The sequence below is a fragment of the Lactuca sativa genome, chromosome 7, assembly GCF_002870075.4.
Source record: "Lactuca sativa cultivar Salinas chromosome 7, Lsat_Salinas_v11, whole genome shotgun sequence".
Taxonomy (NCBI): domain Eukaryota; kingdom Viridiplantae; phylum Streptophyta; class Magnoliopsida; order Asterales; family Asteraceae; genus Lactuca; species Lactuca sativa.
In genome coordinates, this window is record NC_056629.2 from 103,524,551 (window position 1) to 103,596,639 (window position 72,089).

General features: G+C 35.9%; 3 protein-coding genes across 27 annotated transcripts; 2 read left to right on the forward strand and 1 right to left on the reverse strand.

Moving 5' to 3' along the window:
• Window positions 1-12,336: 12,336 nt before the first annotated feature.
• On the reverse strand, window positions 12,337-18,431 carry LOC111900860 (uncharacterized). 21 transcript variants are annotated; one of them, XR_008225030.1, is made up of 12 exons: window positions 17,967-18,431; window positions 17,803-17,849; window positions 17,393-17,427; window positions 17,208-17,290; window positions 16,742-16,804; window positions 15,539-15,657; window positions 15,414-15,462; window positions 14,880-14,933; window positions 14,722-14,789; window positions 13,223-14,522; window positions 12,851-13,135; window positions 12,337-12,676 (listed from the first exon to the last, which is right to left on the reverse strand). XR_008225030.1 is itself a non-coding variant. In XM_023896741.3 (4 exons), the coding sequence occupies exons 1-3, from the start codon at window positions 18,272-18,274 to the stop codon at window positions 17,399-17,401; spliced, it is 384 nt and encodes a 127-aa protein (XP_023752509.1). In that variant the 5' UTR covers window positions 18,275-18,431; the 3' UTR covers window positions 16,811-17,285; window positions 17,393-17,398. The 21 variants fall into 21 exon arrangements, 2 of the variants coding, with proteins under 2 accessions (XP_023752509.1, XP_023752508.1); XR_008225034.1 differs by lacking the exon at window positions 15,414-15,462; XR_008225040.1 differs by lacking the exon at window positions 14,722-14,789.
• Window positions 18,432-24,123: 5,692 nt separating this feature from the next.
• On the forward strand, window positions 24,124-27,724 carry LOC111900859 (mitogen-activated protein kinase 14). The gene is made up of 9 exons (XM_023896739.3): window positions 24,124-24,200; window positions 24,307-24,367; window positions 24,653-24,867; window positions 25,709-26,141; window positions 26,227-26,354; window positions 26,460-26,519; window positions 26,653-26,802; window positions 26,888-27,043; window positions 27,135-27,724. The coding sequence occupies exons 2-9, from the start codon at window positions 24,334-24,336 to the stop codon at window positions 27,318-27,320; spliced, it is 1,362 nt and encodes a 453-aa protein (XP_023752507.1). The 5' UTR covers window positions 24,124-24,200; window positions 24,307-24,333; the 3' UTR covers window positions 27,321-27,724.
• A 10,111-nt stretch (window positions 27,725-37,835) lies between these two features.
• On the forward strand, window positions 37,836-47,933 carry LOC111900857 (protein phosphatase 2C 16). 5 transcript variants are annotated; one of them, XR_006184920.2, is made up of 13 exons: window positions 37,836-38,389; window positions 39,150-40,272; window positions 40,356-40,424; window positions 40,713-40,937; window positions 41,021-41,770; window positions 41,853-42,438; window positions 42,532-42,629; window positions 42,940-43,071; window positions 43,669-43,779; window positions 44,557-44,811; window positions 45,686-46,018; window positions 46,363-46,664; window positions 47,490-47,532. XR_006184920.2 is itself a non-coding variant. In XM_023896733.2 (13 exons), exons 1-13 carry the CDS (start codon window positions 37,902-37,904, stop codon window positions 47,825-47,827), a joined length of 4,614 nt encoding a protein of 1,537 aa, XP_023752501.1. In that variant the 5' UTR covers window positions 37,840-37,901; the 3' UTR covers window positions 47,828-47,933. The 5 variants fall into 5 exon arrangements, 3 of the variants coding, with proteins under 3 accessions (XP_042752387.1, XP_023752501.1, XP_023752504.1); XR_006184921.2 differs by having other exon boundaries at window positions 37,837-38,389; window positions 46,373-46,664; XM_023896733.2 differs by having other exon boundaries at window positions 37,840-38,389; window positions 46,559-46,664; window positions 47,490-47,933.
• Window positions 47,934-72,089: the final 24,156 nt, after the last annotated feature.

Here is a 72,089-nt window from a genome sequence, read left to right on the forward strand (position 1 = left end):
CAGGGGCAACAACAGTAAGAGTTGATGCGACAGCTTTACCTTTCAAGCTGGTTTCAGCAGTTCTTAACAACCCTTGAAGCTTTGCTCAAGGTCACTTCGTCCTTGTTCATATGATAAGTGTTGGATTAGGTTTCTAAGCCCATAACTATAACTGGTACGTACTTGACCCGAGAGTAGCATGGTCCATTTGGGTTGCATATCACCAGGACAATTTGATAGGATGGACTTTTGAGAAAAGATTATTTATGATTTATTAATATATTATAAGTTCTAATATATTAATATGAAATCATATTATTTAATTAGTATTGATCAAGAACTAATTTTGTGATCAAAATAGACTAATTAAATATATGGAGATTGATTTGATAAATCATTCATTCTTATTGTGTGGGCTAATGATCCATGATTCCTTAGGTTGGACTAAACCCATGTGACAATCCATGGAGGTTTAAACCCATGGAGCCTAAGGAATATGGAAGGTCATGCACATTAGGGTTTACATGGTGTAACCCATCTTGCAACACTATATAAGAAGCACCGTAGCATCCAAAATTGGCAACTACATACATTAGTGTTCTTGGAGATCATTGAGCCGACTTTGGTCTTAGGATACTCTCTCAAAAGTCTCCTGTATTCTAGGTGTGTTGTGTTTCCATTTGAGGTGCAACACTTGGGGCACTAAGTTCTTAAAGGCCAAACCCAAGAAGGTTTACAAGTTATAACAAAGAGGTAATTCTATAACTCATTCTTATGTTGTTTAAGTCAATTGCATGCTGGTTGTAGGCTTAATGCTTTGGAAACAATATAGCATGTATAATTAGAGAAAACATAGATCCAAAGCATTTAGGGTTGTATGTGCACCATAGGATGTTGTAGCATACCAAAACCCATCAGTGGTATTAAAGCCTAAGATTTTTTTTCCATTATACTTGATGCTACTTGCTTTCAAAGCTTGAAAAAATCGATTTTCTGCTTTCTGGACAGTCAACTAGCCGAGTCCACTAGGGAACTCGATGAGTCCACCCTATAATCTGACCAACTCACTGAGACAGTTCATGCACTCGACGAGTTGGTGCTCCAGAATGCAGAATTTCGAGTTTTAAAGCTGGAATTGGACTAGGATCATTACCCTAAACTGTTTTTGAGCTTATAAACATGTTTTTGATGTGGTAATGATCATGCTTATTCAATTTAAAAGATAATTGTCAAAGTTTCATGTTTTGTATTAGTTTATATGGTTAGGCAAATTACATAAAATTTGTTTGATATGAATTGTCTTGTTCTTATGAGTTTAATTTAGATCATAGACAAATTGTTTGATTTTATAAGTTACAATAGTTGATCTAAATGTTTTTGATGAATTCCAAAACTTTTCCTCAAGTTATGGAAAGTGAAGATTCTCATTTTTAAACATCGTCTTAAATGGTTTTATGTTATCCATAATTTCTCCTCAAGTTATGGAACATGAAGAGTCCATTTCATAAATGTTTTATGAACTCCATAACTTGTCCTCAAGTTATGAATCATTGATGAATTGACTCTTGTATGTCTCATTCTAATAGAAATAGTCAGTAGTAATCTCCTAAACTATACCTATTATAGTTTACTAGTAATATTGTTTGAATGACTGAGTGTGTTTGTACACCTTTGCTAACCAAAGGTATTGAACCAAGATAAAAGCTTTTTTATATATATACATATACATAATATATAACTAAGGTTCAAACGATACTCAGACAAACAACCAAATACTCTAAGTCCAAAACCAAACATGGAACAGGAAATAAAGCGAGTTATCAGTCCTAAGTCCTTTCAACATTGCTTATATAACTATATCTATATAGACATGAATTTGACAATATATATGTTTAAAAGAGTTTAATAAAGAGTTTTAGCATAAAAGAGTTTTAGATAAAAATGAGTTTTAACCATTTGAATAATAATAGATGACTTGATATCAGTTTATAAAATGTTTTAAAGAGTTTGTTTGGTAAACAATTTTGAAGTATATGAAATCCACTTGATTGATAGTTATTAATCACATGTGATTGATATAATAACTATAATGTTTTCAACTTGTATTCCCCCCCCCCCCCGCCCCATAAAAGCATTTAAAGTCATTTAAAAGGTAGATTAAGGGGTATGAAATCACCTGCAGTGAGTGATACGAATGAAAGATCGGTTTGTATGATGCTAAGTGTCAAGTGAAGACTTGAGCACAATGGATCCTAATAAGCATATAATGACACATATATGGATATAATTTGTTTTTATACAACTAATCATGTAAGGAAAACACCCTAGGACTTAGGAAACACTTGATTTGAAATGTTAGAAGTGCAAAGGGTTATATATAATGGGTGTACGGCCGCACAAGTGTGTGTACGGCCACCAGATGTATGGAAACTAGGGTGTACGACATGGTGTGTACGGCCAGGGAGTGTACAGTCGTACACTCCATGAAGAAATGGTCAAAAATTGTGTTTCAAGGCTATATATTGCATCCTCTAAGTGTTCTTGATCATGTGCTAGCATAGAACATGAGTTTGAGGCAAATAAGCACTAAACAAAGGGGTGTATGGCCACACGGGGTGTGTACGGCCGTACACTCCTTGATGATCATGGTTTGGACGATTTCTAAGGGGCATAACTAGTAGGTAACAAGAATAGGAAGGAGTACTTACGCTGTACAAGCCTTTAGGAGTGTTTGAGGTCCAAGAACTAAGTAGGTGTTCTTGGTGTTCTTGGTGAAACTGAAGAACACTTGAAGATCTACCAAAATGAAGTGATTTTATGGATGAAATCAATGATCCATATAAGATCGTGAAAGGAATCAACAATTCAAGGGAAGAAATACTTACAATCTTGAAGATCTAGATGAAAAATCGGATGGTAGTTGAGAGAAAAATGAGTTCTTGGCTTAGGAGTGTTAAAAGGGTTGAATGAAGGCTAAGACTCTCATTTCTACATGAGAGTGTATGGCTAGAAGGGGGGTGTACGGCCGCATACCCAAGTGTACGGTCGTACACTCCTCATGTTGGAGTGTTTGGCCATTTTAGGAAGTGGTGAACTTGTGGAACCCATTTATAAACCCTAACTTTGAAGGTATTATGCTTAGAACACTTTAATTGACTCTAAACAATGTTGGAAGATAGAAAAATGAGTCTGAACTTGATTGATTTGAATAACTGAACAAGATAGTAATTTTGGGTTGTCACATCATCCTCCATTAGAGAGAATTTCGTCCCGAATTAGAGTTTAAACAATTCAGCTATGACAAATAACTAAGCGAAAAGACGAGGGTATTTCAGTTTCATTTGATCCTCGCGTTCCCAAGTGAATTCAGGTCCTCGCTTGGCATTCCAGCGAACCTTCACTATCGGGATACGACTTTGCTTCATTTGCTTGACCTCTCGATACATAATCTCTACAGGTTCTTCCACGAAGTTAAGGCTCTCGTTGATCTCGATCTCGTCGAGTCGGATTACAAGAGTTTCATCAAATAGACACTTTTTCAAGTTTGAGGTGTGGAAAGTAGAATGTACGTTACTAAGTTCGTGAGGTAGGTTGAGTTTGTAAGCTATCGAGCCAATTCTAGCGAGAATATCGAAAGGCCCTACATATCTTCGATTTAGCTTTCCACGCTTACCGAAGCGTATCAAGCCCTTCCATGGTGAGACCTTCAAAAGAACACGGTCACTAACCTGCAATTCCAAAAGTTTCCTCCTCTTATCAGCGTAGCTTTTCTGTCAGTCTCTAGAGGCTTTCAGTCGTTCACGAATCTGAACGATCTTCTCCGTTGTTTCCCGTATGTTTTCTGGACCGGCGAGAGTGTTGTTAGGAACTCACCCTTTAGCTAACTGGGTGTCACCCACCTCAGCCCAACACAGAGGGGATCTACACTTTCGACCATAGAGGGCTTAAAAGGGAGCAACCTATATGCTCGTGTGATAACTGTTATTGTAGGAGAACTCGACAAGCGGTAGATGAGTATCCCATGCTATCCCAAAATCTATCACACGGGCTCTCAACATGTCTTCCAAAGTTTGAATAGTCCTCTCACTTTGTCCGTCGGTCTACGGATGGTAGGCTGTAGTCATGTCCAGCCTAGTTCCTAGGGACTCTATAACGACGGCTAGAACCTTGAGGTGAATCTACTATCTCTATCGGAGATAATGGATATAGGAACACCGTGCAGTCGTACTATCTCCTTAATGTATGTTCTTGTAAGTTTCTGCATCTTGTAAGTCTCCTTGATGGGCAGGAAGTGTGCGGACTTTGTTAACTGGTCTACGATCACCTAAATGGTATTGAGACCACCCGTTGTCTTGCGCATCTTGGTTATGAAGTCCATCGTGATCGCTCCCACTTCCATTCAGGCATCTCCGACTGTTGTAGTAGACCTGATGGTTTCTAGTATTCGACCTTAACCTTTGCGCAAGTAAGGCATTTACTTACGAAGGTAGCAATCTCTACATTCATGTTAGGCCACCAGTATAACTTTTTAAGATCCATATACACCTTATCTGAACTTGGGTGGATGGAATATCGAGTGTTGTGTGCTTCTGTCATGACCAAGTCTCTGAAACCACTGTGTTTCGGTGTCCAGATCCGATCCATGAGATATAAAGCTCTGCCACCCTTGACTTCAAAGTTCTTATCCATCCCTCTCAGGGATTCACCCACCACATTTTGAAGTTTCAAAGCTTCGAGCTGAGCCTCCTTAATTTGTGTGGACAAGTGTGAATGGATAGTCGTAGTCAGTGATTTGACTCTACGATCAGATTATTCTTTCTGACTCAGGGCGTTACCTACTACGTTGTCCTTGCCCGGATGATAACAAATTTTGCATTCGTAATTACTGAGTAGCTCGACCCACCGTCGTTGTCTCATGTTGAGCTCCTTCTGGTCAAATATGTGTTGTAGGATTTTGTGGTCTGTAAAGATAGTGCTTTTTGTACCATACAGGTAGTGTCTCCAGATCTTCAGAGCAAACACTACTGCTCCTAAATCAAGATCATGTGTGTTGTAGTTGACCTCGTGTATCTTTATTTGTCTTGAGGCATAGGCGATGACCTTACCTCGTTTCAACAGGAAATAGCCAAGCCCCTGGTTGGACACATCGCAATAAACCACGAAGTCTTCTATCCCTTCTGTGAGGGATAGTATTGGTGCGGTGCATAAGGCTCGCTTCAGCGTTTGGAATGCTTTCTCTTGCTTCTCTTCCCAGTCAAAGGCCATGCCTTTTTGGGTCAATGTCGTAAGAGGTTTCGCAATCTGCAAGAAGTTCTGTATGAATCTGCGATAGTAGCTAGCGAGGCTAAAAATTGACGAATTTCCATAGGCGTCTTCGGTGCTGTCCAGTTCTCAATGGCTTTGATTTTGGAAGGGTCCACGTGTATTCCCTCTTCGCTAACCACGTGCCCTAAGAATTCGACTCTTCGGATCCAAAATTCGCATTTCGAGAACTTTGCATAAAGCTTCTCTGATCGTGGTGTTTCTAGTACTAGTCATAGATGAGTATATCATCGATGAATACAATGACGAACTGATCCAAATAAAGACAACATACTCTATTCATTAAGTCCATGAATACTGTGGGCGCATTAGTCAATCCGAATGGAATCACTACAAACACATAGTGTCCGTAACGTGTTCGGAAGGTTGTCTTCGGGACATCCTTCTCTAGCACTCATAACTGGTAATACCCGGACCTCAAGTCTATTTTTGAAAAGAAGTTTGCTCCTTGAAGTTGGTTAAACAAATAGTCAATCCGCGACAGAGGGTAACGATTTTTTACGGTTAGCTTGTTGAGTTTTCTGTAGTCGATACACATACGGAATGATCCATCTTTCTTCTTCACGAACAAGATCGGCGCTCCCCAAGGTGAGAAGCTTGGTCTTATAAAGCCTTTTGCTGAGTAGTTCGTTAGGTTGACTAGATAGTTCCTGCATCTCGACTGGTGCTAGACGATAGCGCGATTTGGCTACGGGGGTAGCCCCTAGAACTAAGTCGATTCTGAACTCAACTTGACGTTGCAAAGTAATCCTGGGAGTTCTTCTGGGAAGATGTCGAGAAAGTCGCGTACTACTGGGATACTCTTTAGGTCTTTGGTCTCTTGGCTTGTGTCGACAACATGAGCAAGGAATGCATGACATTCCTTTCGCAAAAACTTCTGAGCTTGAATACTCGAGATGATACGAAACGTCGTTCCGGGTTTGTCACCATAGATAATAAGGGTTTTGCTAGACGGAAGATTAAGACGAACAACTTTTTCATAACACATGATGTTGGCCAGATGAAGACTCAACCAATACATGCCGATTATGATGTCGAAACTTTTAATTGAGATTGGCATGAGGTCGATTGGAAAGGAATGGTTATCTAAAGTTAAGGTACATCCTATGTATATACTGCTAGTGCTCTTGGTTTTCCCATTAGCCATTTCTACGGTGAACAGTTTTTTAAGTGCATGAGACTTATGTTGAAGTAAGTGAACAACTTTCTGGTTCACGAAACTCCTCTCCGCTCCACTATCGAACTGAATGCATGCATAAGAGTTATCGAGGAGAAACGTACTAGTGACCACTGTGGGGTCGGCAACTGCTTCCTCGTGGCCTATCACCAAAACCCTTCCCACTCAACCAGCATTCCCTGCCTTCAGGCAGTTCCTTTTTTAGTGGCCTACCTTGCCACAACCGTAGCAAGACTGGGCCACACCAGCGCCGAGGAACTGGGTGATTGGCATTGTCGGAGCTTTGCAGAAACGGGCAGTGTGCCCCTTCCTGTTACAGTTAGAGCACTGCATTTACCGGTAGGGTCCGTTGTGCTGGAAGCTGCATTTTTTGCACTTCGGCAAGTTTCCAGTGTAGTGCTTCATCGGCGCAGTAGCAGTAGGTGTTATCGCAGCACAAACTGCTACGACCTACTGCTTTTTGGCAGCTTTCTGCACAACGTTCTTCTTCTTGTCATCCCAGAACTTTCGCTTGTTATCAGCAGATTTGGAGGGTTCTGAGATGGCTAGGGTTGTTTGTTGTTGATGGGGTACGGACCCCATGGTCAATAAGCCGTTGTGCTAATCGCTTGACACTATCGAAGGTAGCGGGGTTTGAAGCTAGGACATTCCCCTGAAATAGAGGCATTAGCCCCCAGATATACCTCTCCACCTTCTTCGCCTCGGAAGGGACCATTCTCGTACATAGTGCTACCAGATAGCTGAATTTGGCAATGTAGGAGACTATGTCGGAGCCATTCATGGTCAGGCTTCAGAGTTCTTGTTCAGGTTTCTGAACTTCACCCCTAAGGCAGTATTCTTCGATCATGAGCTCCTTAAGAGCTTTCCAGCCCATAGCATTAACCACTATAAGAGTTAGTGACTTGACATGGCTATTCCACCATGTGAGAGCTTTGTCTGAGAAGGTGCAGGCAACAAATTTTACTTTGCTTCCTTCTGGACAGGAGCAGATCTCAAAGATCGACTGAGTCTTCTCAAACCATTGCGAGAGGGAAATGATTCCACCAGTCCCGTTAAAGGACCTGGGCTTGCAGTTGCTGAAGTCTTTATACGAGCACTCACTAGCACGCACTGGAGCCTCGCCTTGAGCAGACTGAGCAGTTGCACCACCACCGCTGGTGTCGCTATTGCTAAATTGTGCTAAGGCTGCTGCAATAGCCGCATATACTGCAACTTGGAGGGTTGCAGGATCGTATTGTGGAGGAGGCGCGGGTGGTGGTTGAGTTGAATTTATCGGAGGATTGCGTCTCGATGATCGACGCGGAGGCATCTTTTAACTAAAAGTTTACAAAGATGAAGATGATAGTAAGAATCAATTGAAAGTGTAATTAGAGTGATCCATGGACTAAATCACCATAGTCCAACAACTGAATGAGTGTATGATTGAAATAGAGATATAATAGTAAGAGTTGAAAAGCATAGGGGCAAAAATTTTCTAACAGATTAGATAACTATCAATAATATTGGTATTAACGATGTAACAAGTTCGGGAAAATGACCTAAAAGTAGGTCTTACATCAAACCATATAGGGAAAATGTTGACAGCATAGAATTCTAGTTATAGTACTTGATAGACAGTAATATTTTAAAGAAAAGTGCTCATAGAGCATAGATAAGAAGGCTATTCCTTATATCAAAAGAAAGGATGAGTCAAGCATCTTCTACCGGCGACGGGTACTCCTTGGGTGAACCCTCAGATCTGCCAGTTAACGTACTACATCATGAAGATGTCGCTCGTGAGCTCTTTGACGCACTCGAAGTTCTATGACTTCAGCTCGGGATGCAACTAGTTGTTGCTGCAGAGCCTCATTGGCTCTCCTATCCCTTTCCATAGCCTCTTCAAGATGGAAAATGCGGACCATGCTAACGCCCGAATTGGCATCAATTTTCATGACTTGGTCGATGGCTGCCCGACCTTGCTCTTCGTTCTGAGAAATCCTGCAGACCATAATGGGCAGCACTCGGTCTACTGAGCCTCCCTCGCTTAGATTGTAAAAGCTTCTGTCTCCATTTTAGGGTAAAGTTTGACCTTGTTCGAGACTCCATCGGTTCAAGTGTGTTGCCCACAGAGGTGTGGAACCTTGAAATGCTGGTCGAGGGTTGAGATTTGGGATTTGAGCCTCTTGAGGAAGGTTGTTGACTTCAGGTTTGGAGTCAGAACCTTTGGAGAAGTTTTTTGTGAAGTCATCATCCAAAGGGATTGGATGATTCTCCTCTGGCTCTGCCTCGAGCCATCCAGCATTGCCTTGGTTGGGAAAGTACGGGTCGCCAGGAGGATGGAATCCAGCCATGATATCTATGCGAGAAAAAGTGGTATAAGAATCTTATATACATAGACGTAAAGATAATTATAAGATGATCCTTACCAGTTACTTCAATACTTGCATAGTGCATACCAGTTATATGAAATCAAAACAGGATAGACCTTCGAATAAATGACCCTAACTCTAAATCCAGAACCAAACAAGGAACAGGAAGTAAAACAAAGATCACATATTATAAGTCTATGACACCTTAGTCACATATAACCTTAGCGTATCCACTTAGCAACTATTGACCTACTAGTGAAGATCTTTTTAGTTCTCAAATAAGTAATTTATGGTACACAAAATACTCCTATAGTATTTTAGGTTCATGTTTTGCTCTAAAGTTTTCATTGTCGTAGTGTTAGTAAGTTATTAGACTTGTTGCAACATCATAACCATTCTTAGGCACATGCTAATCACTTCTCAGAAAAATATAGTTGATCTGGCTATATCGCTCCCAGATCTGATCATATGTCTCTAAGCCTAATTGTGTTGTTCAACAATCGTTATACTTTTGTTCTGTCCTAGTGACATTGATTTTAGTATGAATGCAGGTGTGTATCTTTCCCAAGTACAACTATCTTTACCGAAAATATTGTTTTACATTACTGTTTATGTGAGAAGATCATAATGTGAATGCAATGGGAAAATAATAACATACTGTACTGTTGTATGTAAGTTACTACCAATGTACTAACTACCATAAACCAGTTTGTTAATTAAGGTAAAATGTGATATCATTGTAACCATACTTGATCGACTAGTAAGACACAACGCGTGAAGACGTCGAAATGGTATGACATTCGTCACCCGTAGACCTGCAGGTCCCACTATAGCTAGCAGCAAGGTGTAGGACAGTGAGTCCCATATAGATCTATACAAAAATTCACGCTCTCTCTCTAGGAGACTCTGGTTATAAAACGTGACACATCAGTAGATTTCCATGCCATGAAGTAGTGGCTCACATTAATATTATAGTATTCTAATGTTTGTATAGTATGTTCTAGTGTATTGTATGTTCTCTCTGTACTACTGTATAGTATGTTCTATTGTATAGTATAGTGTATGTTCTCTTAGTTTCTCATCATAGTATGTTCTTTCTGTTTCTGATAATAGTAAGTTTGTATTGACTCATGATTGAACAGACTCTTGTATGTTTCATTGAACTATAAATAGTGAGTAGTAATCTACTAAACTATACCTATTATAGTTTACTAGTAATGTTGTTTGAATGACTGAGTGTGTTTGTACACCTTTGCTACCCAATGGTATTGAACCGAGATAAAAGCTTTTATATCTATATACATATACATAATATATAACTAAGGTTCAAACGATACTCAGACAAACAACCAGATACTCTAAGTCCACAACCAAACAAGGAATAGGAAATAAAGCGAGTTATTAGTCGTAAGTCCTTTCAACCTTACATATATAACTATATCTATATAGACATGAATTTGACAATATATAAGTTTAAAAGAGTTTAATAAAGAGTTTTATCATAAAAGAGTTTGATATAAAAATGAGTTTGAACCATTTGAATAATAATAGATGACTTGATGTCAGTTTATAAAATTTTCTAAGTGTCAAGTGAAGACTTCAGCACAACGGATCCTAATAAGCATATAATGACACATATATGGATATATTTAGTTTTTATACAACTAATCATGTAGGGAAAACACCCTAGGACTTAGGAAATACTTGATTTCAAGTGTTAGAAGTGCAAAGGGTTGTATATAATGGGTGTACGGCCGCACAAGTGTGTGTAGGCCACCAGGTGTACCGAGAATTGGGTGTACGACATGGTGTGTACGGCCGTACACTCCATGAAGAAATAGTCAAAAATTGTGGTTCATGGCTATATCTTGCATCCTCTAAGTGTTCTCGATCATGTGCTAGCATAGAACATGAGTTTGAGGCGAATAAACACTAAACAAAGGGGTGTACGGCCACACGGGGTGTGTACGGCCGTACACTCCTTGATGATCAAGGTTTGGATGATTTCTAAGGGGCATAACTAGTAGGTAACAAGAATAGGAAGGAGTACTTACGCTATAGAAGCCTTTAGGAGTGTTTGAGGTCAAAGAACTTAGTAGGTGTTCTTGGTGAAACGGAAGAACACTTGAACATCTACCAAAATGAAGTGATTTCATGGATGAAATCAATGATCCATACAAGATTGTGTAAGGAATCAACAATTCAAGGGAAGAAATACTTACAATCTTGAAGATCTAGATGAAAAATTGGATGGTAGTTAAGAGAAAAATGAGTTCTTGGCTTAGGAGTGTGAAAAGGGTTGAATGAATGCTAAGACTCTAACTTTTTACATGAGAGTGTATGGCCAGAAGGCTTGTGTACGGCCGCACACCCAAGTCTACGGCTGTACACTCCTCATGTTGGAGTGTTGGGCCATTTTGGGAAGTGGTGAACTTGTAGAACCCATTTATAAACCCTAACTTTGAAGGTACTAGGCTTAAAACACTCTAATTGGCTCTAGACAATGCTGAAAGATAGCAAAACGAGTCTGACCTTGATTGATTTGAATAACTGAACAAGATAGAAATTTCGGGTTGTCACACATTCAACTTGTTCGTTAACCTCATCATCGGTCCAAATCCTCCTTTGTTCTCTTAGATGTATTAATATTGGTGTTAAAAATTGAGTTTTACTAAAGCGTAATTAGACTATTTATAGCTTATTTTCCCGCTAAAACACGATACTATCCCTACAATTTAGGAATCAAATTATTTAAACTTTTTAGTACCTTGTCGTGAATTAGTCAATATATTATTTTAATAAATTTTAATGGGATTGACTGGATTTGTTCTTATCTTATTTTATAGCTCAATTTTACCAAATATGACCCTAAGGTTATTGAAATGCATTTTATATTCACTTTTCAAAATAAAATTCGCAAATAATAAAAGAATATAAAGATATATTTTGAGGAATGCTTATGAAATTATTTATGATTATGAAATATTGTCTTGTTGAATCTGTTTACGAGGTTACGGAATGAATATATTTTTTTACCATAACATCCCATGATCTAAACTATAATACGGTACAACCCATGAATATATAATTGTATACCAAAACAGCCCTTGATTTAGGAATTAATACCAAACAACTCATTAATACATATTTTGTTTATTATGTAAGAATTTTACTTTGAAAAAGGCTAAATTATAACGTTGTACTTTCATTGTATTATTTAAATCACATTTCATTTGGAAAAGAAATGCTCATGTAAGAGCATTTTCTGTCGAAAATAGTCATTGACACGAATATACTTTTGTTTTTCATATCTGGTTTTAGAAAGTGGATATCGGATGAGGTAATCGAAAACCATAGCATCATACTTTCATTTCTTTATAATATAGATTCTAATTTCAATGTTTTTCTCAATCAGGCATTGTACTTAAATTATTTGTATAATGTTGTAATAAGAAATGAAAGTAGGATGCTATAATAAACAATAAGAAATAAACAAATATACTATGGAAAAGTATGATTCAAAAACCATAAATTCAATAATAATCAAAAGAAAAAACATAAAATCCCAATATCCTAGTAGCTAAAAGCATATACTACTAAATATAAAATACCAAATTTATGACTTGGATGTACTACAAAAAGTCATTCAAATTACTGATAAAATAAAATTGACGATCTTTCTTGTTAGGCTCATTCTTCATCCGGCCAAGCCACAACAGCTCTTGTTCGATTACGTACATCATTTTCAACCGGATTTTGCTGGATCACATCTACATCATCTTCAGCCTGATGTGGCGCATCATCTTCTTGTATTGGTTGGTTCATATCTATAGGTGACTCCAACCAATTTCTGCAAAAGGTAATTTAAAAATAATATTAATAAACACCTACAATTTAAAAACAATAGAAATAATCAATTTAGCATTAAAGTGATTAAAATTCAAGAATATAATATATAAACTAAGTTACTTTTATGAACTTATGAAATAATTGTTTAAATACAAATGATAATATCATGACATACCCGTAATCTTCGTCATCCGGTAGATGACGAAGCTTAAAGAACCTGTTTCGGGTCTGGATTGTGAGTCGAGGGATTTTGAACGATTTTACTAACTCAGTTGTATCTGTTGTATCCACATCTTCATCATTCAACTGATGTTGATTATCAGAACTTACAAGATCAATAACTTCATTCCATTTCCAAGATTTAAGTGCTCACGTTTTTTCTTTCTTTGGAGATAATGTTGTTTTTCAACAGATTCATGTGTTGTTGTATCCACATCATTGTTAAAGGCCTACATGATGGCTGTCAAGAAAGTTAACGTTATTAATTAATATAAGTAAACATAACTTCAAAATGAAACCCAAGACAACAAAGAATAGATGAACATACTTTTTGATAGTTGGAATATTCAACTTGACTGAGAAATGGGTTGGAATTTGGCGGCATTAGTATATATAATGATATTCCTGATAAAGTTTGTTTGTTATTAAGGGATAAAATAGGTATCCTTTGAATTTTGAATTTTAAATCCCAATCCTAATCTTGTTTGTCATGTGTCATTAAATCCAACAACCTCCAATCTGCTTTTACCACCTAAACTATATTAATGCATTTCAAGAAATGCCATTTGCAACTGAAATATCTGATTTTTCCTGTATTTAATCTGAAAATTAAAAAATATGTTGGTTATAGTAATATTTTAGTGAATAAAGTTTGATTTTCAAGTTTTGTAATTAGTTTGGATAGATAAATATGATCAGATTTTAAATTATAAATATTATAACTAGGTGGGAAACCCCGCTCCGCAGGGTTCGGAATAAACAAATTTACCGAACACACACGGGTCAGATATTTTTGTTGATGTTTGGCGGGTGACGAAAGTAGGATGCTATAATGCTATTTTAGTATTTTGTTTTAAAATATGCTAAAATCTACCACATACCAAAAACCCACTTTCCATTAGCCGAATGAAGCACATTTGGATGAATTCGGTTCAACTCTTCATGATTTGGTTCGACATGTATACATTTGCCTGACAATCTTTCTTTGTGCTTCACATGAACCCAATGGAAATGTAATATGGTTTTGAGTAAAAAATAAATAATAAGAATTTGAATAAAAAAACATAAACAAAATTGTTTAAATGAAAAGTACATTGCTATTTAGTGTATTTACGATCTAAATATGAAAAAAAAATGCAACAAACAAATTTAAACCTTCTTTATAAATATCACCAAATACAAACATAATGCACTAAATTAAAACCATTTATGACATCTTCCCATAGAAACAGTAACTGCAAGACTACACTTTTTATGTGACAGTTTTGTGTCCCTATCATTTTCGTGTTTGTCTACTTTTAACTCACGTAACTGATTCTCTAATTTAGTTATTCTTAGGTTTCAGAAGTTTCTTGGTGTCGAATACATGAGTAACAAAAAATACATGAGTAACAAAAACTCAACCTGATCACCCAACTAATTTCTAAGTTGAAGAATTAAATCAACATAAATTAAAATAAATAAAACAATATAATTGAATGAAGAAATACGAACCAATTTGATTTTTTGAATCTTTTTATGTGCATACCAAATGCTATTGTATTGTCCTTCATTTTCTTTATGTCCAACCTCAAAAGAAAACATAGACTATAGGTCCTTTTTCTTCTCCAAATCGCACAAATCTCCACCTGCATAAAAATATGTCATAAATAATTGCTTTTCTCTAGGTAATTCAATATTCTGCAATATTTTATAGCTTAAAGGAATTCATGTTTGGATTAGAAAAATAAACTTGGAAAAGCTTCATTCAAAAAATTAGCATTTTGCCACAAAAGTTATAGTAACACGTTAATTTAAAAACTGGAGTATATTATGAGAAATGGTTACCGTGAAATCTCAACAAATTAGTTTCAGTCTGTGAATTTTGAACAACATTGTCACCTCCATGAGACTGTCTATAACATAAAAACATGCCAACCCTAAATTTAAAAATTATAAAGATATGATTTTTATGTGAATTTAGATACACATACTCACAGACATACCTCATTGTTGAATATGTGCTAATAATATGAGAACCAAGGACTTTGGTTGTTTCCCTAACAAAAAAAAACTCAAAATATTTAAAACTATAACAAAAGCATTGATGTACGTTGACTATTCTTATCACGGATCTTTTTTTATAATGAGTAATAAAATTAAAGCAAAAGTTTTTTTTCCTATCGTCAAATGATAAACAAAGTTTAGATAAAAGCTCCGTACAACTTCATTCATCAGTGTATTCTTCTTACAAAATATGAATCCAAAGTTGCCAAGATGTCAAAAACTTTTGTCAAAGAATTGGATTAAGTTCATATATAACTTCTTCCCTTCAACAATCACATGGTTAAAAATCATTAAGTATACCGTCAAAATTCACAAAAATTTCAGGAAAAAAGTAAGTGTTAATAGTATAGAAAACTCTAAAACCATAAAATCAAGGTGTGTGTTAATAAAGTAAGAACAGAACCAACAATAGAAAGAAATGAACATCAAATGCTATAATAAAATAATTATAATGCATAGATAAACGGAAAAACCTTTCCAGATTTCTGATCAGGGGCTATGAAGTTGAAGATAGTCTTCAGTCTAGGTGCAAGAAATGGTGAATATGTTTTAATTGAAGAAAAAGGGATTCGATAAAAGTATGGTAGTTATTGGTTACCTTTGAATTTGTGTCCATTGTTACATCAGTTGTCATGTTTTTGTTGAATTGTTGATGACTTTAGTGCTAACATATGCCAAGAAGAGCTCACCTTTCGTGGATCCTGATGAGGTGATGGCCTGAAATATATAAAGAGAGTATGAACGACAAATGATATGGTGAGAGTGGTCTGATTTGGTGGCATTGAAATCCAATTATCAAATAAGTCTGATTCAATCTAAGTATTTAGCTTGGTGTATAAGAACAGGTACATTGATAGTAAAACATGTAAGCAAAAATGAAAAATAACATGCACTATAAATGTATATTGCTACGTCTTACACTAAAACCTAGTCATATAACACACATCTGATGCAGTAAATCTCAGTTTGGCCTCATGAGGCTCCCTTTGCCCCTTGGTAGATATCTATTGTGATTGAAAAGTTGTAAAAGATTATATTATAAGTTATCTTTATCTACATTTCCAGTAACATGGTTGGTTGAACTTGGTTTCAGATTAGGATGGCTAGTGAACTTGGTTTCAAATGTGCTTCAATTTATGCTTTTACATAGCTATATATGTATAAGTGTTTGTATATGAAGAACATAACAACATAAATTCATGAATGAATAAAAGGCTGAGTTTATAACATATTAATGAAACAGTGTTATGAAAGATGGAAGCCAATGATACTCGATCCTGTGATGTTGGTAGAATAGAAAGTGCCAAAGTGACTTCAACAGGTAAAACTATTGTGGTTATTTTTGTTACTTATCTGTTAATTTAACCAAATTTATATTTTATTATTATTATTATTATTATTATTATTATTATTATTATGTGACTAACACCCAATGAAAGAAACTACTAACAGTTTGAAAGGGACAATAATAACCCTAACTGAGATACTAAAGTTACTGTTGAATCCGGAGCAGTATGCTCCTGGAAGATGGGGGCAAACTACGTTGGATACAACAAACATGAATTCAAATCAGATATTTTAATCCAGTCAAGTGTTGGTAATAATCACATTTACTTTTCGAGTATAAAATATTTGAATCAAAATATGATGCAAAAGGAACAAAGTGCAGCGACGATTTGCATATTCAATTTTTTTTGGCAAAATCAACCATGTTCTGCTTTCAGAAGATGTACATGTGCCTTTTGTAAAGGAGAAACACGACAGGAGTTTTGGTTCATTCGAAGAGCATCACCATTTTTACCTTCAAAGAAGTGGCTGGTAGCCTTAATCGCTTGATGCCTTCATGGGTTTCTAGATTTGCATTCTGCTTCAGAGTATTCAAATAAAGTATCAACTTACCTTAGTATAATATGTTAAATCAAAAATGTGTTTCTGCTTCTTCAAACTCCAGATATGGGGAAAAAAATTATATATATTATTATTTGAATTCAAGTTAAATTTCAAGAAAGTATTCGTTTTACTATTCAAAAATTCAATTTCTATTCCAATTTTTTACAAAAATAAATACCAACTATCTTTATTTCTCACCACTGTCAATCCTTTGATTACATGATCTTTTTCTTGAGTTTGTAAATCTAAAAATCAAACAACTAAGACCAGAAAAACATTGCATAAGTATAAAATGAAGTAACTACATTCTATTAACCTTGCCAACATATTGTGAAACACCACACCAAAAAAGAGCCACAAAATTGACAAATACAAACCTAACAATTGAAGGCAGTCAAAGCAGGAAATCTTCAATGTGACATTCTGTCGAACACTTTGTGTGCGGTAAGAAAATGCTAATCTTGCCATCAAAAAAATCCAAGTATGGTTGTAAATCAGTCAAAATCTAGGAAAGAAGGAATAAAAATCAGATAATGAAAAACAGCTTCTCAAGAAAACATACCTTTTCTCACTGTAGGAATTCACCGACATCCTCCTCTGTTAAAATAAAATAATGTAAGAACTTGTTCAAAGGTGAAATAATGAAAATATGTAGAAGAACTGAAAGTGTTGAACAGGTAACAGGTGGTGAACAAACAATATAAATATATTTGTATAGAGTTCACAGTTTATACGATACATATTTGCAAAAAGATGTGAACACTAAGAATAGCAAAAACAAATAAGTGTGCAATATTTCAATTTCGGTAATAGTATTTCCATGTCTGTCCACCAACTTTATGCTACAAAAATTATATTTTTGTATAGAGTTTACATCAAGAAAGACATATTTTAGCATGAAGAAAAGGAACCAAATAAAAAGAATCATATTTGGATACATGTTCGTAGCTAAAGAACTTGGCAACTGTTTACCTGCGTATTTGAGTATGGGAAGTTGTCTCTCTCTTTGTCCCTTCCATCTGTTTACATGCATACAAAAACTCAACCATCAATTAAAAATTAAAAATGACCTTATAGTTTGCTAAAAGTCTTTAACCACTTAAAAAAATCTTACTCAAAGTATCAGGTGAAGCTACCTGTATGATTTCACCGATGAAATGGAAATACGGATGTAATCCCTTTTTGTAAGATTGAAAAAGGAGAAGGTGGTGGATAACCTCCCTGTAAATATCTGATTAGAAGCAGATACACTCGGTAGTAGGATGACAATGGAAAATACGAAATCAAAAGACGACAGTCGGTCAAAATTTGTGAAGGGTATGAGACGAAATAATCGAGAGACAACGTTATAGGCAGACGTTGTATTCAACTGGTAGAGGAAATAGGCAATGTTAAAACCGTTCGATGGAAGCAGGGAGTGCGTAAAGGGGTAGAAGATATCCATTCTTCGATTAGTACAAACCCACAGAGAAAGGTCGCTTTTTAACACACTCAAAATCGACCTTTGAATCTTGGACGCATGTCTTGGTGGCAATAGGGTGTATTCGGAGGAGCCAGATGGTAGTGACTGTGAATGAGTCGGTCAGCATCGAAAAAGCAGTAGAAAGTAAGGGGGTTATACTGCGTATCTGGATAGATGTAATTGGAGAATAAAACACGTATAAAGGGTGAATAAAAAGAAGCAGACACGTATACAAAGACGTGTCCATAAAAATCAGATACAATGTCATAAATTGCCCAAAACAAAAATATTAGTAAAAATTTCAGAAAATGACAAACCAATATAGCCAAAGGACCAGTTTTGCCAAAAAAACCTGTAGCTAAGATAGGAGAAATTTAATATATATATATATATATATATATATATATATATATATATATATATATATATATATATATATATATATATAGTTTGGATAAATAAAAAGGATAATAGTAATATTTTAATATATGTTGTTTTGGGGGGTAAGAAAAAATCAACATAAATTATAACTATCCTAATAATAGTTATATCCATTATCTAAAGTTTAAATTTCAAGTTTTATAGTTAGTTTGGATAGTTAAATATGATTAAATTTTAAATTTTAAATATTATAATTAGTTTGGATAAATAAAAAGGATAATATTAATCCTCTTTAATAAATAAAAAACTTTTTGACACTTGTCACACTCTCATTAATTTGGTCACATGTCATTTTGTGGTTGTTTTCAATTAATTTTTTTTCATATGACATTTTGTGTTTTTTTTTTCATTTTATTAATTTCCACATAATATTTAAATATAATAATTGCAATAAATATAATAATAAATTTATATAAATTTCATTAATTGACTTCCTTTTAATTTTAAATTTTCTAAATTAAAGTTTTATTAGTTTTCTTTGTTTATTTATCTACATTATTTGTTTAATTTAAATAAAAAACAATTTATTTATAACAATTTAATATTTTTCTATTTTTTCTTATAAATTCAAACTTTAAAATGTTTAGAATTTCATAATTTTTTTTCTTTAAATTAACCATGTAATACATGGGTCTTACACCTACTATTTGAATGTAAATGTTGTTTTGGAGGGTAAGAAAGAGTCAACATAAATTATAACTATGGTATTAATAGTTATATCCATTATCTAAAGTTTGAATTTCAAGTTTTGCAATTAGTTTGCAGTATGTTATTTTCTGCACGTTTCGTATTTCAAGTTTTGCAACTATTTTCATGATGAACTGCAAGTTTGGTGTTGTTTGCTTGGAAATCATTGACCATTCATGGAGTCCATTCCTTGGTAATAATAGTCTTCCATCATCTTTCAAAAAATGTTTTATTATTAGATCATATTCTTTTCTCAAGTTACAAATATTTTGAAACAGGAAATACCTTTTTAAAAGTCATATCTGGAAAATTGAGTAACAATCCAAGGATTCTTAGGTAAATTAGGTCTAATATTTTAAAGTTTAGTAATTAATAGCAATCCATATTTAAAAAACCACCAACAGAAAAAACTTATGATGTTATAATAAGTTAGAGCTGGGTTCAAATGTGGATTGACATCTATTGTGTGGACGTGTGGATAATGTTATTCTGTGAGAATTACAAAGAAAATATGTTGTTTTATAATATGAATACGTTTAATCTTATATAATTATTTTAATTATTAAGCATTTTCACTAATTAAATCGTCTATAAGGTTATTCTACATTTTTTTAATTATTATCATTCTGTCATAATATTATCTGGATGTTTATTGAGTCGTATTCTGTAAAAATTAAAATAAATAAAAAGCGATGAATAAGAACAAAAATGAATTAGAATCGGTGAGAATCCATTAGAATAACAATAGTTCTGTGAGATTGAATGTATTCACATTACTAAACAACATATTCTCTTAGTAATTTTCATAAAATAACATTATCCACACGCCCACACAATAGTTGTCCATCCACATTATAACCTAGCCCTAATAAGTTATATATATATTATCTTTATAATATCCATTCTCTAAAGTTTGAAATTCAAGTTTTTTAAAGTAATAGTAATGTACTTTCAATACAATGGTTTATTATCATAAAAAAATTTGAACTTGAATATAATAAAGGCCAAACAACTACATAAATAAAAATGAAAGTACAACGATTAAAACAAAAAATGGGTGTTATAATAATCAACCAATACAAAGTACATTGCTATTATTTAAATTTAAACCTTCATATTGACGTCACAATAAACAACCTTATATATGGTTCTAATCTATATTAGATTATTGGGTTGTAAAGCTCTTCATCTAATTTTTTGTATTCACCCAAGAGTAAGCCATTGGTGTCGGCTATCATCCATTGGCCATAAGTAATCTACAAATTTTGTTGTTCATTCATAACTTTATCATTTGAATGAATAATATCTTCTTGTTCGAAGGGTAAGGTAATTTTGGAATTTATGTATGCATGACCACACTAAATTTGTATTCTTCACATAACTAATCATGTTTGGGTACTTGATCTATAATGTTCTTCATACAATATGTGTGTTCAGCACCATCGTTGCATCTACTACATATAGCAAGTAAATGCTAATAGCATACATCTCCACATATATCACACACAATCACATCACACGACTGGTCATCAACAACCACAACATCTATTACAGTGTTGATCTAACCTGCAAAAAAACAAAAACATTATACCTAGAAAATACATGGTGTTTCAAAAATGCAAATGAAAGTATTATATACCGTTTTTTAACTTACATTATATTACATAAACAAAAATTATGTTATATTAACATAAACAAAAATTACACACACACACCATTATATTAAATATAGTTTTTTTTGTCTTATATTATATTAGATAAAGTTTTGTACAATATTATATTATATTAAGATAATTTTTTTTATTTACCTTATTGGACCTGAAATTTATTATTTTATGCAGGAATATAAGTTGGATTGCTAGTTTCTTCAGGATCTGTAAACACAAAACACACACACACACAATATTACATTAGATACAGTTAAAGTTTTGTACAATATTATGTTATATTAAGATAAATTTTTTTTGATTTACCTGGTTGGACTTGAAATTTATTATTTTATGCAAGAATATAAGTTGGATTGCTAGTTTTCTTCAGGATATGTAAACACAAAACACACACACACAACATTATATTAGATACAGTTTCTTTATTTACATTATATTAGATAAAGTTTTTACAATATAAGTTGCATTGCTAGTTGATAAAGTATTTTGTGTTTTTTTATGTAGGAATAGAAGATGATATGATGATTGTCGCTGGTTGATTGGGTGATGTAGTACTGGCTGACTCACCATGTATTGTTGGCTGTTTCGTGTCCTGTAGACACAAAAAAAAAAAAAAAAAAAAAAAAAACAATTAAAGAGACTGAATTTATGTGTATAACTTGCAATTTTTTTCTGTTGTATTAAAGAGGGAGATACAGAGTGAGTTTGTGTATGTATGTAAACACACACATACACATAAACCTTTAATCACGTTTCATATATATATATATATATATATATATATATATATATATATATATATTGCAGGCATAGAGATAGATTTGATAAATTAGGGTTTTAGATGCTTGATATAAATAAGTAGGTAGAAATATCTAAAAAATTAAGACAATTTTGATTTCAAATTTCATTGTCACGTTTATAATATTTTCCTATGAATTAGGTTTTGACTGTTTCATTCATTACCGAGTAAAAAAAATGAATTGAGTAAATGTTGACTAGGTAAATGTTGACCAGATAAGCCATGATACTATTTTTAATGCATAAATTCATTGTACAAATTGCATAATGTCTTGTAGCTCTTAAATTTCAGCCTTTGACCAAATATGTATATTAAGGTATTATATATATATATATATATATATATATATATATATATATATATATATATATATATATATGTATATATAGAAGTAAGTTCAAATAAAAACAGTAAATAGTGTGAAAACGTAAAACAATATGTTTATGTTATTATTCTATAATGAATTTTGTATATGTGTATTGTTGAAGTAATTCTAATATAAATATTAACTTTCGATTAGTCATATATTCATTACAATGTTATTATTCTATTATAAACTTATGTATGTGTATTTTTGTAGTAAATTCTAATTTTATTTTTAACCTTTGACTATTCATTTATTCTTTGCTGAATAGTAACATAATGTTGTCGATACAAAATTTATTGCAGAATAATAACATAAAAAAGTGTTTTTACGTTCTCACACTATTTAGTATTTTATTTGAACCGTCTCCTATATATATATATATATATATATATATATATATATATATATATATATATATATATATATATATATATATATATATATATATATATATATATATATATATATATCTTCCTGCTTTTTTTAGTCTTTTGCCGGTACTAATAAGTAAAGGCTGATAATGTAACTTTCTTGTTACATTTGGATTCAAATGTAAACTCAGATACTACTGTGTGATACTATATAAAGAGGCATATACACCGAGAAGCAGATCATATACACTGTTCATTCTCTCGGTCCTTATCTCTTTTAGGTTTTTCATTTAGGGTTTCATTGTTCTTGTACATAGGTTCAAATTGTGCGAGTGTTCTTGAGAGATTTCTGTATATTTTCCTTATAGTGAGGTTATATATTGTTATTTGATGAATGAAACTGGTTCTTAATATAATATAACTGGGAATCTCTTTGTTTTGGTGTTCAAATTCTTTAGAGAATGCTTGGACACAAACCTGTTAAAACTCCTTAGATCGTAATGTTGTAATTAGTGGCGATGAAGTTGATAAAAATGATGTGTTTTTAAAAGAAAACTGATCTTCAAAAGCTGACCAGTGAACTTATTTATTTGACTATCACAAGGCCTAATATTCCGTATGATAAATCAAATATTCTCCTACATTTTGTTCCTATTCATCTTTCTACCCACTAAATCAAGGTATGTGTCCAAATCAAAAGAATGGATTAAGAGAATTAATCGATTCCACCTATCATTATTTTATAGAGTAGAAAGATAAGTAGTAACGAAAGGTAGGAATATATTTAATTCTTCATTTTCTATAGAGTGCAAACATTGAGTGAGTTTATGAACATTCCACGAAAATCACATCTAAACGTTGCATTTCGTGTGTTAAGACATTTAAAACAAAATCCAGGTATGGGTGTCAGTATTTCTAAAATTGAAGGATTGAGGTCAATAACTGGGTATTATTTTATTTTTTTTGTTTGGTAATTCAATGGTTTCATGGAAAAGCAAAAAAAGCAAGACACCTTATGAGTATATTGCACTAGCTTCACTGACTTGTGAGATCATGTGGGTATCAAAATTGTTTTTTAATCTTTCCATTAAGGATTTAGTCCCTGTAAAAATATTTTGTGATAATGAATCGTCGGTTAAACTAGCATTAAATCCAGTGTTCCATGAAAAATGGAACATTTTGAAGTGGGTGGACATTTTGTTCGTGACACTATCTAAAGGTGTTTCAAAAGTTGTTTATTTTATTTTGAAAAACAGATTGCTATATTTTTACATAATATTTAACTTCAAGTCAACATTGATTCTTAACCTCTGAAATGGTACTTGTAGATCAGGTTAAAAACTAAAGTGGTTACCAAGGTACTTAATAGTTAATATTGTGATAACTTGGACTGTTTTAGTGAAGGTTTCTCTTTTGAGGGACCTGCTGGTAAAGTTTGATGACTTGAAGGACTATGATGTAAAGGATGCTGATGACTAACTCGTTGACTGGAAGAGATGCAGAGATTGAAGGTGTACAAAACTGATTTCTAGTGGACTGAAGAAAGCGCGGTTCTAAACGATCCGGGTTCGACCCGGTATCACAGTTAACTTATATAACTTTGATTTTTAGTTCATTTGTAAATAACTTGTATTTAAGTTTCTCTGGAAATTCTCTCTAACATTGCTCATCTTCTCTACTAGATACTCGCCTTACAAGACAATCCCAATATGTCCACGTCCGACTCCAACCAAGAAAACTCTGGTATTTCAAGATCCTGTTGACTTGAGTATATATAGATTCATAAAATTTGTGTATATTAGTAGAATATCAATGAAAATATAGATTAAATGGCTCATCGGGTCAGATTGTGATCTACCAGCTAATGGGTTAGATGAGATCATGATCCATTTCATTTTACTTATTACAATGCTTCTCTACTTTCGTTTGGTTAGTTATTATTACGAGATGCTTGAGAAAAAAATTTGGTGGTTAAGAACTCCATATAATAATTATTAATTATAATCTGGTTTTGATAACCAATTTCAGAAAATGATGATTCAAAGTCATCAAGTAATGGTAAAGGCAACGTTACTGGAAACATAAATCAAAGGATTCTATTTGGTGGTGAAGGTTCCGAAAGGGCATTCTTGGGTCAGGTCGATGACAACACTCCCATCCCTTCAGTCGTCCCTGATTGTGGAACTGTTGTTTCTGTTCAGAAGCACAGAGAAGAAATCTTGAAAGAGCATGCTGAATGGCGGGTAAGCATCGAAAAGTATACATGAATTATATTTATAAACAAAGACAAAATTTATAAATTCATGGGAAAACTTTTGACTCTAAATCTACATTTTATGCTTCAAAACAGTCACTCTTTAATAGCGGGTTGCTACAACCTCGTTTTGGCTCACCCCTCTCTTGAAAGGGGCTTATTTCATCCTTTCACTCTAACTTAGTGTAGTAATAATGTCAAAAATCATTTCAAACATCACAAAATGGATCAAGAGGCTTATTTCATTCTTTCACTCTAACTTAGTGTAGCAATAACGTCAAAAATCATTACTAACATCACAAAATGGATTGGGATGCTTGCATGGTACAATAATGGACCATAACTGTAACTTGGTATATTCATGTCATTTTCACAATATTTCAACAGTCGTCTTAAAGAATTAAGAAAGAAAGAAACGATGTCATTTTCACAATATTCAACAGTTGTCTTAAAGAATTAAGAAAGAAAGAAACGATGTCATTTTCACAATATTCAAAAGTCGTCTTAAAGAATTAAGAAAGAAAGAAACGATGCCTGTGACAAAGCATTGGTGAACTTTTCAATTTCTATGGCATTATTTTCTCTTTATCATTTTCTAGATAATTATTTTTATTTATAAAATTGATATCCCTAACTGTAAATTGCCATTTGGCAAGATAACATATTAAAAAAATACCCACTACGGGTGGGTAGAACAACGGAGTCGGTGGATTTTCAAGACATTTTATTACTTTTTATATTATTTTACAAACACGTTTACAACAAGAAGCTACCTGTTGCTCCTAGTTGTTAATATAGAAGCTAATCAAAAATACATTTTTAATGACCAGGAGTCTTCAAGCATGAGAATTCAAGGATCCAAAGAATTAAATTTTTTTACCGAATATGGTGAAGTGAGTAGGTACAAGGTAAAGGAAATTATTGGTGAAGGAAACTCTAGTATTGTCTGCTCTGCATATGATACTCATACAGGGGAGATGGTAGCGATAAAAAAAATAAATAATATATTCGAAAATCTTTCTGTTGCTATCAGTGTCACTCGTGAGATTAAGCTACTTAGGCGCCTTTATCATCCAGACATTGTCAAAATTAAAAACATCTTGTTGCCTCCATCCAGAAAAGAATTTAATGATATATACGTGGTGTTTGAGCATATGGATTGTGACCTACACCAAATCATTAAAGCAAACGACGACTTAACACCAGAACATTATCAGTTCTTTCTTTATCAAATTCTTCGAGGACTGAAATATATACACACAGGTACGTATACAGTGTTATCATGCCTTGTTATAATTATGTGTATATATTCTGATTCTGAAAAATACTGCTTTCATTAAATTTGCAGCGAATGTCTTTCACAGAGATCTAAGACCCAAAAATATTTTAGCTACTTCTGACTGCAAACTCAAGATCTGCGACTTTGGTATTTCAAGGGTTGCATTCAGTGATCAACCTACTGGGAAATTCTGGACAGTATGTCCCTAAGTCACCCATTGTAGTAATTAATCTAGTTTTTTTATGAAGTTATTATACGATTGAACTAATTTGGTCAACTGCTTGCATTTGATGTGTTCACAGGATTACATTGCAGCAAGATGGTATAGGGCTCCTGAACTGTGTGGATCTTTTTTTAGTAAGGTGAATACAGATAGTCAGATACCACTAAAGTTAAATGCTTTAAATTCATTGCCAATATAATCTCTAAACATATGAGATTTCAATGATAATAAGGGTTTATAATTTAGTATACTAAATAGCTTTTTCTATGCAGTATACACCAGCAATAGATATATGGAGTGTTGGTTGCATCTTTGCAGAAATTTTAACAGGGAAGCCTCTTTTCCCTGGGAAAAATGTTGTGCATCAGTTGGATTTAATGACTGATCTTCTAGGAACACCATCATCTGAAACTATCTCCACGGTTGGTTTACATCACAATTAATGATTATGTAAACTTTGATTGCTTTTCTTTTTCTTGCATATGACATGTGATATAACACATGCAGATAAGAAATGAGAAGGCGAGGAAATACTTAAACAGTATGAGGAAGAAAACTCCTTTTTCTCTCGTTGAAAAGTTCCCGAATACAGACCCCCTGGCTCTTGGTTTATTACAAAGATTGATTGCATTTGATCCAAGGGATAGACCTACTGTTGAGGAGGTAATGTTTTATTTATCTATTAATTCAAAATTCCTGCTATGAAAGATCTCATGCACGTGTTAAGAAAAACATGTTTTGTGACTTGTTTTAGGCTCTTTCTGATCCATATTTTAAGAATTTGGCTGACGTTGAAAGGGAGCCTTCTGCTCAGCCCATTACAAAGTTGGAATTTGAGTTTGAAACAAGAGAAAATACGAAAGAAGAGTTACGTGAAGTGATCTATAGGGAGATTCTGGAATACCATCCAGTAGGATTCCATCTCACTATTAAATCATAAGAATTAGCAATGCATTAGCTTAATCTTTGGATGTTTGGCAATACTGATTTTTGGCTAAGGCATTCACCACATCTGTGACAAGAAGCTTCTCCACTACGTGACACCAAAGGCCAGGTGAGCTCTGATGAAGATGTTTTTAGATTCTAGACTTGAACATGTTTTTGTATTTTGTATCTTTTGCTTGTTAAATAAACTCTGCTGTCGATCACATGTGATGTTCTTATCTGTTTAATGTCGGTGTACGTATTATTCCATAACGAAGGTAACACTAGCTAGTAGGCACTAGACCATTTTATCTAGCCTATAAATTGGTAGCTCAAGGTCAGTTTGTACGTAATATTTTGGATTTTCACATTGTAATCACTCTAGAAACATATAATCAAGTCCAGTTGTTCTTCGTGTGATTTACTCGTTTATGCATTTTGTATGGGAAAATGACTTAAAACCTAATGAAGTTTCCAAACCGTTCAAAAAATCTCAATCATGTTTTGTCTGTTCAAAAAAACCCAATAAACTTAACATTTTGTCTAAAAAGACCAAGTAAGTTACACTTTCCTGAAAGTCAAATAAGAGAAACGGATGACGTGACTTATTACCGTATCGGAAAAATGACTTGTTAAACCAACGAAGTTTCCAAAACGTTTAAAAAACTCCAATCATGTTTTGACTATTCAAAAAAACCTAACGAACTTAAACAAAACAACATTGGAATTTTCTGAACGGTTTGGAACTTTGTTGGACTTTTTAGACAAAAGGTTAAGTTCGTTGGGTTTTTTGAACAGAAAAACCATGATTGAGGTTTTTTGAATGGTTTGGAAACTTCATTGGACTTTTAAGTCATTTTCCCCATTTTGTATTGTCAATGATATATTGGGTTTTATCAAGTGGTATTAGAGCTAATTTGACCGATATGATTTTTTATTTTTCTAGATCCTATCAAAAGTAAGTTGTAAGGTATATTAGGGTTTGTAGTAGAGATCTGGATATCAACTTGGATCATGAGAACACTTTCCGAATTGATATTTCTACCCTAGGCCTGGGTTTGGAAGAAATTCAGCTTAAGATAATCCAAGTAAACACTTACGATTCTAGGCACAGAAATCGTAAGCAAATTTGCTAGAAAGATTCTGTGAGAGTTTGATGAAAACGAGAGCTAAAATTCGTAACCTCCTTCTGAAGAGGAAGAACCATTTATATATTAAACGAGATTAAGGTTTCATTAGGGTTGGGCCGTCATTAGTTGTTTTGGAAGTAACGGGACCCCAGCCAGGGGCCCTGCCCCTTGGACCCCGCTAGGGGCACTGCCCCTAGATGGAGTTGCCCCCGGACCCCCGACTAGTCGTCGAACCGACTTCTAATTCGATCTTATATATGTGTGTACTCCGCACAACCCCGTACATATATTAGCGTACAAATTATGAAGCTCCTTAGCTCACATGTCAGTTCCAGTTACTTAAAATGACATGGTTACACTAAAATCACCAACAATCCTCCCTCATTTTAGTGTAACCCTTGAACATACATAACCTTATCAAACAAACCAAACTAGTACATAATGAAAATATCAAAACGATTGAATTTCCACATAGTATCATACATTTACAAATACTCGAGAATAAGGGTGTTCTAAGAATTGAACCCATCAACCCATTTGAATACCAGAAAATAAAAATACATACTAGTTTATTGAATTTATAGCAAAATACAACTTAACACTATTATAAAGTCGTGTGTCCCAATCCTCTCATGATCGTATCAAGGTCAAGTCTACAACCTCTTGAAATGCGGCTACACTTCACAATCACGTAGGCAACTCCTTTCCATGTATCTTCATATACATTTATCAAAGGAATTATTAGGAAGTTAAACTTCAACCTGGCTAACTTGCAGAACCGAACACATACATGGGATGAATAATTCATGTGTTCCAATCTATAAGTATGATCTTTCCACATTGAATTCAACTCCTAACATTATATTAGGAGGGAATTGGGTGTCTCATCATTACAAAATTAAATGGACTTTAATCCCATCCCGATTACATACTTGTGCAATAAGTCTCTTGTCAGACCTTTAGTCAAGTGGTCTGCCAAATTTTGTTACGATTTCACAAACTCAACTGAAATCATACCATTCATGATTAGTTCTCTAATCATACTATGTCTAACACCTAGGTGTCTAGACTTGCCATTATAAACTTGGCTATACGCCTTAGCCAAAGCGGCTGCACTATCACAAAGGATAGAAATAGGTACTATCGGTTTAGACCACAAAGGAATCTCATAGACTAAATTCATTAGCCACTCTGCTTCTTTACCAGCAGCTGCTAACGCAACAAACTCAGATTCCATTGTCGAGTTTGCAATTCAAGATTGCTTCTTAGAAGCCCAAGAAATGGCACCTCCCCCAAGTAAGAATACCTAACCAGAAGTTGAGGAATGGTCCTCCATGTTGGTTATCCAACTTGCATCCGGATGACCTTATAAAACCGAAGGACTCCCTAAGTAGCTCAAACCATAATCCATAGTTCCTTTTATATACTTAAACACTCTATTTATCTCTTGCCAATGTTGAGCATTTGGATTGCTAGTATACCTTCTCAACCTACCCACAACAAAAGCAATATCATGTCTGGTACTTGTCATGGCATACATCAAGCTACCAATAGCCTTAGAGTATTCCAATTGTGAAATGGGAACGTCATTATTTGGCATTAATGCCACTCTTGGATCCATAGGAGTACTCATAGGAGAACAATCGGTAAAAGTAAACCGCTTGAATGTTTTCTCAATATAATGACTTTGAGTCATTACCAATCCTTTGTTCATCCTCTTAATTCTTATTCCAAGAATTACATCAGCCTCTCCTAAATCTTTTATGGAAAACTTGGATGACAATAATTTCTTTGTTTCATCCACTTGATTTTGGTCGGTACCAAAAATCAACATGTCATTTACATATAAGCAAATGATCACTCTAGCTCTAGTAGCATCATCAAATCTACTATGAACATATTTGTCACATTGGTTTGTCTTGAAACCAAAAGACAAAATCACCTCATCAAATTTTTGATGCCATTGTTTGGGCGCTTATTTAAGCCCATACAAAGATTTGACAAGTTTACAAACCATATGCTCTTTACCGAGCATAATGAAACCTTCAGGTTATTTCATGTAAACTTTCTCGTCAAGATCACCATTTAAAAAGCCTGTTTTCATATCCATTTGGTGAATAACCAGAATGTGGATACTTGTCAAGGAAACCAACAATCTAATAGTAGAAATACGTGTAAATGGAGCATATTTATCAAAATAGTCAATACCGGGTTTTTGTCTAAAACCTTGAATGACTAACCGGGCTTTGAATTTTTCAATAGTCCCATTAACATTCATTTTCTTTTTGAAAATCCGTTTGTTTGACAACCCGATATTTCAAGTCAATGTAATGACCTAAAAGTCAAGGATTTGTAATCTACTTTTGATATAATAAAAATAGCGTCAAAAATAAAATGTTCAAAAGTCTCTATTGGGTCGCATGAAGTAATAGATATCGTAAAAAAGTTTTCATAAATGTAAAGAACACAAAAATCCGAGTTATAACAAAGAAGTTATGACTAATCGAAAATCTGCAACAAAACCGTTAAAACACTGTTAAGCGTAAAACGCGAAATTTCAATAAAATACTTTTTAGCCTTAGGTATCTAAATTAAAGTCGTAGATATCATTAAACCGTGAATGTACATAAAAAGAACGTCCAAATCTGACTTCGTATGATGAAGTTATGATTTTTCTAAGTTTCGGAGTAGCGGTAGACTGCTAAAAACTCGAAATAAAGACCGAGTGACTTTTAGCTGATGCAACCTAAACGGGAATTGAAGATCTCGACAATAGTAGTACAACGGTAAAAAGACAGACGAAAACATTTAAGACCTAAAATTCAATGAATCTCAAAGGATCTACGAAATTTCAATCCATTTAAGACCTAAAATTCTTTTTCATGGTGGAAATTGGTAAATCGTCGTTTACCTACCTTCGAATATTTTGTAGCTTGGATTACGACATCCCTCTTCCAAGTTATAAAATATTGTGTTGGGTCCTAGCCTTAATATTTCATATTGGAATATATTAAGGACTTAAATCAACTTGATTGAATTTATCCGTCATAGTTGTCTAGTTATGACAACTATGGTCTTCCTTGTCCTTTTGGATAGAGATTTCCTAATGAAGATAATATCCCACATGGCGATCAAGGTGAAAGATTAATCCCTTTGTCGTGCATTAATGGGACTGGAAATCATACTTCACTTCCTCTACTTCCTCCAATTATTCTCCCTAACCCGCAAATTCTTGAAAAGTTCAAGGTCACTCAATCCCTATTGGCAAGTAATGTCTATATGTGCTCACATATTGGAGATGAAGTCACATATTGAAAAGCTGGGAGAGTTGGGTGCCGAAGTCTCGAGGAAGTTGGTTGTTGACTTGGTTCTTTAGTCACTCCCTGATGATAGACCATGACATGACCCTTAATGATCTTACTTATTTGCTTGATGCTGCTGAATCGGAAATGATTTGGAGCACTGGTAAGACAAAATTTATTGGAAGATCTACTTCCAAAACTTACATGGACATTGACAATGGAAACATTGGAAGTCCAGAAAAGCCTTCTCTTCCCGATGGAAAGGGATCGGCCATAGTCAACCCGGTTGACCAAATGGTAAAGAGAAAGGCTAAGTTTGAGATAGTCTCGTGTACAATTCCTAAAGAGTCAATATGTGTCTATTGCCAAAAGAAGGGGCATTGGTTGCGAAGCTGCCCTATTTACCTGAAAGATCATAAGATGGTAATGTCAAAAAGTTTAACTCTACTTCAGGTAAGTCTGGTATCTAACTCTACTAAGTTCCTATTTGGAGATTCTTATTACATGATGTGACTAGGTCGCATTTTGATGTTTCGTAGAATCAAACAAAAAAAGAGAGGAAGATTAGAAGAAGAGTATGCTGAATCTGATCACGAAGATGGATTTCGATCGTATGATTCGAAGATCAGAATTTTGAGTTGTTGCTTACAAGTCATGATAGAGTGCTTAGGAATAGATAACAACATAGTTTTCATTGCATTTAAGGAAAAGTTTCTCCGCAAATTTTATAAAGAAATTTTTTTATTTATTTCAAGTATCCTTACAATGGTATTTGTGAAAAATGTTGTTTATATGATTCCCCTGATAGCAATATTGGAAAATGGGTTTGATTCTTTCGTTTGTGGTAGTGTCATAATTTACCAAATAAGTATCCTTACAAAGCCCATTATAGTTTAAGAAGAACTCTTGCGGTCCAATAAGGGTTTTACGGACAAAAAGGCCAATTGGAAGGGCTACCGGCCCATTAGGGCCCATTAAGAAGGTATTGGTGCAATAAGTGGTTTTGAACTGACAACTCTTGAGCTAAGTCCCAAAGTTGAGTAGAATTGACTTATTAGGTTGAGGTTTGGGCTTTTATGAGGTTGATTCGACCTAAGTATCAATGTATGGAAGTATGAATTTAGTAGTATTGAAGTTTGATTTATACCAAGCATGGTGTTACAATGTTACACAAGAATTTATCTTGTACAAAGATAGAAATCCTAGCCCTAACTTGCGGATTGTGACATGTTTTGCTATAAGGGAATTTTGGGAATTTGCTATGGAATTGGAAAATCCTTTTATTGTTAAGAGCTTGGTATGTGATTGGATTGTGTTACAACATGGTTTATGAACTTGACAAGACCCAATGATGCATTAAATGATTTGAGAATAATTCATTTATGTTGAATAATGTCACTGATCAATTTGAGCTCTTAACCCTTTCAATGGAGTGTTTATAAGCATTTGGTGTGTAATGATAGAATTTAGGATTCCATAGTTAAATTAAACTCTTATAATGGGATATGTTGTGGTTTTATGTGCTTAACATATGAGTTTCAGTAAGTTAGGAACGAACTATGTGGGTTTTAGAATGTTCAATTGCAAGATAGACTAATTAACCTTTCTTTTACAACTTGAAGATCATTATGTTCTTAAAGAGTTAAATGAGCACTTAATGAATTAAGTGGTTTTTTTTGGATGATAAAAAACATACCAATCATGTGTGAGAACCTATACAAGTTGTACAAAGTGAATTGGGATGGGGCTTGAAGAGTTATGTAAAGTAGAGTTCTATATTGAGAAAAATCGCACTGCATGTGTACAGACTCATTACACCGTCCCATAATCATTACGCGAGCTCAATACACAGACATGGAATGTCAAGGAAAACCATTACATGGTTTGTGTTTCATTTTGAGCACTGCTACTCTTTTCTTCATAATTTTGAATACAGACTCAGATTTACGTATGATTTTCGCCTACATTCATATTTTTACATGAGGAATAGTTTAAAGCAATAAAATTTAGTAATGGAACTTATGATGGTTATTTGGCAATTTTAATTACTTATGTCCATATTGTATAGCTAGTGTTTGAAGAGTATTGCTCTATGGAAATGAACTAGAAGAGAATTAGCTAACATTGGTATGATTGGGGTGAGTACGTGTGGATTTTTCTTAGTTTAGGGTACATGTCAAAATAATCTTATGATAATGAAATCCTAATGCTTTGATATGATTTTTTTTGAAATTAAAGTGCTAAATTCTTTTGGAAAAGGTGTTTTGAAAGAATACTTTGAAGGCAAGAACGTTTTTGAAAGCAAAGAATGTTTTGGAAATACGAATGTTTGATATGTGAAATATGTCTTTTCAAAGTATATCTTACTAGCAAATAGTAATCTATGCTATTATAAATGTTGACATGATTATTGATAATGTGGAAAGTAAAAGCTAAAGAGAAAGTAAAAAAGAAAAGAAAGTAATGAAATAATGAAAATTGCTCGGGCCATGATACCTCATAAGAGGTCTAGAAGAATCTATTGGGGTGGTACCTCCCATTCGCGAAGTAGATGTATTGAAAGCTTGATACTTTGGTGGACTGGTTTGTTCTTTACACCTTGGTCTTGGAAAAAGCATAATGCCTTGTGGATTAATTTGTTTTTTCCACCTTGGTCTTGTAAAATATATGATGCCTTGGTGGATTGATTTGTTCTTTCCACCCTGGTCGTGGAAATGGAAAAATGGAATGGGAATGGAAAAAGAAACTAATGAAATGATAAGATAAGAAATGATACTTATGATACGATATGTTATGTTATGTATGAAATGATATTCATGTAAATGATTGAAAATGTTTTATGGTATGCATTAAAGGAGTTTTTACTTGAAAATGATTGAAAGCATTTTATGGTCTAAAACCCACGTAGCTCACGAGAAATTTTGTCTTACGTATATCTTTTTAATGCCATGTATACTAGGTTTACACTTAAAAAGAAAAGATGATAGATGTTAGTTAGAAGTTAAGAGATAGAGATTGGAGTGGAGCTTATTAAGTTCCTTATTAATGGTATTGATGTAATTCTTTTTTGCTTGCTATGGTTTGTATGATACTTAATGGTAACATCAAAAGTTTTAATTGTAAATATTTTGCGGGACCATTTTTATTAAATATGGGTTAATACCCGAATGTTTTTATAACCATAACATTTAAAAAGTTTGAAAATTTTAGGGTGTTACAAAAATCATCAAGGCAGCCCGGATATTTTTGGCTCCCTAGGTTTTCTACTTTTTTTAAACTGGCAAATATAAATATATAATCTATACCTAAACTAACACCTAATTCCAATTATGTCCATGACGGGACTTGAACCCCCTGAGGTTTTCTACTTACGATCTAAACTAAGATCAAGGTCTTTCCTCGTAATTATTGTGTCTTGCACCTTAGAATATTGGTTAAGATTCTGAATACAACACCCCAACCTTTACTAATTTGGTCGATTCTTATTTTGTATATTTTTTTACCAAAATAGTTGATACCTGAAAGTTGAAAGCTATAGTTTTATTTGTGGATAGCCATTTGGCAAAAGTAGTAGTTGGTTTTTAAAAGTGCAAAATTACATAAAAACTAAAAGCTCAAAACTACTTGAAGTAGCTTTTGGATTATGAACTTTTTATTTAAAATAAAAGTTAAAAGTTGTTATTGAATAATATATTTTTTTTCAAATTTTATTTTGAAAACTAAAAACTAAAATTCCCCAAAACTCTCAAAAGGTCACACAAGACACGGTTAGATCGACTTTTAAAATCCCCAAATGGATGCGAATGTTTTCAGGGGAAGAAGTCCCGGCTGACACAAAAACCCTTACTTTTGACAAAAAGTGATGGTTTTATCCTAAGTACGACATGTATGGTAAAACCTAATAGTTAAGAAACTTTTGATATAAATACCATTTACCACCCCCCCCCCCCCACTTAGTAGGTTACCGTTGCATTGGAAGACACCATGGCATATTTAAATGACTAGGAAGCCAAGTAAGCAAACACATCCCCACACATGATGACCCTGCTCATTTATGTCTTTTTTGATCATTTTTAAAACTCTTATACTTATGAGATCAATTTGCGTATAACAGTGATCTATACCCTATTCGATTCAATGCTTAGGCATCAATACCTATACAAACGTACACATGCTGATCATCTCCCCCCCCCCCCCCCCCCCCCCCCCCGCGCACACACACATATTCATCGTCTTCACACTTTTTCATCATCTTCTCCACACAAAGGAAACCCACATAAAAACACATACATCAATTTGCCTTCCAGAAACAAGATTAGGTTTATTTACAATTGATGAATTTTACGAGAAGCGGGGGAAATATTCCACCTAACAAAAACCATTTCCATAAAAACGTCACATCTAGGCATATTTTTTTCATATTTAAACCAATATGCCTAAGCAAATGAATCAATTTTGAATATCATCGTATCAATAGTGGTTGTCTGAAGTCAGTAGTGAAAATGGGTATATGGTGGTAGTTGCTTGGTGTCGTGGTCGTTGAAGTCAGAGATCGGAGAAGGGGGATTCAGAGTAGATGAAAAATTGCAGAGGTCTTACCAGAGAAGCCGATTTGATTCAAAAATAAGAAAAAATGGCTATCGATTGTAGATTTGTAGAATGGAAGAGAATAAGGGGTTGCAGATACTTGTACTTGCTCTACAATTCTTCCATATTGAGAATAAGGGGTTGCAGATACTTGTACTTGCTCTACAATTCTTCCATATTATGTTTGAGGAATAGTTACGGGCGCGTAAAACAACAAATACGCTGATAGGGGCGTGCATATTATGTGTAATGTTTCGCTCATTTACGTTGAATGATCTACATCTCAAGTTCAATGTGCTCATCGGTGTCGATGAGCACATTGAACTATACATGTAGCTAAAAGCCCTTACAACACAAGCACAAGAACACAATTATCATGGGCGTGCTTTATCTACTAAGATAATAGCCCCTCGTGTTGGCCCCCATAATAAAAGAACTTTTAAATGGACAAAAAATCCATTATTTATACCAAGAGAAATACATGAATAAAATAAAAATCAAACATAAATGATTCAATAATCTGATAATTCATGAATCACAATCAAATTTGATCTACATGTTGGATAAATTATTCATAGGCAGAAGAAGAAATAAAACACATGATTGATAGAAGAAACACAATCATAAATGAAATAGATATATTGAAGAAGGAAGAAGGAACTTCCAACTAATAATGGTTACATTGTTACGTGATAAAATACATAAACGACAAAAGCTTCTTTCCTATTACACCTAGTTCCCGAGTTTTAACAAAGGATAGAAAGGCAAGGGAAAGAAAGTAAGAAGAGAAAAGAAGAGAAATAAAAAGAAAATAAAATTGTATTTTGTGTTTCAAAGTTAGAAAGAAGTGAAAGAAAAATTAAACATTTTGTTATTTTCCCTCCAAATTTTCCCAATTGAAAGGAAAGTTAGGAGAAATTTTTTTCTTTCATTTCTTTTCACTTCCTTTTCATTGCTTTAATGAAACTTAAAAACATGTATTATTTGTTGTGAATACCCTTTCTTTTCAAATTCTTTTGTTAAAAACTGAAAACGAAAATTCCCCAAAACACTTCAAACTCATTGCAGAAAGAGGTTGGATGTAAATGATTTTCGGTGAAGCATCCCAAAGGCTACCATAAAATGAAGGTTGTAAAAAACACTTGACATTAGCTAGTTGGTAGACTGAGGTTAAAGAATTAATCAACGATGCGAAAATTAATCGGTACCCTAAAATAAATTGTTATTTCGTTGAATTTTAAAAATTAAATATGATTAATATCATAATAAAGTTCGTAAATACCATAGACAAACATCGTAACAAAATAGGTTAATAATTTTAATATAAACTTCATTCCTCAAATAGTTTACACACTTTTTCAATGTGTTAAAATTTAATGGTAACAATATGTTTGGTTCATTTTGTAAACATAGCCGGTCGCCTTCTAATTGGTCTGATAACACGTAAGAATTAATAGGAGATTTTGTGCGTTCGTATTAAAAGAATAGCTAGAAAGAGAGTGACTATGTATAAATAGTCTTTATTTAATTGAAAGGTTTCTGTTGACTTCATCTTGCTTCCTCGCAGATCCAATAAAAATGGCATCCTGTTCATCCTCTAGTATTATGGCTTCTATTCATGCTAATGCTACCAGCTACGACGTGTTTCTAAGCTTTAGAGGCGAAGATACTCGTGATTCTTTTACGGATCATCTTTACTACGCACTAAAGCGAGCAGGAATTTGTACTTTTAGGGAAAATGAAGAAATCAGCAGAGGTGAAGAACTGAAGCCGGAGATTGAGAGAGCAATTAGAGAATCTAGGGGTTCAATAGTTGTATTGTCACCGAACTATGCAACTTCTACTTGGTGCCTTGACGAGCTAAGGTTAATCCTCGAACAAAGAAGGGAGGGCAATCATTTCGTTCTACCTATTTTTTATCACGTTGATCCATCTGACGTGAGGAAACATAATAAAACCTTTAAAATCGAAGTGAAAGCCTATCCAAGATGGACAGATAACAACGTGATCCTGTGGAAAAAATCTCTAAAGGAGGTTGCTGACTTGGCGGGTATGGTTCTGTCCGGGTAAGCTTGTTTGTCTAACTTCTTCTACTTTGATTTCTAGACAAATTTTCGTAATCTATTTGTACTGTGAATTTTTGTTGATATATAATTGTGTCGATAAATTTAACTTATAAATCGATAAAGAGATGTTTGTTTGATAAGAGAAGTCTAGAAAAGTAGGTGAACAAGTTATTTGATTAAAAATGAATTAAATTGATGTTTGACATGATTATTATAGGATAAAGATAAATTATAAGATGTGAATTTCTTTTCTTTTTCAAATATTTAATAGGAATAATATGAAAATACTGTGATGATTTGTACTATTTATGTCAGGAAAGTGTACAGGTGTATGTTTTTTGATATTTTACTAGAGCCAAAAGGGAGTTTTTTCCCCTATTTTCTGGATAAAGTTGTCTGGATCTATCTATGTCGATTTCTAATTTATGTAATTAAGAGTAGAACAGTTATATCGTCCCATTGAACAGAAGTATAGGCCTCTATCGTTATTTCTTTTATTTTGATTGGATTGCTATTTAAAAATGTACTTCTCATTGAATTTAAAAAAACCAAAACCTTCTATACGATTGTGAATACTTTGATCATATTTTAATTGATTTTTGATCTTTTTCAGGAAAAATTTGATGGTAAATAAATTTAAACATATATTAGCAGTAGGTTACATTTGGAAAGTTTATGATTCAGTATTTTCATTCGGTTATATCAAAGACTCTCTAAATTCCATCCCATGAACTTATTCATTTTTTTGGTGTTGTTTCAGGCCTGAAACAGAGTTTCTGAAGGAGATTGTTGACACCATTTACAATAAACTAGATCGTAAAGAAGTTCATCTTCCAATCAATCTAACAGGAATGGCCACTCGATACAAGGATATTAATTCCTGGTTAAATGGATCCGATGTTGAATTTATAGCAATTTGTGGCATGGGTGGAAGTGGCAAGACAACACTGGCCAAATATATCTATGATTCAAATTGGAAATTTTTTGAAAACATGAGTTTCGTTGAAGATATTAGTTGCAGATGTAAAGAATCCCATGATTTGCTTGGGCTACAAGAACAACTTCTCAAAGATATCTTAGGCGGGAAGAAGAGAAAAATACCTGGTGTTTCTCAAGGTACATGTAAGATTGAGGAGGCCTTGCAAACAAAAAGGGCTCTTATTGTACTTGATGACATTGCTGAACATAGTCAACTGCTCGCTTTACTTGGAACCAGGAAGATTCATGCACAAAGTAAGATTATAATAACAACCAGGGATTTAAACACACAAGAATGGTTTGAGTCCAGATCATGGAGGTGTCAAAAATACACAATGAAATTATTGAATGATGGTGAATCACTTGAGCTATTAAGTCGTCATGCCTTTAGATCCAAAATTCCCATGGAAGGTTTCGAAGAGCTTGCAGTACAGGCACTACGCTACTGTGAAGGAAATCCACTGGCTCTTAAAGTCTTGGGTTCCTCTTTGTTTGTTAGTGAAGACTTAACAAAGATAAATAGCATCCAACTGTGGAGAAGTACATTAAGCTTATTGGGAAGAGATATTGACGATGGAATTAAACGTGTACTCATGAGGAGCTACAACGCCTTGCCACATGACTCTAACAAAGAGTTGTTTTTGCATATTTCTTGTTTCTTTGTTGGCAAAGACATAGATTATGTGGTAAAGATATTGGAGCATGATTATGCTGCAATATCTGGGATCAAAATTCTAACCAATAGATGCCTTTTATCTGTTTCACCAAACAAGAAACTTATGATGCATCCATTGCTTCAAGAGATGGGGAGAGCAATTGTCCATCAAGAATCACCAAAGGACCCTGCAAAACGTAGTAGAGTCTGGCGTAATAAGGATTCGTATGATGTTCTGCGAAAAGGAAAGGTGAGATGCTATCTATGTTCATATTGAAGTTTATTTTACATTTCACACAAAATTCTATACCTTTTTTTTCTTTTTCTGTTTAGGGTTCAAAAACAATGGAAGGCCTAGCACTTGACATGCAAATGATAAAGGAAGAGAAGTACACTTTCAAGGTAAATACTAGATACACAAGTAATTACTGTATGTGTGTGCATGAAACATGGTTATGGTTAAATAAAAAAAATTGCTATTGGAAAGATCATGTGTCAGGCTGTTCAATGTATATGCCTCATTCCAGCCCAGTAATAGTAATTCAGTTATACCACCAGTTATCACAGATTCACAGAAACATCTACGACACGGAAATTCTCAAAAAAGGAATAGAATTAATTTTCTACTTAGTGAATCTTCTGGATATGATGTAAGCTTACTATCCCTTAATTTTCATGCTAAATATGCAGTCATCAACCCTCAAGACAGATGCACTAGAAAAGATGGATAAACTAAAATTGCTCCAGCTAAATTTTGTGCAACTCACCGGGTCCTACGCGAATTTATCAGAAGATTTAAGATGGCTCTGCTGGCTGGGATTCCATTTAAGACTCATACCCTCTGACTTATTCATGGGTAACTTGGTGGCTATAGATATGAGCTATAGCAACTTGGAAGTATTTGAACCACCCACAGTAAGGAATTCACTATCCTCTCTTTGTTACTTGTTCATTTAGCTTCTCAGTTCTAATCATAACTCTTGTCACTTTTTCAACAGGTTCTTCAATCATTGCAGATTCTAAATCTTAAAGACTCATATAATCTATATGAAATCCGCAACATGTCCAGGATCCCTAATCTTGAGACTTTGATACTCTGGAACTGTCACAGTCTCATTCGTGTTTGTGAAACCATTGGAGACCTGACAAGTCTTGCACTACTGAACATGACTGGGTGTGAAAACCTGTGCAAGATGGAGCAAACAAATATTTTCATAGGTCTAGTAGCTTCTAGTTCTGTTGGAGGAGTTTCAGAACAGCCCACCTTTCCTTTCCCACATTCATTACACCGGTTATTCCTCAAGGACTGCCTTCTTGACTGTACTGATTGGTTTCCTTTGTCTTTCAGTCTTCAAGTATCTTTGCAATACTTGAATTTAGGCAATAGTCTGTTTGAGTTTCTGCCTTGTTATGATCATCTTAAGAACCTTCGGGTTCTTGACTTGAGTTTATGCTCAAGACTTAAATGGCTTCTATGTCTCCCAAGTACACTTGCAGAATTATATATATACTACTGTAAGTCATTGGAGAAAATTAGTTTTCAATCACATCGATTCACATTGCAAGAGTTCGGCTACGAAGGCTGTATTAGTTTGGCTGAAATTGAAGGCTTTATCAAGTTGGTGCCTGTAGCTAAACTTGAAGAAAATGATTTGGGGCACATGAAGTGGCTAAAAGAATATCAAAATCACCAAGTGTGCCTTGTTGGTGATGATGATCTCATCAAAGGCAGAAGTTGGTGTGTCCAGGTACATTGTTTCTCTCTTGGACACAAGCACATTGAGGCAAACTGTTTACATGTCACTGAATTTTATTGTTTGTGTGACACAGATATTGTATGAATTCAATATTATGAGCACATCTCTACCAGACATAAAGGATTCAAACATGAAGCCTAGTTATGTATCAGAATCATCGTCTTTGTCGTTTGACGTGCCTTTGTGTCCCAAAAATAAGAAGCTCAAAGGGCTTGAAGTAACATTCAGATATACAATATCAGGTGATGATTGGGCATGGTTTTGTAAAATCAGTACGACCAATGGTGTTGATTTGATGTACAACCCTAAAGTCTTTGGCAAACCTGAATTTGGTAAAATTGGTATATGGTTAAGCTATTGGCCAATTGGAAACACATTGGACACTGGAGATAAAGTTAATGTCTCTATTGTTGTGATGAGTGGATTGGAGGTACACGAATGTGGTGTGAGCCTTGTTTACTCTGATGATAAAGTAGCTGAAGAAACCTTGGAAAATAACATGGGATGGGTAGAGATTCTTGGAGGAGATTTGTCTGGATTTCAACTAAGCACAGGAGCATACTATCTTTGTCGCCGTGATTTCTTTGAGTTAATGGAGGTTGGGAGACTGACTCCTGATTGGTTTAGAATTTTAGTTGGTGACACCATTGACTATACAGGTATGTCCCTCTAGTCAACCTACTTCTGGGCTTCTATACTTATAGATTTATGCTGCAAAAAGAGAAAGTTCATCTTATGACACATTGTTACAGAGGTACGAGGGTGGAGAAAGACGGGTCGACCTAAGCAGTTGAATCCATCATTTACAGAGTTGAAAACCGTTAGATGCATCATCCATGCTCCTGAATCGGTAAATTTGCTCTAATATTTCCCTTTGTGATTTAGTATTATCATAACAATTCTTACAACTCTCAACTGAAATAAACTCAAGGGAGTGCCCATAATATGTATATTAATCTAAATATAGTTGATATAGTTCTCAAATCCCCATTCCCATCACATTATACATTGTATGATACTTTGAAGCTTGTTACAAATGTGTCTTTTCTATTTTTCTTTTTAAAATATTAAACTTTTGGTACTTGATGCTAATTTGGTTATTTTTAACGTAATAATTGGGTTTTCCTAATCTGGCTTTCTTGTTTATGAAAAATAAATAGGAGGAAATTTACAAGATCGCAGAGATGTCAAAATCATCTTTTGTAGATAAAACTTTTGAGTTCACATCAGATATCTTAGGAGAGACAATGAAATCTGTTACGTTATCTACATTTAGTGATACAACGATAAAGGTAACTGAATATTACATTTAAGTGTTATTTGTTTTTGAAGAGGTAAAACGGCTGTTGGCTGCAAACCACATCTGCAAAGAAGATGTGGACTACATGTGTAATCTGCATAAAAGAAAAGAGTTTTAACTCTTCCTTTTGTTGAAAATTAATTCACAAGACATTTAGTAGAGTTCGACTATATTTTTGTTTGTTATTCCATCAAATACTTATATTGTTGTTGCCATCAGTGAGCTATTATCATATAAACAATGCTAATGTCCTTATAAAGTGACGAGTCCTCATACATAATGTAGGAAAGCAAAACAAAGCAATTAATAATGATTTTTTACAAAATATCACATTGAAAACCGCTTAACTTTCACTTTGCACTAGATTGAAAAATAGACTTACACATGGAATATCTTTTTGTCATTTGTTACTTCACCCTTCATTTTGCTTACATGGGATGGCAGGTAAATTTGGTTTTCTAGAGAAAATAAAGGCAAATTAGTGAAAGGTTAATTTGTTACTTGTACTTTCATTTTATTGACTTGCTTGTTCTGAACTCCACATCTTAAAAACATAATTTTGCATTTTCTGCTTTTGTGATTTATTCAGGAATTAAAGGAGATTATCAGTCTACAGAATATGGACATCTCAAAACCATTTCTTTCCGATGAAATTGAGGAGTCTATCTCAAGCCCACATGACGTTAATGGTCAGATCAAGGTAATTCAACACTAAACTTATTAGATACCAAGAAGGAGCGTAAACATTCTGTATACAGAAAATTAACCTTTTCTCCTCAATTGATAAAGAAGGGGGACCAAACTTATAGCCTGACTTGTAACGCCCTTAAAATTCAGAAAATAGCAACAGACAGAAACTTATAAGTTTAACCATATTTATACATCAAAAGTGAGGAAGAGTCCCAACAAAAGAAATAGCAACTAATTAAATAACTAATCAACTAGCTCTCTAAAGGGTGTTACTACAACCTCCATACAAAAATCATAGATATCTGCAAATTATCTATTACAAAAGCTAGGCTCTGATTACAGTTTCTATCTCCAACTCCAAAGGATACGTTTTTCAAAGGATCTTGACACTTCCCTTAAACATAACTTCTACCCTTATTGCCATTTTTCATGTCTTGGATCAAACTCGCTTATACAAATATGCATTCCTGACTTGTACTTGGGTGCTATAATCACATTCAGCACTCGTTGAAATTCCAATCATCTAAAATGCCTGATTACACACTAAGATCACCAATACCAAATCGTCTCTCCCACAACACAAGAGATGCTCTCTTTAAGAACCAGAAATACATGTCGACAGCAAAAAAAAAGTGTTAGGCTTTAAAGCCCAGTGAGAACAAGATTTATACAAGTATAATAAAAAGTCACCGTACAACATTTTGATGCATCTAAATGATCAAGAACAACTGCAAAACCTTTCTATGCATTTAATAATCAAAAGCAACCGCAAAACTGTTTGATGTAGGTTACAGGAACTAAAATTGAGAATGTGATGACAAATATTGAGGATGTGATGACAAATTATGTACCTTTATGGGGAGTAACATCTATTTGTGGAAAGAAATCTGATATGGAAGATGCGGTTGCCACTGTACCAAGATTCTTGAAGGTTCCTATTCAGATGCTAACCCGTGATCCTGGTCATGAAAAGCTGAGCAAAAGTCCAATTCACATGACCACCCATTTCTTTGGGGTCTATGACGGCCATGGTGGTTCTGAGGTATCTATTTATGTGTTAAATGTTAAGTTTGAATGATAATATGTTACAGTGTGACTTGTAAGGTCAAACTGGGTTTTTTTCAACTTTAAAATGGGTACAAAATCTTCAGGATTCTTGAGAAAAGTCAGCTCAATTTTTTTGGAGCATGTTACAAGCAGGAATATGGTATTGTCTGATTTGTAATGGGAACCATGTCATATAGCGAAAAATTCAGCTGTTGGACCAAAAATGGTCAAATCAAACCATTTTTGGTTTAGGAGGGGCAGCAAGTAGGTTTATCCAAACAAATCAAAATAAGATGGTGTTTGTATAATGGAGTTGGAGATTGAATGGAATGGTTCATTCCACTGGAATAAGGAAAAGTTGTTATGATTCTGTGATTTAGTTAATTTTCATGAAATGGAATGAAAATTTGTAGTATATCCTGTTTTTGTTTATAAATTTTTTCATGATAAAACTCTTTTAAGATTTACATGATTTTAATTAAATTATAATTTTATATTCTATAAGTTACCAAAGACTCTTTTTTTTCCTTATAACTCTATTTCAGTTTTGACGAGCTTTTAGTATGTTTAACTTTTTAGTTGTGTAAATAATAAATTATATAATTAAATAATTTTATAATATACATAACAGTTTTAAAGCTATGCCTTCTTTCTATTCATATAATATAAAAAAATTCATATGAAAATCCGTTCTATTCTTACAGGCAAACCAAACATGATCATGGACTGTAATGACTCATTCCATTACCTTGCTGATTCTCTTTCGTCATTCCATTCCATCTAACCAAACAAATACTAACTTAGTACTCATAGATGAGATGAGCCTATGACATTTTTTGTTTAAATCTAACTTAAAACCTTATGCTCAGGTTGCAAATTACTGTAGCGGCCGGGTTCATACTGCTTTACAAGAGGAATTAGAACCTTTTATAAGGAGCTGGGGTGGTGATGGAAGTGGTATCGATATCGATAATAGTGGCCAAGAAATGTGGACAAAAGCATTCGTGAAGTGTATCCTTAAGGTTGACGATGAGATTGGAGGAAAATATGGGAATCTTGAGCATGTAGCTCCTGAAACTGTTGGCTCCTGTGCTTTAGTGGCCTTGATCTGCTCATCTCATATCATTGTATCAAATTGTGGCGATTCAAGAGCTGTTTTATACCGAGGGAAAGAAGCAATGGCACTCTCTGTAGATCATAAAGTAAGATAGCGGTACATAAAATGATGATGTTATGAATTCTATTGTACTCCCTCCGTCCCAAATTAATAGTCCATGTTTTCTTTTTGGTTGGTCCCAAAATAATAGCCTACTTTTAAAAATAAATATATTTTTTACCAAAATACCCCTCATCTACCATGGCATTAAATGCAACAAAAGGATGGAATTAAATGCAAGAAAAGGGTAAGATTGTCATTTCATTTAATAAAGTTAGTGGTAATTAATGTTTCCTTAATATGTGTGTTTTTGTTTGTGGACAATAATTTTGGGACGGAGGGAGTAATAAACTAATGAATGAAAGTACATTGCACTAATTAAATTTGAAGGTGATGGCAGAGATTGAACCTGAGACCTTGTTACTGCTAGGTCGAGCATGTGGGAACATTTATATGTACAATATACATGGAATAGCCATCATCATGGACAAATGAAGAAAACCGATACACTTTTTTTTCTTTTCTGTAGAGTACATCACATTATTTTTATGGTTTATACTGATCTTATTATGTTTATATATATTAGCCAAACCGAGAAGATGAATGTGCAAGGATAGAAGCTGCTGGAGGCAAGGTGATACAATGGAATGGGCATCGTGTTTTTGGTGTTCTTGCGCTGTCCAGATCTATTGGTATGTGTTTGTTAAACTTTTGTGATAGTTGTTCTAATCACTGGAGTTATGTCACTGAATAAAGCTAACTTTCTCGTATTAGTTATTAGGGTTAAATGCAAGGAAGTAATAATGTACTTTTATATTATTGTGTATTATAACATGCTACTTTTATATTTCTTTCTATTATAGTATTAGACTTTTAATAATTTTCTTATTAAGGTAATTTACTTTGAAAAATCCAACGAATTATAGCATTTTTTTTTCTTATTATAGCATTGAAAATGTATTTGTATTTGGGTAACATTGCTTTAATTGGTAGAATTTTAAAAGCATAATGTTGTAAGTTGTAATAGGAGGAAATCAAAGTATGATATTATACCAAAAATATCACTAGAAGTACATCGCTATTTCTTGCTTTTTTTTGTGTGTGTAAAAGAGGGCCGCAGCTCCCATAAATTTTTTGAATGCCATTTCTTCCATTTAACCCTAGTTAAATGCAACCTACTTTCACCTATTTCTATTACAACATTGTACTTTTAAGCTTTTTTTTTGAAAATAATTCTAATTAGGTATTTTACTTTGAAAAAATCTACCATTAAGCTTTGTTCTTTTAACCTTTTTTTATTAGAAGAGTGAGAATTGCTTTGAATTTGGATGACATTGTTATGATTGAGTATATTTTTCAAGGTATAATTTCGTAATAGGAATAAATAGAAGTATGATGCTATAATAAACAAACCAATGGAAGTACATTGCTATTTCTTGCATTTAACTCTAGTTAATATGTCATTATAGCGTTTGGGCTTTTAGTAAACTGTCTAAAATACCCTTGAACAATGACAGGTGACAGGTATTTGAAACCATGGATCATCCCTAATCCTGAAGTGAAAGTCATTCCATGTGTCAGAGAAGACGAATGCCTAATTCTTGCAAGTGCTGGATTATGGGATGTGATGAGCAACAAGGAAGCATGTCAAATTGCTACGAAAAGAATACTTATTTGGCATAAAAAGAACGGTAACATCAGTCTTCCACAAGAAAGAGGTCAATGGATTGATCCTGCAGCTCAAGAAGCATCAGAATACCTCTCAAACCACGCTCTTCAAAGGGGAAGTAAAGATAACATTACAGTGATTGTTATAGACATGAAACCACAAAGAAAGTTTAAGACCAAAATATGATTATATTAACATGAGTTCATGAATGTACAATGTTATTATGCAGTATTCACAAAGAACGGCCAATATGTTTCAATGTTTGTTTAATGTAAAAAGGAATATTGAAGTAGATTACATATATAAGTAGTTAACCTTAGCAATTTCAACAAACACCTAGAATGCAATTCTAAGTAATTAGTGCACCAACTTATCTGAATGCAACATGATGAATCAAGAAAAAATGCACAGACACTAAAGTTGGCAAGGGCAGGGCGAGCTGGCAGGGGAGCAAGGAGACTTGGGGGCCAGTGGCGGAGCTTCGATTTTTTCTTTGGGGGGGGGGGGGGGGGGTGCGAAAATATAATTTGTATAAAAATTGGTGAATATTGGGAGATATAGTCAAAATTTTATATTTTTAGGCCTAATATGTATAAAACTAAAGTATAAGACCTACTTCCGCCAAAAAAATCAAGGGGGGGAGGGGGGTGGGGGCACAACCCCCTAGCCCTATAAAAGATCCGCCCATGTTGGGGGCATCAAATTTATGCATCCTTTATGGGTTTATTTTATTTGGGCCTAATGCCTAAGAGCATGTGTTAGGACTGATGAGTGAGAAGTAGGGATGTGATTTAGAAACGAAAAATCGGAACCGTTAGAACCGAAATATACAGAACTGGTTCCGGTACCAGGTTTAAAAATTGGCTTTATCCAGGTTCTGGTTAATCCGGGTTTGGGTCCATCAGGTCCAGATAAATCCGGTCTAAAAACCGGAACCAGTGTTAGGAACCGGAACCACTTTTAGGGTCGGAACTGGTTTTTGTGAAACATTTAAAAGATACATATCTCATTCGTTTCAACTCCGATTGACATGTGGTTTTTTTCAACGTGTAGTTTAGAGTTTGTACATGATTTTAGACTATAAATATTCGACTTTTAGTTTTGTATTCATTGACTTACAGTCCCCAAAGTTGAGATATCAAAGTTGAAAGTTTTTAGTTTTTCAGTTGTTTTTGTATTTTGTGAAAGTTTTAAAACATGCATATCTAATTCGTTTGAAGTCGGATTGACATGTGGTATTTTCCAACTTGTAGTTTACAGTTTGTAGATGAGTTTAGACTATAATTTTGTCATTTTTGGTGTAGCACCTGGTTCATGATATGTATTTTAATCTAAGTATTTTTGCATTTTTAGCTGGAACTCGGCGAGTTGTATGCCTGACTCGCCGAGTAGGAGCAAGATATCGAGCACGTTTAAGTTGGCGACTCGACGAGTCCATATCCTGGACTCGGCGAGTCCGCCGTTCTGGATGAAACCCTAACTTCAAGGGTTTGCACCCTATTTAAACCCCCTAATGCGCCCCAAGCTCGCCCCCTTCACTCTCAGAGCATCCTTTACCAAACCCTAACCCTCCCCTTTGTGATTTGAGTGTTTGTGTGCTTTTCCTTGAAGTTTGAAGAAGAGAAGGAAGGAAGGACCAAGGAGAAGGATAAAAGTAAGGATCTAGAACTCAATCCAGAGTTCATTGAGGTATATTTCAGATCTTTTCTGTTGCCATGAGGATTTTCTATTAGAAACCCCATTTAAGCCATCTTTATCCACTTCCTAGTTGATTGTAATATAGAGATCATATTGAGTGCAATGGCCTTTGAATCTAGCTAGGTTTGAGCTTCAAGAGCTCAGATCTACTGCCTTTATGGAGCCATATTGCATGAAAATCCTAGATCTACTCTTTTAGTGTATTTTGAGCCTTAAAACCTTCATTGGTGTTTATCTACACGTAAAGTTGGAAACTAACTTTACGTGTTAATCGAGCCCTAAGAACCCAAATCTATGGATGGAATGCACTGGATTCAAGCAGAATCGAGTATATAGTGATTTCATGCATGCGACTTGGCAAGTCGTTCGCTAGACTCGACGAGTCGAGTCGCGAGTCCCCGATTTTCCCCTTTTGAGTTATGCTGAGTGGGATTAGTGAGCTATAGGTTGACTCAGTGAGTCGGAAGCCAGACTCAGTAATGGAGGGACTCGGCGAGTCAATGCCTTGACTCGGCGAGTCCAAGGCAATCTTCTTGCCTCAAGAACAGACTCGACGAGTTGTTCATACAACTCGGCGAGTCACAGACCAGAGTGTTCATCGGATGAAGATGAACTCAACGAGTTGTTCATACAACTCGGCGAGTCAGATGAAGGACCATTGGATATCTGTATAGAAGGAGAACTCGTCGAGTCAATGCCTAACTCGACGAGTAGTGACGAGAGTGAGGACAATCGACTGGATACGGACTCGACGAGTTGGCGAGCCAACTCGGCGAATCGGGTCAACTGGAAGTTTGACTTTAACTTTGACTTTTCACTTGGTCGGGGGTAAAATGGTCATTTTACCATAAGGACAGTTAGCGGTGTTTGATTGAGTGTTTTGTGGGAATTACAGCCGGAGGATTTTCGGAGCAGCAGCAGCAGACAGACAGTTCCCGCGCAGATTAGCAGCTACTTAAAGGTGAGTTACCTTCCAGTAGCGATGGATCTACGGCCACAATGCAGGCCCATCAGTAGAAGTTGTGTGTTAGATGATTGTCTTTGTGATATCATCTAGGTTTGCTACTACCTGATATGTTATATGCTAGCTTGATGTGTTATAGTAGTAGAGTTCGGTTGTTAGGACCAAAGGGTAGTCAGACACCCCAGATACGTCTGATAATATGTGATGTTATGATTATATGCTAGCATGATCTGTTATATGTGTTAGGGGTAGTAGGAGGGGAACAGTCCCCGAGTTCGGTTGTTAGGACCGAAGGGTAGTCAGACACCCCAGATACGTCTGATAGTATGTTATGTTATGATATGTGTTAGTAGTAGTGGTAGGTGGTGAAATAGTCCCCGAGGTTCGGTTGTTAGGACCGAAGGGTGGTCGGCACCCCAGAATGGCCGCACGGGTAGGACGGCACCCCAGAATGGCCGTACCGGGTAGGTTCGGCACCCCAGAAATGCCTGGCAAGTATTATATGTTATATGATTGTATGGTATGTGGTACGATGGGGGAACTCACTAAGCTTTGTGCTTACAGTTTTCAGTTTTGGTTTCAGGTACCTCTTCATCGAAGGGAAAAGAGTTGGCGTGGTAGCAGCACGTCATACACATCCATTGTTTTCCGCCTTACGAGATTGTTCTGGGATTTGTACTCTGACATTTAGTTGATTTCATATTCTGGTTTTCAAACACGATATAAGATTGTGAAATGATTTGATCAAACAATTTTTTATTTACAAATGTTTTCCAAAGTATTGATTTAAAAAATGAAATTTTTGGACGTGAAATTGGGTTGTTACATTTGGTTTAATATTCAATGCTTTACAGTTTTCCGAAGTCGGGATATCAAAACTAAAAATTTTCAACTTTTCAGCTATTTGTTTTTGTACTTTGTATTATGTGAAAATGTTAACACATGCATATCTCATTCGTTTAAACTCGGATTGACATGCAGTTTTTTCCAGAGTGTATTTTAGAGTTTGTATATGATTTTAGACTATAATTTTGTCGATTTTGGTTTCATATTCAATGAGTTACAGACCCCGAAAGATGAGATACCAATATGAAAATTTTCAAAGTTCAACCCACTAAGTAGTAAGTAATTACCAAAAAATTCTATTTTTTCCGGTTCTAAACCCACTTTATCCGGTTCTAACCTACCCACTTTGACGTTTCTGGGCTTTCCGGTTCTAGACCCACTTTACCCGGTACCGTACCATACCCAGAACCGAACCGGAACCGGTTCCTATATACCGGTCCGGTTTTTGGTTCTACTAAATTGTCACACCCCCAACTCAAAATGGCGGAAACGTCTGGGGGCAGATGGAGTGTGAAACATCCCAAAATACGGTCCAAAAATTTTGTTTTTAATTCATTAAATAAACCAAAAATAACATCATGTAATCATCATAAAACATGTATCTCCAAAAACATCACATCAGCTGATAAAATATCAAAATATCATCTCATAAAAAATCAGAGTAAAATATCCCAGGCTATAAAACTATGGTGTTTGTCATGTAATCATCTCGAGCCCTTCCCTTTGCTAGCAGAAATACCTAAAACCAAAACTGAAAACTGTAAGCACGAAGCTTAGTGAGCTCCCCCAAACTACTGCATACCATACACATACATATAACATATAACATATCTTTAGGACTCCACCCAGCTGCATCGGGACGAACCCGACATCGGACTCCTGCCCAACATCGAGCTCACCCCTGCATTAGGCTTACCCTGGCATACTCATATATCATAAACACATAATATAATTATATAAAATACATCAGGCTTGCTCTGGCATCTGACCGAAGACCAGAACATATAACACAAAACATATAAATTAACATACATCGGGCTTGCCCCGACATCAGACCTAGGCCCAGAACACATAACACATAACATGCATGAATCATAAAGACATCAAGCATACATAAATTGTCACACCCAAAAACCGGAACAGCGGAAACGTTATGGGGTAGATGACGTCATGTCAAGTATCACAACATATGCAGTATAGTAATCAAAGTACAACAACCATTGCATTAATAGTAATAGTTTTACATAAGTTACATTTCATAAAGACATTAAAGTAATACAGAAACTAGTATAGATGCAGCTTGGTACTAAATTGTCTTAAAAAAAAGCTCCTGGGATGTACCTATCTATTGCTGACCTGAGAATACAAGTTATTTTGAAAGCGAGTATCAGCATTTTTATAAATGCTGGTGAGTTCATAAGCATTTAGTGTCATTTGTGTAAGTAAGCTTTTTATCCAAAATAACTTTATAAAAGTAGTAGTTTGGAGTCTACAGTGTATTAGGGTCCTTTCTAGAAAATCCTATATTTTCTAATTAAAAACAGTCTTCTACCAAGACTTGATAGTGTTATGTTTTAAAGAGAAATTTTCCCTGAAATGTTATCATTACTAAAATACGGTATTTGACTTTAAAGAAAGTAGGAGAATATCACTAGTAAAAGTACTAAGGGAAAATAACATATGCCTTAGCAGAAAATACTGCTGACTAAGGCAAAGAAATCATAGACTCCAAGAGAGTATCGACTGAATGATATGCCTGGCTCAATCTAACGAAAGGAAACACAGACCCCAGACGGTATCAAATGTACGATACGACTATCAAGGTCTAAAACAAAGAAACATAGACCCCAGACAGTATCAAATGAAAGATATAGCTAGCAAGGCCTAAAACAAAGAAACACAGACCCCAGACAGTACCAAATGAAAGATACAACTAGCAAGGTCTAAAACAAAGAAGCACAAACCCCAGACAGTATCAAATGAAAGATACAACTAGCAAGGTCTGAAACAAGGAATGATCCTAAGAGTGTTGTTTCAGAAATACAGTGTTAATTCTCGTTACCTTAAGGCCATGAATTATAAGGTAAACATGGAGATACTCATAACCATACTGATTGACACTAGAGTACTTGACGGCCTACAAGCATCGGAATAAATATGACATCTGTCACCCCTTGGCTTGGTAGGCCGTGGACTGTAGCTAGCAGTCAGGGTGCGGGAGTGTCAGTCCCGTATAGATCTATACACACAATGCCCGCTCTCCCTACAGGAGACTCTGGTTACCAACTCGACAACCGGGAGATCCGTGTCTTGAAGATGCATCTCGGATTCTGAGTTCTATTAGAGGCGCTGGAGAAATGATATAGATTCGCATGTGAACTGACTTCTGAGGAATTCTCGTACTAGAAAGAGTGAATAGAGCTTCCTAACTATTCCTATAATAGTTACTAGTATCTCTGATCTATGAGTGACAAGTGGGAGGATGCCCTTGCTACCCAAGGGAAATGAACTGATCGATGTAGACCTTTATGTATATACATGTATACATGATATATAATTAATGATTAAACGAACTTCAGACGGATATCCGATCCCACCAGACCACATCCAAACGAGGAAAAGGAAATAGGGAGAACTAGCCTTCCTAAATCCTTTAAACATTAATTATATAACTATACAAGTATAGGCATGCATTTAACTATGTAGAAGCATTTAACGAAGTAGAAGCGTATAACTAAGTAGAAGTACTTAACGAAGTAGAAGCGTATAACTAAGTAGAAGTATAGAAGCATAGAAGAAAACTTTGACAAAAACTTTGGAAAACCTTTACACTTAAGAAAATTGTGACTTGATATCCTTTTGTAAAATAAACTTGAAGACCTTTGGAAATCCTTTGAAAACCTTTCATAAACACGTTTTGAATGTAATTTCTGATAAAACAATATAAGTGAAGAAAAGCTTTGTTTAGAATACTGTTGTATCTGATTTTGAAATAAAACATACAGCGCGAGAGACAATTTGAGAAAAGATTTAAACAAGTAAAGACGTTTTGGAAAAAAACCATTTATAGTATCATACTTGGTAATACAGCTGACAGTGTAATAAATCCTTGTGCATGCGGGTTATCAATCACATGTGATTGATATGATAACTGGCATGTTTTAACTTGTATTCCCCCCATAAAAGCATGTAAAAACATTTAAAAGGTTAATTCAGGGGTATGAACTCACCTGTTGTAAGTGGATCGGGCGGAGGTGCCGGTTAGGTGCTCGGTGTCAAGTAAGGACTTGAACATGCTTAGTGACCTATTAACATATGATGACATATGTTTACATACAATTAGTAAATATAATACTAATTAAACACGTATATGCATCCTAAAATGCGGAAAACACTTTGGTCAGGTGCTAGGAGTGTCCCGGGTAACATCTAAGGGAGTGTACGGCCTAGTTAGGGAGTTTACTCTTCAAGAGTAAACTCTTTATAGAGTTTATGGCCCTAAGACCTTATCCCCATGAGTTTACAGCTGTAAACTCATGGGTGGTGTGTTCTTTGATGCATTAAGGTCTTATAACACTTGTGGAATTAGGCTAGGTTCAATTCTAGGGCATATGAAGTGGTTTAGGTTCCAAATGGACCATTTTAGGGAGTTTACGATCAATTGACCACTCCTTGAGGAATTTACGACCGTAAACACATGAGTTTATGGTAGTAAACTCATGTTGGTCCATTTCTTTTGTTGTTTGGTGGTTCTAACTCATGCATGTAAGGTTCTAGTCACTTTTATGAGCATAGGAAGGTCTTAAAGGCACTAAAACACCTTTGAAAGGTGTTTACGGTCTAAGAAGATGTTCTTGGGGAGTTTACTACCTTAAACACATGAGTTTACGGCAGTAAACTCATGTTAGTCCATAAATCATGTGTTTTGGTGGTTGTAGGTTAAGCATACTAAGTTCTAGGTCCAATTCCAAGCCATACAAAGTGTTAAAGGCACTTTAACACCCTTTAGGGGTGTTTATGGTTTTAGAATGGGTGTTTACGGTCCAAGAACCTTGTTGGGCAGTAAAATCAAGTGTGACATATTTTTGTATGCTTTGGTGCATATCATGAAGGAAAATAAGGTTCTATGCACTCAAGGAAGTTCATGGAAGCTCTTGGAGGTGTTTAAGGGGTAGTTTAACACTTAAACAAGTGTTTATGGTCCATGGAGATGGGTTTACGGTCTAAGGATGTTCCTATACCGTAAATTCATATTTACTCCCCATTTTTCCCGATTTTGGTGTTCTAAGTCCTTTCGTGTAAGCCTCTAAGTCATTGCTAAGCATTAGAAGTGGTTTGGAAGGGTTTTTGAGCATTAAAACCCCATTATGAGTGTTTACGGTCCATGAACGTGTTCATGAACTGTAAACTCATGTTCTTGAGAGTTTTGGGTAATTTAAACACGAATTTGCAAGCTAGATGAGTTAAACAACAAGCTAGGAGGGTTATATTACCGATTTAAAGCTTGAAGGGGCGATTGTTGACCAAAACCCGTTTTGTAGAGAGAGAAAGTAGAGAGAGAGTGTGTCTAAGGTGGGAATGAAACCCACTCAACCCTTATATAGGGTGGAGTTTATGGCCTGGTTGGGGTTCACCTGACACCAACCGCGAACGGGGTTTTTCACGACTTTTGTTAATCACGGAAAATTTTAAAATTATACCGCCTTAATTTTGGTTCGCTTGACGAATATTATTTAAAATATTCCAACGGGTTTAATTCTGGTCAAAAATATTTTCGGAATAAATTTGGCTAATTTTTGACATAATTAATTTCGACGTTAAAACGAACGGAAATTTTTAGGTTGTCACATAAATACTTCTCGGGACCTCCCCAACATCGGATCGAAGTCCGGAATACATACTAATATACATAAACATGTCGTCATTGGTGCCTTTGACCCGTTCCTACTGGAGGAAAACTCACCTCACAAAGTGGATGCTGAACTCGTGAATGAGAAATATCTAATGGATGATCTCACGACTCCTCGGCTAACTCTATACAATAATACTTAGTCAAAAATCTGAGAATCCTTCTAAGGGTAAAATGACCGATATACCCCAGGTCAAAGTCAATGTCAAAGTCAAAGTCAACTCCCAGTCGAATCAACTCGTCGAGTTACCTACTAACTTGTCGAGTTCCTATGCCATTCAGACTCATAATAAACCAAGTCAACCCATCAAGTCCCTTCACAAATGTGACAACCCGATATTTCAACTCTTTGTAATGACCTAAAAAGTCAAGTATTGTAACAACTTTTGAGTTAATAAAATTAACTTTGATAATAAAATGTCCAAAAAGTTCTATTTAAATTCCTTCTATGTTTAAATATCATTAAACCATGATCGTACGTAAAAAGAACGCCCAAATCCGACTTCGTATATTGAAGTTATGATTTTTCCAAGTTCGGCTTAGCAACAGACAACTAAAAACTCGAATCGGAGATCGAGCGACTTTTGGCCGGAATGACCTAAATGAGAATCGAAGGTCTCGACAATGGTATTTCAGCGGTAAAAAGTCTGGCAAAAACCGACGTCAGATAAAGAAGTTATGAATTTTTAAAGAAATTCCTTAATCACGTCATTTTAATAAATAAATAATAAAAATAATTTCGGAATTTGCGAATGGAATCTAAACGAAAGTTGTAGAGCGTACTCTCACCTACGCATGGATATAAAGACCATCGAAAACGGAGTTCGTATGAAGAAGATATGATTTTTTGAAGTTTATTAAATAAATTATATATATATTTAATTCAAAAATCCGGTAATATCCGAAGGGGGAGTCAGCGATCTCATCCGAGGTACGCGCCGCGTAACCCCGTACGCCCTGCGTACCCGAGGGCCTTGGTCTCGGTCCGTCCACGTCGCCCCTATGCGAAGCTATCCGACCCGCCGTCCCATCCGACCCGCCGTCCCATCCGACCCGCCCCATCCGATCCGTCCCATCCGAAGCCAAGGCAGTCGAGGACTCGGTCATGCATGACGTACGAGTACGTGCTGCGTACTAGCGTACGCCCCGCGTACCGAGGCTTCTCAGACCCCTATAAATAGAATGCGAGGGCTTCCGAAAAACTTGCTCATTTCTTCTCATTTCCCTTGCGTTTTACCTCGTTTTATATGCTCTCAAGGGGGGGAATACAAGTAAACACACGAGTATTATCGTGTGTTACATAAAGAATTATTTTATATGCTTTTATATATCCAAATCATATGTGATTTATAAACTTTATAGGGAACTTTCATATATATAAAATATGAAACAATAGCATTCTATCTTTTGAAATATAAATTGTTGTAATGCATGTATAAACTAAACTTTTCTTAGATTATATGTATACTTGTCTATCTTAGGCTCTACAAAAATCTACGCTTTCATAACAGTTGATTCCTTTTCTAGGTATTTCTAAACAAACGAGACACACTTTTAGAAAACTATAATAGGTATAGTTTTATGAACAAATTTCTAACTCCTTCGTACTAGAAACATGAATTTCAAGAATTCACTTTCGTATACAAGAACAAACGAAACATTTTAACAAGTAGATCTGTTTTTATACCACGGTTTTGTGAGACGCTAACTTCACGTACGTTCGAGTACACATTTCAAGTCCTGTATTATATACCAGAATCCCTTGGAGGGGGAGCATGGTGTTTGTGTATAGATCTATACGGGCTTGACAACCCGCGCCCTAACTATTAGCTACAGTCCACCGTTTGGGGTGACAAATGTCATAACATTCCAACGCCTGAAGAACGTTGTGTATAGGCATTCCGAGTCAATAGTATGGTTATAAAACTCACATGGGGTATTAAAAATGCATTGATTTACAAGGTTTTCAAACACATTGGTTATTTTACACTTACATACATTTTAGAAACAAACATTGGTCTTGAGTGAAGGCTACTTTTATACTAGTAGAAAATATAGGATTTTCTAAACACAAACAAACAAAGACAAAACATTTCATTTTATACAAACATTGTCACTTAAATACTTATGAAACTCACCAGCTTAAATGCTGATCTACTCTTTCAAAATTACTTGTATGTCCCAGGGAATCAGTAATTTCAGGTACCATTATGCTTTTGATGAAGGGATGCTGCGGCGCCAGTTTAATCTCATATTTTGACATCATATTGTAATTGGTTTTGAACATGTAACTTTTGACAAATGTAAACTTTCAATTATATATATGATGGTTGTATTGCTTTCTTTACTATGTATTCATTTGTTACGTTACCACATGAAGTCATCCACCCCCGAACGTTTCCGCCGTTCAGGTTTGGGGGTGTGACAACAAACTCGTCGAGTTCTGCATTATACAGGACCGAGACAAAATGGATCGACTCGACGAGTTGGTCTCTCAACTCGCCGAGTTCCACAAATCAGAACACACCGAAATCTCGTTCCAACTCGACCCATTCTTTCACAATTCGTCGAGTTCTTCCTATCAAATCATCGGAACGTTTCCGAGCAACTCGTCGAGTACCTCCTTGAATTCGACGAGTTACTCAGTCTTCCTTACTCAAAATCCTTGACCAACTCATCGAGTCGTCTCCTAAACTCACTGGGTTGGTCCACAGTCAGCCAAGTAGAGAGTTACGATCCGACACACCGATTTGGATATCCAACTCTCCGAGTCCCATCAAGCCGAAACTCATTCCGTCGATTCTAATAGATTCTGTGACAACCCGAAATTCTGCATTGTAAAGTTAATCATTTCAATCCAAAGTTAGATTTGTTTCTACTACCTTTTAGCCATAGTAAAGGTCTTTTTGAGAGTTTCTAATCTTAGTGTAATGTATGAATGGGTGTTAGAATGTGTTTACTTAAAGTCAGAGGAATTAACTCGGTTCGAAAAACCACTCACAAGGTGTGTACGATCGTACACAGGGTTCACGGCCGTACACCACCTTCCATATATATGGGAACAACCTCTTTTCTCCTCACTTCTTCTCTTCCCAACTGTGAACACTCTCATTCTCTCTCAACTATCATCGACCTTGAACACTCCAAAGCTCCAAAAACGTAAGTATTTCAACCTTAAACTTCTTATACTTGAAAGACCACTAGATCCAAGCCTTGATTCTTCATGTTTCAGCATCACCTTCATGATCTTGAATGGTGTATGATCGTGAACCCTTCATAGGTTCATTGGCCGTACACACCCAAAAAGGGTTCCAAATCATAAGAAATCCACCATTTGACTTGTTGTTTACCTCATTGCACGACTAGACCTAGTTTCCCCAGGGATCAATTACCTCTTTTGCATGTTTCTTCCATGAGTGTACGGCGGTACCCTCATTGGCCGTGAACCCCTTGTGTGGCCGTAAATCCCCTTAATGTAATCACATGTGATTGTAACACTTCAATCTAAGTGTTTCCTAGTCCCTAGGGTGGTTTCCTTGCATGATTAGTTTTATATACATATATGTGTCATTATATGCTTAATATGATCTGTTTGTGCTCGAGGCTTCACTTGACACTTAACATTCTATACCGATCTTACATTTGAATCACTCACTACATGTGAGTTCATACCCCTAACTTACCTTTTAAATGATTTTAAATTCTTTTATGGGTGGGGGAATACAAGTAGAACATTATAGTTATTACATCAATCATATGTGATTAGTAACTATCAAGCGGATGAAATTTTTATACTTCATGATGTTTTATCAAGCAAACTATTTCAAAACATTTTGTAGCACCCGGTTCCTGGTATGTATTTTATTTAATGTATTTTTCATTTTTGGCATGGGACTCGGCAAGTTGAAGGCCCAACTCGTCGAGTAGGAGCGGGTTTGGACACGGGACTTAAGTGGCGGACTTGTCGAGTCGGCTGCCAGACTCGACGAGTAGGCTCTGACTGGACAAAACATTAATATGAGGGTTTGCACCTTATTTAATCATCTCTTTCAGCCACCACTCGTCCCTATTGCTCCTAGAAACCCTCGATAGCAAACGCTAAGTGTTTTGGTGCAAAAACTAGGCTTTTAAGTGATTTTTGTGGGTTTTGACCTCAAAGAAGAAGGAAGAGCATAGAAGGATCAAGAGGAGACTGAAGCATTCGAGTTTGGTTCATCATTTGCAGTCTTTGAAAGGTACAAAGTTTGTACCTTTCTTGCTTGTTTGTTAGATACCTTTTTGGGGAAGATTTAGGGCTTTTTAAGCCATATGAGGTGGCCAACCATGATTGCAAACATGGTTGGGGGTTAAGACTTCGGATCTAAGTCTTGGAAGGAGTCACAAGGAAAATTTAAGTTGCATTTGCACCCAAGGAAGGTCCCATGCAACAAAAGATCCATTTTAGAGCCTTTTAGGCTCAAAAGTCCCATGCATGCACATAAAGTTCGTAACTTTTCATGCTAGATCGAGCTTAGGGGCTTGGATCTATCATTTGGTCAAGTGTTGTACATTAGAAATCGGGGATTTAGGGTGTGGACGTTATCCACTTGGCGAGTCCGTTCTTGGGGCTCGACGAGTCCAAGGCATTATGTCACATATCTGTTGAGGGTCAAAAGAACTCAGTTGGGTGTTAGAAGGCTTGTAGCAGGTCAGAAGGAGTGACCCAACACATTGAACTTAGTTTTAGACATGGAATTCATGGGACTCGACGAGTGCTAGAACAAACTCGGCGAGTCCAAGGCAATATCCTTATGGTTGAAGATGAACTCGACGAGTTATTCATAGAACTCGGCGAGTCAAGGTCATGAATTGTTCATCAGATGAAGGTGAACTCGACGAGTCGGATGAAGGTTCATTCGATGCTCGTAAAGAAGAGGAACTCGTCGAGTCGTTACCAAACTCGACAAGGTGATCCGTGGATAATGACGGGTAAAAGGTTAGGGACTCGACGAGTTGACGACCCAACTCGGCGAGTCGGGTCAACTTGAAGTTGACTTTGACTGGACTTGATCTACCCTGTTTAGGGTTGCACGTTCTGTGTGATGACTTGAAGGTTGTCGTATTGGGATCTAGGTGTCGAAAGGAGTCGACTTGTACGCCAAGGATAGTTCAAACACTGCACGACATTGAGGTGAGTTACCTTCCAGTAGGGGTGGGTCTAAGGCCATAATGTCGGCTCACCAAAGAGGGCTATTTAGAAGATGATTGTCTTTGTGATAATTATCTTGGTCTGGTTATGTGCTTTGGTCATGAGACTTATCTGTATGATATGTTATGTGTATAGTAAGGATCAGTTTCCCTGACAACGGTCCTTAGGACCGAGGGGTAGGTCAGTATCCGGATATGCCTGACTGTATGTTTATATCTTGGTGTTGTATGCTAATGGTAGGGGGTCAGATAGTCCCTAGTTATCAGTTGAAAGATACCGATGATGTTTACTAGTTGAAAGATACCGATGATGACTACCGGTTAAAGATACCGATGATGATTACTGGTTGAAAGATACTGATGATGATTACCGGTTGAAAGATACCAATAGAAGTTACCGGTTGAAAGATACCGACGATATTGTATGGTATGTGGTATGATGGGGGAACTCATTAAGCTTTGTGCTTACGATTTTAGTTTTGGTTTCGGGTACCTCTTCGTCTATGGGGAAGGAACCGGCGGTGTAGCATCACATCACACACACACATGATTCCGCATCGGACTTTTTGGGATTGTACTCTGATTTTTATTGTACTGACGGTATGGATTTTTGAGACATGACATTACGATTTCCTTTATTGTCAATGTTTTAGTGTTATGACTTATGTTATACCTAATTTAAAATGAAATTTTCAGGATTCAATTTTGGGATGTTACAAGTTGGTATCAGAGCCCTGGTTTGAGGGATTCGGACACTACCGAGGGACTACAAGATTTTTAAAAGGAAAATGGTTTTCTAAAATCTAAATGGAGGTATTTTAAGAAAGACGAGGTGTGTGATGCATGTGACCGGTCGGGCTCAAGTAAGTTTTCCCCAAGATACCCATACTTGTTGTGTTATGCTATATGGTTTTGATTCAGAGAACTGCATGGTATAATAGGACTAAGGATCTAGGAGGATGCCTTGTATGCCTGATATATGATTCTGAGAACTGCATGCTAGTTAGGACTAAGGGTCTAGGGAGGATGCCTTATATTCCTGTTGTATGAGTTGTATGCTAGGACTGTTTAGTCAGCAGTAGGATGGCATGTGTAGGTTATGCATGGTTTGGTTACTCAATGCACGAATGCTGCTTGCTTTGTGCTACAGGGGTCCTGGCCATCTTCAACTCGCTAAGGAACGAATATGTAACAGTATCCGCATGCTATTTAGGGGGAGGTGGTGGGGACTCCTAGTGCAGCTGAAGGCGGAGTGTAGGTCGGAGAGTGCCCTAGGGAAGCCTAGGATGAGGTCAGTGGAAAGGGTGTCGGTAAAATGGACTTGGTGAAGTCAAAGCAATCCTTGAGGAAAGTATGGGTAGATGTGGAAGGTAGTATGGGCCCGTACTACTGAAAGCAAAGGATCCGTACTTGAATCAAGAAGGGCCTAGATGGAACCTGGAAACTTAGAAAGTGTGTGAGATCTCTAGAAAGTATATGTGACCCTGACATTTGTATGTTTATTTTCAGAATGGTGGTTACGCGGCATGGAGCGGGAGGTTCAGGATCTGGGTCAGGATCGGGCTCGGGTGCAGGATCCGAGCATGTGGATGATGGGTTACGCGAGTTCATCGCGTCCGAGATCACGAGAGGTATCCTTGATGCGATGCCGGTTATCTTCGGTTCGATCAAGGATGGGATCATTGAGATGATGGAGGATTGCCTCAGGGCGTTCAGGAGTGACTTGGCGACCAGCCAGTCAGGAGCACGCACACTGTCCTTTAAGGACTTCAGAGAGAGTGGTGCGCCGGATTTCCATGGGGTGAAAGACCCGATGACTGCTAGGAGATGAATCGCAGACATCGAGTCTACGTAGCTGACGAGTTTCTGCCCGGAAGGGTCGAAGGTCCGTTTCACTGCAGGGTTTTTGAGAGACAGGGCCAGAGATTGGTGGGGGTCGGTTGATGACTCTCGGGGAGCCTCAGATGTTGAGGCTACGACCTAGTCAGACTTTGTGACCAGATTCAGGGTGGAGTTTATGCCAGCTGTGGAGCTTCACCAGCTGGTCAGGGAGTTCTTGGACATGAGACAGACTACGGAGACTGTGGCGGAGATCACCGCCAAGTTCCGGGAGAGGGCATTGCTGGTGCCCCAGTATGTGGGTGATGAGTGATGGATTTGAGCCATAAGAACATTCCTATGTGCACATACAAACCCTAATGCTTGGATCTAGGTTTCTCTAATTGAACATGCAATGTATCCAACACTTTGATTGATAAATCTAATGAAAACATATATATAATAACACATGAAATCAGATCTGAAAGATTACCTTAAATTGCTTGCTTGAATCTTCTTGTCCTTGGAGCTCCTCTAATGGCTTACAAACACCTACTTAGCAAGAGGATGATTAGAGAGAGAGAAGGGAGGGCAAGAAATCGGCCAGGGTTTTTTCAAAGGTAAGAGTGCCGATTTCCTTGACCCCATGGGTCTATTTATACTAGTGAGCCTCCTAGGGTTTCAACCTTAAACCCTAATTGGATAACTTAGGCCCTAAGCAATCCAATCTCCCAAATGATAAGCCTTGGACGATTTCTAGGTCCTTCCAAACCCCAAAACCGTCCACCCCTTATCCATAAGGGATTATAGCCCAAAGTACAACTATCATACAATTGACAGTTTATGCCCCTTTATTCAAGTAATCTCTTTAAGTCACCAAATTAATTCGTAATTAATTTATGACTTATATTAATCAAATAATAATATTATTATTCCTTATATTATTCTCATAATATATTAATAATATTTCTTCTCTCATTATAAATCATCCTGCCAAGTTGCTATGGTGAAGGCAACCCAAAAGGACCATGCACAACCGGATCAAATACTTGCCTAATATAGTTGCAGCCTTAGACACTATTCCAATAGTCTCCCACTTGGATAAGTCTAGTAACTATATATACAAGCATATTCCGATTAGCAATCGTAGCTCTCAAAGACGCTGTCAAACTCTAATCTTATCAATTTTGTCCTTTAGATAAGGGATCGTACGGTCCTCTGTTTCGATATCATGCGGACAATTCTATGGAACCAATTTGTCCAGCAGTTGGTTTCTCGAACTCAGATTTATTTGACGTAGAAATTAATCGAACACATCAATTTAGTTCTGACCGGGCCCGACACATAAGTCAAATCAAATCATCGAGCGGCCGTTATATCGCTTTTACCCTCTTAGGATAAAAGTAACAGATAAACTTCGACTTATATGCATTTACTTATTCATGAATCAATTATACACAACAATGCGTTTTATAACATCAATTTACTGATGCGGTTTCGCATTATCAATGTACAACCAATTAACAAATAACAAACCATATATCTAGGTTTTAAGACCATATGATATTATCGTCTTGCGATCAACCTTTTCGTCACATTCCATAAGGTGATTCCAGCAAGCGCAGGTTTATTCCAATGCTCAAAACTAGTTCATAAGCACTCATGAACGTTGCAACAAACTTTTGCTATGCCTAATACCATTTAGATAATCCACACACCAATTCATGACAATCTTCATTCATACCTACTTCCAACATATGAACGATTGTGAATTGTTTGAATAATTCGATTATTCTAAATAAACTCAATTATTCTGGAAGTCAAAACATGCAAAGTGAAACAATAGTTAAACAATTAACATAAGATAGTAACTTTACTTATAAATAATACTCCTTTATTTAATCATCAAATGTTAATTACATTTATCTATTACAAGTTTATGAAATTATCTAATCTAATCTAATATCATCTCTCAGTCCAATACTCCTAGCATCCTGTAAATGCTTAACCCTACTCAGTCCCTTCGTAAGCGGATTTGCTGGGTTATCTTCTGATGATATCCTCCTAACCACGAGGTGTCCTTCTTCTACTCGATGTCTAATGAAATGATATTTTCTGTCGATATGACGAGATCTACCATGATCCCTCGGTTCTTTGGTCAAGGCAACCGCTCCTTCATTATCACAAGAAATTTCCATAGGCTCCTTTATGACAGGCACAACTCCAAGATCACCAATGAAGTTCTTCAACCATATTGCCTCCTTCGACGCTTCGCTCGCTGCAATGTACTCTGATTCGCACGTTGAATCAGCTACGGTTTCCTGCTTGGAACTTTTCCAAGTTACTGCTCCTCCATTTAGGGTAAAGACCCAGCCCGACTGCGAACGGTAGTTGTCCCTGTCGGTTTGAAAGTTGGCGTCACTATACCCTCGCACCTTCAAGTCATCACTCCCTCCGAGGACTAAAAACCATTCCTTGGTCCTCCGAAGGTACTTAAGGATATTCTTGACCGCAATCCAATGGGCTCTGCCAGGGTTCCCTTGATATCTACTAACCATGCTCAAAGCAAAGGCTCCATCAGGGCGAGTACAAGTCATAGCATACATGATTTAGCCAACTGCGGAAGCGTATGGTACTCGGCTCATTTCTGCTATTTCGGGTCCGTCTAAGAGCCACCACAAGGGAAGGTCCCGAGATGGTTCCTCTTCTAGTGGGACCAAAGTTAATACTGCTAAGCCTAACCCTAACCCAAAGGAGGCAGAGTGCCATCATTGCCACAAAATAGGGCATTGGAAGAGAAGCTGCTTAGAATACCTGCAAGCTATCATGGAAGGAAAGATCAAGCCATCTTTCGCAGGTATTTACACAATTAAATCTAATGATTCATCTCAGGCTATTTCTTGGGTCCTCGATACCGGGTGTGGTTACCACATTTGTTTTGAATTGCAGGGACTAAGAAGAAATAGGGATGTGGAGTGTGGAAGAATAAATCTAATCATGGGGAATAGAAGATCGTCGCCTATGACCAAGATTGGAGTGTATTCTCTAGTGCTTAGTAATGGATTATGTTTAGATTTGAATAATTGTTGCTACTTGCCAGAAATGGCAAGAAACATCATTTCGTTTCATGGTTTGTTTAGACAAGGATTTAGATTTTATTTTAATAATGAGAATGGTTCAATTTATGCTTATCTAAATGGTGTCTTATATTTTGAAGCAATGCCATGTAATGGAATTTATGAAACTGTTATGATTGTAGATAACCTAGGGAATGATGTTTTATGCATGGATTCTTCCAATAGTATGGAAAGAGCATCCTTGTGGCATTGTCGTCTTGGACATGTCAACAAGAAGCGCATAGCCCAACTCCAAAAGGATGGAGTGTTGGAGTCATTCGACCTTAGGGAAGATGACACATGCGAGTCTTGTTTACTTGGAAAGATGACCAAGTCACCCTTCACTAGCACATGTGAAAGGGGTGAGGGTTTACTGGACATCATATATACCGATGTATGTGGACCCTTTAGATCAACCACAAAGGATGGAAACTGCTTCTATGTGACTTTTACCGATGACTATAGTAGATATGGGTATATTTACTTAATCAAGCAAAAGTCAGAAACGTTTGAAAAGTTCAAAGAGTTCAAAAATGAAGTGGAGAATCAATTGGGCAGGAAAATCAAGATGCTTCAATCCGATCGAGGAGGAGAGTACCTAAGTCTTGAATTCCACGACTATCTCAAGGAATGTGGAATAGTTTCGCAATTGACGCCACCTAGGACACCGCAGTTGAATGGTGTGGCAGAAAGGCGTAATCGAACCTTGTTGGACATGGTTCATTCTATGATGAGTCATGCTTCACTATCTATCTCATTCTGGGGTATGCCTTAGAGACTGCCGCCCATATCCTTAACCGAGTCCTACTGAGAAGGTTGCCAAAACACCTCACGAGATGTGGATAGGGAAAGCTCCCTCGTTAGCAGATATCAAGGTTTGGGGTTGCGAGGCTTTCGTAAGACGAGATACTCACGACAAGCTCGAACCTCGTAGTGAGCGATGTATTTTCATCGGCTACCCGTAGAAATCCTTTGGCTATCTCTTTTATAGACTGAAGGACAATGTTGTCTTCGTTGCGAGGAGAGGGGTTTTCCGAGAGCGAGAACTCATAAGCCAAGGAGACAGTGGGAGGCAAATCGAGCTTGAAGAGATTCAAGAATCGATTGATGAAGGAACCTCTACCGCTGGCACTCAACCCGAGAAGGAAACTCCAGTTGAACCAATTGACGAGTCCGTACCTCTTAGACGTTCCGAAAGAGTTAGAGTTCAACCCCAGTTTTATGGTTTTCATATTACTACCGAAGGGGACACGTATATTAGTGATGGTACACTACTAAATCTAGATGAACCTAATAGCTATAAGGAAGCCATGGCAGGCCCGGAGTCTGCAAAATGGAAAGTGGCAATGGACAGCGAGATCCAATCCATATATGACAACCAAGTTTGGAATTTGGTTGATAATGTGCCCGGACGTAAGACCGTTGGGTGCAAATGGATCTTCAAGAAGAAGACCGACGTGGATGGAAATGTACACACATATAAGGCGCGATTGGTTGCGAAGGGCTTTACTCAAACTCCCGGAGTTGACTATGATGAGACCTTCTCACCAGTTGCAAAGATAAAGTCTATTAGAGTGATGCTAGCTATTGCCGCATTTCATGATTATGAGATTTGGCAAATGGATGTCAAAACTGCTTTCCTTAATAGGAAGTTGGCTGAGGATGTTTACATGGCTCAGCCAAAGGGTTTTGTTGATCCGAAGCATCCAAATAGAGTGTGTAAGCTTGGGAAGTCCATTTATGGACTTAAGGAAGCATCTCGCAGATGGAATCTTTGCTTCGATGAGAAAGTCAAAGAGTTTGGATTTGTACGAAGCGAAGATGAATCATGTGTATATGTCAAAGCCAGTGGGAGTATAGTCAGCTTCCTCGTTCTGTATGTCGATGACATACTACTCATAGGAAACGACGTCCCGACATTGCAGGAGGTTAAGTCCTGGCTCGGGAAGTGCTTCGCTATGAAGGACCTCGGAGAGGCTTCCTATATTTTGGGAATAAGGATAGTGAGAGAACGAAGTAAGAGACTAATAGGACTTAGTCAGAACACTTACTTAGATAAAGTGCTAAAATGTTTTAGTATGGAAAATTCGAAGAAGGGAGAATTACCGATACAAAGTAATGCCAAGTTGAGTAAGACTCAAAGTCCGAGTGCCGAAGCCGAAATAGCAGAAATGAGCCGAGTACCATACGTTTCCGCAGTTGGCTCAATCATGTATGCTATGACTTGTACTCGCCCTGATGTAGCCTTTGCTTTGAGCATGGTTAGTAGATATCAAGGGAATCCTGGCAGAGCCCATTGGATTGCGGTCAAGAATATCCTTAAGTACCTTCGGAGGACCAAGGAATGGTTTTTAGTCCTCGGAGGGAGTGATGACTTGAAGGTGCGAGGGTATAGTGACGCCAACTTTCAAACCGACAGGGACAACTACCGTTCGCAGTCGGGCTAGGTCTTTACCCTTAATGGAGGAGCAGTAACTTGGAAAAGTTCCAAGCAGGAAAACGTAGCTGATTCAACGTGCGAATCAGAGTACATTGCAGCGAGCGAAGCGTCGAAGGAGGCAATATGGTTGAAGAACTTCATTGGTGATCTTGGAGTTGTGCCTGTCATAAAGGAGCCTATGGAAATTTCTTGTGATAATGAAGGAGCGGTTGCCTTGACCAAAGAACCGAGGGATCATGGTAGATCTCGTCATATCGACAGAAAATATCATTTCATTAGACATCGAGTAGAAGAAGGACACCTCGTGGTTAGGAGGATATCATCAGAAGATAACCCAGCAAATCCGCTTACGAAGGGACTGAGTAGGGTTAAGCATTTAGAGGATGCTAGGAGTATTGGACTGAGAGATGATATTAGATTAGATTAGATAATTTATAAACTTGTAATAGATAAATGTAATTAACATTTGATGATTAAATAAAGGAGTATTATTTATAAGTAAAGTTACTATCTTATGTTAATTGTTTAACTATTGTTTCACTTTGCATGTTTTGACTTCCAGAATAATTGAGTTTATTTAGAATAATCGAATTATTCAAACAATCCACAATCGTTCATATGTTGGGAGTAGGTATGAATGAAGATTGTCATGAATTGGTGTGTGGATTGTCTAAATGGTATTAGACATAGCAAAAGTTTTCTGCAACGTTCATCAGTGCTTATGAACTAGTTTTGAGCATTGGAATAAACCTACGCTTGCTGGAATCACCTTATGGAATGTGACTAAAAGGTTGATCGCAAGACGATAAATATCATATGGTCTTAAAACCTAGATATATGGTTTGTTATTTGTTAATTGGTTGTACATTGATAATGCGAAACCGCATCAGTAAATTGATGTTATAAAACGCATTGTTGTGTATAATTGATTCATGAATAAGTAAATGCATATAAGTCGAATTTTATCTGTTACTTTTATCCTAAGAGGGTAAAAGCAATATCTCGGTCGCTCGATGATTTGATTTGACTTATGTGCCAAGCCCGGTCAGAACTAAATTGATGTGTTCGATTAATTTCTACGTCAAATAAATCTAAGATCAAGAAACCAACTGCTGGACAAATTGGTTCCATAGAATTGTCCGCATGATATCTAAACAGAGGACCGTACGATCCCTTATCTAAAGGACAAAATTGATAAGATTAGAGTTTGACAGCATCTTTGAGAGCTACGATTGCTATTCGGAATATGCTTGTATATATAGTTACTAGACTTATCCAAGTGGGAGACTGTTGGAATAGTGTCTAAGGCTGCAACTATATTAGGCAAGTATTTGACCCGGTTGTGCATGGTCCTTTTGGGTTGCCTTCACCATAGCAACTTGACAGGATGATTTATAATGAGAGAAGAGATATTATTAATATATTATGAGAATAATATAAGGAATAATAATATTATTATTTGATTAATATAAGTCATAAATTAATTAGGAATTAATTTGGTGACTTAAAGAGATTAATTGAATAAAGGGGCATAAACTGTCAATTGTATGATAGTTGTACTTTGGGCTATAATCCCTTATGGATAAGGGGTGGATGATTTTGGGGTTTGGAAGGACCTAGAAATCATCCAAGGCTTATCATTAGGGAGATTGGATTGCTTAGGGCCTAAGTTATCCAATTAGGGTTTAAGGGTGAAACCCTAGGAGGCTCACTAGTATAAATAGACCCATGGGGTCAAGGAAATCGACACTCTTGCCTTTGAAGAAACCCTGACCGATTTCTTGCCCTCCCTTCTCTCTCTCTCTAATCATCCTCTTGCTAAGTAGGTGTTTGTAAGCCATTAGAGGAGTGACATTTGTGACTCTAAGCTCCAAGGACAAGAAGATTCAAGCAAGCAATTTAAGGTAATCTTTCAGATCTGATTTCATGTGTTATTATATATATGTTTTCATTAGATCTATCAATCAATGTCTTGGATACATTGCATGTTCAATTAGAGAAACCTAGATCCAAGCATTAGGGTTTATATGTGCACATAGGAATGTTCATATGGCTCAAACTCATCTGGTTAGAGACTCTCCATGTCCCATTTTAGCGGAGATCATGTTAGTGAAGATCTCGTAACGTTCCTGCCTCGCATTTTGATGGTATCTCTCCAATAACTCTTGGTGCATTTCGTACGGATACATGTCCTCATAGGACTTTTGGAATTCGGCATTTATTGTGGCTATCATGATGCAATGAACCTTCGTCGCATCACGTTCATGAGTCTCAAAAGCAGTCATTTCAGCCGGAGTAGCGATTTCTGGATTGATCTTCTTGAGCTTCTCGTCAAGGGCATACTCCTTGTCCTTGTAGTGAGCAATCGTGCGAATGTATCTTATCCATTCCCTAAAGTTTGTTCCATCGAATGTCACCTTTTGGCAAAGGCTCATCAATGTCAATGAACTAGCAACAGCATTGTTCGCGTTCGACATCTACAAATAGAAAGGACAAAGATTGATTAGAATTTGAATACCTAATTATCACCCAATACGAAAAATTAGGGCTAGGATCCAACAACATTATTTACATATTAGAAAAGGGATGCCGTAATCCAACATGCAAACAATTTGAAGGTAAGTGAATGACGATTCACTAATTCTCCATCACAAAACATAACCTTAAGTTTTAAATGCATTTAGAATTCCTAGATTTCGATGAGATTCATTGAACTTTTCAATGGCATGTTTAAATCTCGATATGCCCCTCTCGTTTGTGACTGGGATACCGAGGATCACAAAGTGGGTCTGAATAACCATGCAAATCTACACGGTGCCTTCATTGTAAAAATCACCTATTCGATGTGCCGGTAAACCACACACACTCCATCGAACTATGATAAGCAATGAATCACCCTTTGCCACCTTTGCTTAGAACCAATTAGTGTGCCGGTAAACCACACACGCTCCACTAACTTCTTAGCAAGGGTGCAAAGTGTAATTTCATGGGATTGCATCAATTCACTTTTCCTAAAGTAACTAGGATTGGGAATTTGAAAAACATGTAGTTACTGTGTATTTAATATTATACATTTAATGAGGAGATAGAGTTGCCGTATCCTACTCGTTCGGCTAACGACCCTCCACCGATCAAGCAAGCGGTGGGTGTGAGTGTACACCCATTAAGCGCCATTTTATAGGCAACAACCTTATGCCCACGTTATAGACCGACTTCGTGAATAAGGCCTACTAACGGTAAGACTAGCATTTTAATTATACATATATATTAATCTTGTAATATCATATTAGTATAGGGTTGAATTTTAAACTTGTATAATTCTAGGGTTTGAAATTAAACTTTTAATCACAAAACATAAATTTCAAAACTTGAGGACAAGTTTTAAACTTTTCAAAACATAAGGGATCAAATAAAAAATAATTTAAATTAACATTTAATCACATAATTATCCATATTTGATTTATTTAATT

What these genes read in the sequence shown, in the direction of transcription:
- LOC111900860 (XM_023896741.3), bottom strand. Translation starts at nt 18,274, where the DNA reads ATGGATATCTTCTACCCCTTTACGCACTCCCTGCTTCCATCGAACGGT. An exon ending in TCATCGGTGAAATCATACAG is followed by an intron (nt 17,850 to 17,966) that starts GTAGCTTCACCT and finishes GCATGTAAACAG; the next exon opens with ATGGAAGGGACAAAGAGAGA. An exon ending in TCCCATACTCAAATACGCAG is followed by an intron (nt 17,428 to 17,802) that starts GTAAACAGTTGC and finishes TTATTTTAACAG; the next exon opens with AGGAGGATGTCGGTGAATTC.
- LOC111900859 (XM_023896739.3), top strand. Translation starts at nt 24,334, where the DNA reads ATGTCCACGTCCGACTCCAACCAAGAAAACTCTG. An exon ending in ACTGAAATATATACACACAG is followed by an intron (nt 26,142 to 26,226) that starts GTACGTATACAG and finishes TTAAATTTGCAG; the next exon opens with CGAATGTCTTTCACAGAGAT. An exon ending in ATAGACCTACTGTTGAGGAG is followed by an intron (nt 27,044 to 27,134) that starts GTAATGTTTTAT and finishes GACTTGTTTTAG; the next exon opens with GCTCTTTCTGATCCATATTT.
- LOC111900857 (XM_023896733.2), top strand. Translation starts at nt 37,902, where the DNA reads ATGGCATCCTGTTCATCCTCTAGTATTATGGCTTCTATTCATGCTAAT. An exon ending in GCAGAAGTTGGTGTGTCCAG is followed by an intron (nt 41,771 to 41,852) that starts GTACATTGTTTC and finishes TGTGTGACACAG; the next exon opens with ATATTGTATGAATTCAATAT. An exon ending in TGACACCATTGACTATACAG is followed by an intron (nt 42,439 to 42,531) that starts GTATGTCCCTCT and finishes ACATTGTTACAG; the next exon opens with AGGTACGAGGGTGGAGAAAG.